The 71,029-nt window shown below is 49.7% G+C and overlaps 1 protein-coding gene across 3 annotated transcripts; it reads right to left on the bottom strand.

The window, feature by feature from the left end:
* Positions 1-38,386: 38,386 nt before the first annotated feature.
* On the bottom strand, positions 38,387-69,010 carry Smad7 (SMAD family member 7). Of its 3 annotated transcripts, XM_063231708.1 has the most exons (5): positions 68,136-69,009; positions 66,759-68,052; positions 65,412-65,465; positions 58,875-58,949; positions 38,387-40,460 (listed from the first exon to the last, which is right to left on the bottom strand). In XM_063231708.1, the coding sequence occupies exons 2-5, from the start codon at positions 67,366-67,368 to the stop codon at positions 39,922-39,924; spliced, it is 1,278 nt and encodes a 425-aa protein (XP_063087778.1). In that variant the 5' UTR covers positions 67,369-68,052; positions 68,136-69,009; the 3' UTR covers positions 38,387-39,921. The 3 variants fall into 3 exon arrangements, with proteins under 3 accessions (XP_063087778.1, XP_063087779.1, XP_063087777.1); XM_063231709.1 differs by having other exon boundaries at positions 58,875-58,946; positions 66,759-69,010; XM_063231707.1 differs by having other exon boundaries at positions 66,759-69,009.
* Between the last annotated feature and the right edge of the window lie 2,019 nt (positions 69,011-71,029).

Genomic DNA, 71,029 nt, shown 5'->3' with positions numbered 1-71,029 from the left:
CCTAGCAACAGTCCACTTAAAGCGAGAGACTGTTCTGAATGGTTTAGTGCTTCTTCTGACGGTTCTAAATGCTCCTGATGAAACCTGTTATCCAAACAGAGTTTCAGTCCTGCATTTCACCACCATCTCCGCTAACGTGTGTTCTCTGTCATTTTGAGAGAGTTACATTTGCCCTGAATCTATAGGAAAGCAGGAATCAGAAATTTTATTTTGGACAAATAAGCTAGATCATAGGCACACACATACACCACGAGAGTTGTAAAGACCTTAAAGTACCACAGTAAAAATAGTGGACAAGGCACACCTTAGTGTTAATGATATTATTTCCTCAGTTTCCCCTCTGGCATCAGAGTCTCCCATAGACTGTCTCAGTTGGTCTAGTGAAGCAGTCAAACAATATGTTCTTTGCTTTAGTTTTCTGCAGTGCTGGAGGCAGAAACCTAGGCAAGTGCCCACCACTGAGCTACACCCCAAGCCCAGACACTGATTTTGATTCCCATTTTACAGATGAACCAAAGGCCACCCAGTGGGAAAGCCAGAGCCCAATGTGATAACCACCTAGTCCTTCTGTCCCCAACTCCAGTCAGTCACACCACAAGACAAACAAGCAGCCCACTTACCTGCCGAGATTGCCCGGGAAGGCCACACAGGCTTCTCTGTACCCATGAAACCAGGGCCGTGAGCAAACAGCTATCAAGAGAGGTGGGCAGGAGAAAGATGGTGCAGTTTGGTGCTGTTGTGGAAAAAGATCCATCATAATATGTGCCATCGTCCTGAGGGAGTTTAGTTCCCTCTAGGGCAGTGGCTCTCACATGGGTGGACAGTGAGGGAAAATTCAGGATGATGCTTCAAAGCTTGGGGCCAGATTTCACACTTGCCCAGAAACCTGATCAAGCTACAAGCTCAAACAACGACTCACGTACACCAAAAATTTATGAATTCTGGCTTTACGCAGGCATCTTCTTCTGGTAGGTGCATGCTGTACCTTGGATGGAATGCCAGAGAAAAGATGGTTGAAATCTCCCACCCACCTCTCCAGGAACATAGTGCCGTGATGACCATGAGAACTGTCACAAGTCTTGCAGAGCTCACACCTGGGAACAGCAGGCCATGTGACTGCTTTCTTCTACATTGAAATGGGATCAGTTAGCACATTTGCAGTGGGGTGAGAGCTCACAGTGAACTGCTTGAGTGTGGCATAGACCATGGACTTAGGGCTGCATTCTGATTTTCATGGGTCCTATGAACTTTTTCTATCATAGGTCCTTTCCTCTAAAAAAATAGATTTTATAACTGTGTGTAATAAAGACAAACATTAATACTATTTATTAACACATCTTCTGCAACTAGAAGTTTTCTGGGGTTTTTTGGTTGTTGTTTTGTTTTGTGGGGTTTTTGATACAGGGGCTTGCTATGTAGCCCAGGCTGGCCTTGAATTCACAGAAGTCCTTCTGCCTTAGCCTCCTGAATGCTTGGATTACACGTGTGCACCATGACAACTGGTTTAAATTCTAATTTTAGACACTTTTTTTGTGTACCCAGGAATCAAACTCACAACATTGTGCTTGCCAGGCTGATGCTTATGCTGCTGAGCTATATTCTCGGTTCTTAAATTCTGACTTTAAAAGAAAACATTTTGGCTAGGCATGATGGTGCATTGCCATAGTCCTAGCACTCAGGAGGCTGAGGCAGGAGAATCACCATGAGTTCACGGTCAGCCTGGACTATATAGTCTAAGCTACTTAGTGAAACCTTGCTTCAGAAACAAAAACAAAAGAAAACATTTTGTGGGCCTCTAAAAGCGTTAAGTGTCTTAGTCTGTTCAGACTGCTATAACAAAGTGTCATCAACTGGGTAGCTTACAAACAAAAGAAATTTATTTTTCCCAGTCCTGGTGGCTGGAAGTCAAAAATGAGGGTAGCAGCAGAGTCTAGTCCTAATAAAGACCTTCCAGGTTGCAACCTGCTGCCTTCTCACTGTATCCTTACATGGCAGAAATTGAGTGAGAGTTCCTTGGGGTCCCTTTTATAAGGCACTAACTCCAACCTCGAGGACTCCATCCTCATGATTTTCCAGTGGCTTTATGTCCAAATACTATCATTTAGGCATTAGAATTCCAGCATATTTATTGGGGGGTGAGGCACAACCACTCAGTCCATAGCAGCACCTATGCACTCTACCTAACGAGAAGAGGCAGGCTCAGCAGGTACCTGGACAAGGAACCCCACCATGCTCCCCTGCTGCCCTTCTGGGCTCAGGATGACTGAACAGCAGGTGAGGGTGGTCAAAGTGGCAGCTGACACCAGAGGTTCCCAAAGAGGCAGCTGGCTGACTCCAGAAGCCAGTGCTCTAGCTGCTTCTACTCTATGAAGGGCAAGGCCAGTAACCATGCTTCCCCTGCCTGGGAGTCGCCACTGAAGCCAAATCATCACACCATGCTGTCTTTTCTCATAGCCCTTCCCATGCAGTCTGCTCCTTTGAAGGAAGGATATACAATTCTTCTTCCCCTTTCACAGTTAGAGAAACTGAGGTCTAGAGAGTCAGAGTAAATGGTACTTTGTAGATTTCATATGTCTGATCTTATTTGACACAACCAGGTGCCAGGTGACAGACACTTTTAACCTCGTTTTAAAGACAGAGAAACAGGGTCTGTGAAGCAAAGTGACAAACCCTTATCATGTGATCAGTAGCCAGAAAGAAGAGACCTTGAAAACTGCTTTCTTAGTCCTGAGATAGGACAAGTCTGTATGTGTGGACCTGGCTGAGGATCTACACGCCTGGTCTCCTCTACTCAAAGCCACCTTTGTGCCTCATGCCCTTGCCTAGTCCCTGGTATGCAGCTTATACCTCCTTCTGGCCCACCCTTAGGGTACCCATGTCCCCAGACTCTAATGGGTCTCTTTCCCCACCCATTGCCCTAGTCACCGAGTCCTGAGCACTCACATCTCTGTTTCCTGTATTTCATACAAGCATCCAGGCTGTGCGTGTGCTTAGCCCTAGGTAACAGATGAAGTCTTAGAATATGGCCAGCTGACCTAAAGCGGAAATGTTTGCAAGTGTTATCCTCTTGGCTGCCATCACCTGAGTACCATCACCCGTCTAAACACTTAAGAAAAAAAAAATCTCACTTGTGTGAAGGTTCCAGGAAAACAAGCAAAGGTCAAGATCCTGAAGCACCTCAGTGTCATTGGTTTCCAAGGCAGCTGAGAACCCAGCAGCACAGCCCAGACGCACTGGTGGCCCGGCCCAATTTCTGATCCCTGATGCAGAACCCTGCCAAGGCATCCCCGGTGCTGCATAGACAACAGTATCTGGCACAGGTTCTCACCGTGCCCATGTAGGTCTTGCTCAGCCTCACTTCCTGGCCCCAATGGGAGGCGACCACCATTCCCCTGTCTTTCTAGAACAAGCCAGGTGGAACCCAGTGCCAAGGCTTGGTGAGGAAAACCATGCTGCAATGCTGAAAACAAACTTGCTCGATTGCATTCCCCCAAATAACAAAAGTTACACTAAAGCTATTGATGGTCCAATGGTAAAGACATTTGTACCCAAACACAGATCCTTACTAGTTTGCATGTTCTTTTTTTTTTTTTTTTTCTGGTGGCTGAAGGGAGTGAGCCGATGGTGATGAGTACTACAGTAAATAATCACACCCACAGAATTACAACTCATAACACACGAGTGTCAGCCCCAGTAATCACCAGTGTGGCTTACTGTCACTTGGGAGAATTGTCAACACTTTTCAGTTAAGTGAAACCTTGTGCCAAGGGGTTTAGGAAGACCATCCTTCTGGACCGAATTGAAAGGCCTCCCATAAAATCCAGTCTCCTCTTCAGGCACTGGGGTCTCCCTCCCAGGAACAGGCTCTGCTCAGTGGGAACCAGGGACCTGGAGCTCCTCAGATGAGGAGCCCAGTTCAGCACCTCCAGCTCCTGGAGTGGGACAGGGGCTCCGGGCACGGTCCTGGAACCCCTGATGATCTAGAAGAAGGTACAGGTCACAAAGGTACCTCAAAGGTGAATGAAGGGCCTGGGATTTAGCTCAGTGGTACAGAGCCTGCCTAGCAAATGCAAGGTCCTAAATTTGATTCCTGGTACAGAAAAAAATAGTGAATGAAAAGGATAAGAAGGAGGCTGAGCACGCCACCCCCCCCCCCAAGAGTCTCAGTGCATTTCCTACTGATGGCACTCCAGGCCTTGGGCGCAGCCTGAAAAAAAGGGGAGAGTGGGAACTAAGGGGGCTGAGGAGGGACAGAAAGCATGAAACCCCCTCCAGGGAGGAAGGGCATCAGGGTCTGTGCTGAGAAACTATTCCCCTGGCCCTCTGCATGAGTGACAAACAAGCTTAAAATCTCCAGGACTACGGCACAGCAGGTCAGCAGATAGGCTGGAGTAGGCTCTGACTCACGGAGGCCTGCCTCTGCCGTAAGAAGGGGAGCAGCCCGCGGGCAGTGAGTCACAGTGGTGAGAGGCCCAGGCTGAGTTCTTAATGCCACCTCTTCCAGGAAGTTCTCCCTGAGTGACACCCAAATCAGGGTTACAGCTCCTCCCATCTCAGGGTTACAGATCCCAGGGATTCTCCTGTCACTGACCTGTTCACTGTGTATGGCCCTTGATGTGTAGGTGACAAATAACCACTGACTGTGAGCTTCAACCCCTGATAACAAGCCCAGGGGAAGGGTGTGGTCCAAGCCATAAGTGATACAGGGATTTGATGTAGGAAGAGCTAATGGGCCCTGAGCCAGGTCCTGGAGGTGGGTCACCAGAGAGGTGAGGGACTTGGAGGGATCCACATGGGCATTCCCATGGGCAGGGTTTGTATTCTGAGGGGCCCACGGTCTTACAAGCCAAAGAGGGCTGCAGGCGGGTGGGATGCTCTGCTGTCCGGGTGCCAGGGCCCTGGCCAGGGCAGACAGCACCTTTGTGTGGACCAGAGGAGGTGCCCTTCCTCTGTGCGGAGCACCCAGCCTTGTGAGCTTCCCAGGACCTCACACCCCACGCCCTGTGCACACGACCTGTGCACCAAGCTTAGGAGTCTCTGTTGTGTCTGTGTGCAATGGGTGTTTGTGCAGCATATCTGTAACTATGCTGGTGTGAATGCAGTGTAATGTGACTGTGTTGTGTGCATGTGGGATGGGGGGTATCTACAGGATGTGCTTTGTGCAGTCTGGTGAGATGTGCATGCACACATGTGTGTGACATGTGTGTGTGCTGGTGTGCAATCTGTGCTGCTGTTTGTAAATCTCCCCAGCTGCCAGGCCTCTGAGCCCTGAGGGGAGGCAAGGACAGGTGAGAGGGCTCCCTTCCAAGGCCAGAAACTCAAGGTGCCTCTCAGAGGAGATCACAGCAGCCTGGCTTTCACCTGGGGTCTGACATGGGTCCCTGGGACCCGTCAGGGCTGGGAAGGGCTGTCACTCCCATGGGACAGGCAGGCCTTCTGCTCACCAAACCCCTTCCTGCAATCCAGCTGTCCTCGGTTGGCAGAGGAAGGTCTGGGCAGACAGGAAGGGGTCAGCAAGAACAGGCCCCCAAGCAGCCAAGAGGTCCACTCAGTGAGGGGCCAGGTTAGGGAAGACTGCGGCTCAGAGGGGAGGCCCGGGAGGACAGGTGGGGTCCACACAGGAGGAACAGTCTGGAAACCAGCACTGCCCAGTAGGAGAGTAGGCCACCTCATGAGGGAACAAGAGTCCCCAGTGATGCATTTGGGGGCAGCCAGGGAGGTGGCAGTTTCCCCTTTGTAGGATGCTGACCCCATGGCCCCCACCTGAGGAGGCTCTGGGGAGCAGCAGGGACCTGGGCTGCCCCTCCCAGGTACTGCTCTTGCTCTCCACCCAAGGGAGTTACTGGACTCTTCCCCAGCTGCCCCCAAAACACTGCAGGTTAGCAGGGCCTACAGCCATTCAGAGCCACCCTCCCAATTTACAGATGAGGACAAGAGGGCCTTCCCGGCAAGGGGCCTGCCCAAGATCACAGTGGTACCACTGACATGCATGGGACTGTCATGGCTCAGTCCCTCATCCCCTGACCACCACACAGTGGGACTTGGGCTCAGGCTGAGAGGCTACTGTGGCCATCACAGCACTGCAGTGAGGAGAGGCAGGACTCCGATGGGTCCCTGCTGTCTCCTAAGCCCTGCTGGTGGCCCTACCTCAAGGTCAGTGTCACATACAGTGACAAAATCACTTCAGCCCACTGAGGAATGAGGGAGCCCTTAGTGACGCCTGCAGGTTCAGTTCGGGGCACCTGCACAAGTCATTCTACTACTCTGAGCAACAGTTCCTTTAATAAAGGTGCAGGTATTGAGGCCAGTCGGTGTTCGGGCCCACAGCACTGCACCCTCCTGTGCCCTCCCAGCGTAGTAGAGGAGACCAGCATAGGAAAGGAGCCACCAGAAGGACCTGTGGATGGGCACACAGACCTGCCCATTCGAGCAAAGGAGCCGGTAAGAGACCCTGCCTCCCGGGGTAAGCTAACAGGCTGTACCAACAGCATGCTACCAAGTGCTGACTGGGGTCAGGTGAAAGGTGGCTAAAATTAGAGTTGCCACATCACCAGAGAGCTGGACACAGGAAGATTAATCTTCCAGCTTGCAGAATGGAAAACCAGCTAATTGCCCAGGCTTCATCGAGCGAGGAAGACCAAGCCACGCTGCCGAGGCTTCTGACCTCCCGCACCAAGCGACTCCCTCCGTTCAGCCACCAGGCACTGTCCGAGTGAGGTGCTGGACAAACACTCATTTTCTGGAACTTTCGTGCCTCTTTAAACAGCAAAGCTTTTCATTTATTTACTTGCTTATGTACTTACTTGATTTTTAGTTTGGGGTAGACATCTTTGTACAGGAGATCATACACATGCCAGATTCCTCAGAGGGCACTGGGAGTTTCACCCCTTGGTGATGACTCAGGGTCATTTTCACAACACTAATTAGTAGACTGGACGGTAATACAGGGTTAGCCCTGGGGATTATCAAGGTATGTCCCGTCTGCTTTGCTTTTGAAATTACTGGATCTGCATTTTACAGTTTTTCTGCCTCCTCTCTCATCATAAAGCTCTTCTCCCTACTACCAGGATGCCTGTTGCGGCCTGAGAAATTAGACCACCAAACTTGTCAGAACTATTTGCCAAGTAGGAGCACTGAGGCCCTGAGTGAGGCTGGAGGGGAATTTTTGCCAGCAGAGAACGTGAGCTTTGCTGCATGAATGGATGTTTCACACAGCTCTTTCGCCTGCTCAGAAACCAGTTTTGCCTATTTTCTGATCCCCAGTGACTTCCAACTCAATATGAAAGGTTTACTGACCCAGAAAGAAAGTGGTGTCCCTGGGGTGACACTCCTGAAGCCTGGGAGGCTGACGAGAGCCTTATCTTAGTTCTCTAGGGAAGGAAGCTGAGCCCCAGAGGGCTGGGGAGGGTCAAGAACCACAAGTCAGTCCACACCTCAAGACCATACCACACCTCGCATCATCCGAGCTGTGGGGAAGGGATGCGAGGGCTTCTGGGATGTGGGAAATGAGTACTGGATTGCGTGGGGGTCAGTAGATCCAGCCCTGATTCCACACTAACCAACACGGAAGTGTTACTTCTTTGAGTCTCAGCTTCCTCATCTGTCAAAGAACGATGGTGTGTTAGTGCTTAAGGCGTGTCTTCTGTGATACTTGAGTCATCTTTACTAATTAGCAGAACAGGAGTTGGGTACATGGGGAGAGAATGAATAATTTGTTCTGAACTCTGGGAGGCCGAGACAGAAGGATTGCAAGTTTGAGTCCGGTCTGGGTAACTTAACAAGTTAACAAGATACCGTCTCAAAAAGTGAAAAAGGGCTGAGGATGTAGCTGCTGTCACCCATCCCCCGTGCCCAGACTGGTCCTCCCGAGCTTCACCTTCCGTCCAAGGAGCTCAGCTGCAGACCCTGAAGCCAGAGGGAAGGGCAAAGACAGGGCCGACTGAAGACGTGGGCAGCGTGTCCCTGGCACCCTTCCCTCTGGCCGGACAGGCTGTCCAGCAGTGGTGACCCCAGCTTCCCCACAGCCCATCCCCATTCTGGGGTGCACAGCAGAGGGCCCATCTGCCCATCGAAGCCCGTGACGTCTGTCAGAGCCTGAGCTTGGCCGCTTTCCTGGGCTGCTGCCGTATTGATTCTTCTGGCTCTCTTTCTGCTGGGGATATCAATTTAGTGGGTTCCTGGGATGGCTGTGTTTTAACCTCTCACCCTGGTCTAGACTCTGTCGGCTCCCACTGTCCCTCAGCCAGGAGGAGATGGAGGCCCTGGGCCTCTCGGGCAGGCTCTGGAGCCAGCGGATTTCCAGGAACCCAGGCTGGGATCACCCGGCAGCTCCCCAGCCCCGCCAACCTGCCTCCCTCCAAACCGGCCGGTGAATTATTAAAGATGCAATTTCCTTTCATCTTTCCAGTAAAATCGCTCCCTGTGCCATGCTCCACGGCCTTCCTGTCACTGGCCAGCCAGGGGCTTGACAGTGCCTTCATTTACTCTGCTCTGTTCTCAGGCCTGGGCCTTCCTAGGAAGGTAGATGAAGGCTGACCCCTTCCTAAAAGGGTCCAGAAAGTCCAAGTATCTTGAGGAATCAGAATGAGACAGAAGAAATTTGGAATAGTTTGATAGCTAAAAGAAAAGGCACCCCGAGAGGTACAGCAACTAGCCAAAGGTAACACAGCAAATAGCAGAGCTAGTGCTAGAACCCAAATCCACATCTCCCAAGAGAGGGCTGCTTCTCCTTCTGCCCCAGAACTGCCACAGAAGTCCCAGGCCTGTCTCTCAGGACTCCCTCACACACTCCCAGGTGGGAGTTGGGTCAAGCTCCAGGCTTTATTGATTAGGTCTCCAGTGTGATTTACAGTCTCTGTTATTTACCACCCAGTCCCCACCCCTGCTGCAGTGGGCTTAGCTGAACATCAAACCAGACTTATTACTGCCCCTTGTCAGTATTTACTGTTTAGGATTTTATTGTTTGCTATTGGCGGTCATCACAGAGGCCTGGGGCGCAGACAGCTCCATGTTATTCTGGCCAGTGCTCTCAGTGGTCCAAAGCACTTAAACCCCTGCTCCAAGCCCACCTCCCCAGATTCCCCTTCCCTGGGCCACCCCAAGAGAGGCCCCAACACTGTCCCTCTGCCCTGACACATGGAGCTCTGATTGGAAGGAGGCAGTGGATGCTATGCCCTGGCCCTGAGCAGAGGCTGCAGACACCTATGGTCTCTCGGTCCAGAGGTCAAGGTCTAACCCTCAGCTCAGCCTGGTGGGACTTGGAGGCCAGGGATCCTCCAGACCACAACTCCTGCCCAGTTTGGGCTCAGAGCCCCAGGCCAGACTTAAGGAGACAGAGCCCCCCCCCCCCCAGGGCTCTGCATCACAATGGGACAGAAAGCCTCGTCAACAACTAGAAGGCACCGAGTACTGGGGAGGCCATGCTGTGGCAGACAGAAACCTGCACTGGCCCTCTGGTAGCCTCACTGAGACCTTCAACAGCCCCTGAGCGGGCCCTGGTCCAGCTCACTGCCCACTGCCATGGCGTGCTCCAGCCAAGGACAGTCTGGAGGCCCCTGTGGCCCTTACCAGCTTTAGTCTCATTTCCTGAGCCTTCTCCCCCAGCCCTCCTTGTTTCCCTCTGGCCTCTGAAAAGGTGACAGGAGGTGCAGAGGAGACAGCGCTCTCCTGTGCTCTGAGCCTTGACCTCCTTGCGATGCAGCGTGGCGTGGTGGTGGGGGCCACACTCCTGGTCCAAACCCTGGCCCCAGCCCTCGCTGGCCATGCAGAATCACTGCTGGCCAGTCACTTCCCTGAGCCTCTCCATGCCTTTAGTTTTCTCATCTATAAAAGGGGGAGGAGCAAAGACAAGAAAACAGTAGCTACTTCAGAGGATTTGTGTAAATCTGAAAGGAGTTACCTCTACAACTCCGGAAAAATGAAAACTAATCTACAGTGACAGAAAGCAGATCAGTGGTGGGAATGGGACAAAAGGTAAAGAATGTGTTCGTTACCTTCATTGTAGTGATAAATTCACAGGTATACACATGTCCAAATGCATCCCATTGTACATTCTAAATATGCACAATTTATTATATGTCAGCTATACTGCAGCACTATTTAAAAGATGGTGTGATCCAGTACACTATGTACAGACCTTAGCACCAAGCCACATAGTAGTTAAGTGAAGGGTGTTCAGCCCTCACAGCCTGCTGCCACCCCGTGCCCAGGGCTCCTACTTCTTTGGGCATTAGCTCTTTAGTATCACCAAAAGCTCACAGGCAGCAGCTCTGGGTCTTGCTAACCATGTATAGTGGACTGACCACTGGTGGTCAACTTAACAACCAACTGGACTGAATCAGTATGGTGCTATGAATGGGCCACCTAAGGACTGTTGCCAAAATAAAGAAGACCTGGGGAGGAAGACGTATGCTGTTGGTTCTCCTGGGCGTTATTAGTTCTCTCGTGTGTTGTTGGTTCTCCTGTTGCCATTGGCTCTCCTAGAGGAGCTTGTCAAGCTTCTTTCATATAAAGACAGAGAAGCTCGGGAGCTTGTTGTCACTGAGAATGGCTGTGGTTCACTTTGGGGGAGCTCTGGTCCTTACTTTGAGCATCACTTCCTGGCTCCAGAGGAGAAGATGATGTGCTGTTCAGTCTGTAGAAGAAGCTTGTCATGCTGGCTTCCTGATATGAACTCAGCTGTTTTCATCATTGAAGAAGCTCAGGACCTCATTGTCGCTAAGGATGGCTGTGATACTTTTTGGAGGAGTCCTGGCCCTTACTTTGAATGTTGCTTCCTAGCTACAGTGTAAATCCCTCAACCTACTGGCCGAGATCCTTCATCTCACTGATACAGACTTTCTAGTTTGCACCACTGACCTTTGGCCCCCCAGTTGGACTCATGGGGGGCGTTGTTCTGGGGTCTAAGTCTTCAGCTGCACTCATGCAGGACATTACAGTGGGATCCAGGCCCTCAGCTGGATTCTTTGGGTCTTAGTATGTGGACAAACTACATACACACTATCTTTTGTATTTGATTCTTTGGGTGACCATTTAAAATAATACTGTAAGTTATATGTCCTGCATATAATTGTTTTTATTGCAATCCCAAACTACAACACCATATGTGTATGTGTCAACCAAACTCTGGAAGTTCTTTAGTAGCAGTTGTTAAATAGCCGCTGTCCTAGCCCTGCCCCTCTCCTATAACCCCAGATCCTGCCCCTGCACACACCACTGTTCACACCTACTAACTAAAGGGCCAATGCTTCTCACGTGCCCTACTCCCCTCAGTTCTCAGAAGTTGGTACTGAATACTAAATATTTTAGCCAATGCTCTGTGGTAGGCCACCTCCACCCATAACCTAGCTAGACTGCCGGAGTAATCTTGGCAGACTAGCAAAGTTCCGAGTCCAAGTGCCCAGCTATGTCACTGTGCCTCCACCCAGGCACAGCAGGGAGAGCATTAGAGACTATCAGAGCCACTATCGCGGCTGGGCCTTCCAGGAACAGGAGTGTGCTGCCCCTTCATCACCCTCCACTGCAGACACTGAGATGTGGAGAAAAGGTTTCGGTCTGGATTTGGAGGATCTACACTAAGTCACGTACTACCTGGACATAGGTTATGACATTGGTTTTTAAACAAAAGCCTTAGGGCTGGGCGTGGTGGCACAACCTTGTAATCCCAGCACTCCAGAGGCTGAGGCAGGAGGATCAATGGGAGATAAAGGCCGGCCTGGATTACATAGTGAGTTCAGGACCAGCCGGAACCACTTAGCAAGACCCTATCTAAACTAAACCAAATAAATTTTTTTTAAAAAAGCCTTATGTTGCCCAAAGGTCTAAGGAAAAGATTTGATGAACTAAGAGGCTCTGGGAAGGAAGAGAATCCCCTCTTTCTAGGGACTCCCCTTTTACACAGAGCCAAGAACCCACGCCCGAGGGGCTGGCAGAGGCCTCAGGCTAGCTCAGGACAAGGTGGGTGAGGCCAGCGAGGTCTGCAGCACCCTGCGTAGGAAATGACCTTGTCAGGGCTGACCAAGGAGAACAATACTGAGAAAGCCTGAGCCAGGAAGCTGCCAGTCACCTCGCACATCACAAGGAGGCCACAGAGGTCAAGGTCAGACTGTAGATCTACAGGAGAAACCTGAGCCAGGCGTGAATGGGTGTGAGCACGTATGTGAGAGCAAGAGAAAAGGAACATGTGTGAGAATTACGTTTGTGAGAAGATGTCTTAAGAGAAAGGACTCTCATGTGAGAGAAGCAGTATGTATAAGACAGGGAAACTTCATTCAAGGGATAACATTTTTGGAACGAAAAGGCTGACCAGTGGACTAGACAAGACTCTCCTGCGTCCCCCAGGGAGACCAAAGACAGGTGCCCCAGCTGCCTCTTGCCTCCTCCTGCTCCTCCTTGACCAGGACTCTGGGTCTTCACTTCAAAGTGGTGAGCTGGGGCCTGGGAATTCCCACACACCCACCCCAACACCCCTGGCAGTTGCCTCAGAACCAGGAGCCTTGAAAATATGCCGCTCAGCCGGTGGGGCGGCTTTGCTGTCAGCAGCTGCCTGAGAGGGCCGAAGGAGGAGACCTCCATCATTCACAGCCCTCTGGTGAGTGACGCCCACAAGCAACCTCGAGGGTCTGTGAAGAATGCATTGCAGTGCCGGGGCACAGGCTCCACCACACTGCTCGGGCCAGGGAAGAGAGTCCCTTTCACACTCTGGCCACCTCAGATGACCAGCCACCCTCCAAACTCACGTAGCTTCAAGAAACCCTGCCCTAACAAGAGGAGAAAATGCTGGGGAAATAGATGAGACAGCCAGGCCCTGCGCTGGGGACTTCTGGCCCTTCCTCGAATCTGAGAAACACCATAGATTCTTTTTGTAGAAAAACAATCACACTTACAGAGTCTTCTAATTTTAGAAGTTTGCTCCTCTGTCATAAAGGTCCCCAGGTTCCAGTGAAGAGCACCAGAGCCCCCAACACCCAGGCACCCTGAAATTGCCTCAAGTAGAATCTCAGTACACAACAGGCTCTGGATACTTCTGATGAAAGAATACATTCCCTACTGGCTGTGATTAGGTGGTAAGAACAAAGGGCTCCAGGTGGAGGCTTTGCATTTCTGGCCTCCACCATAAACAACTTTGGGACCTGAGAGTTTGTTTATTCATCCAGTGTTCATTATGGCCCACATACTTCATACTGGCCTTTCTGTTAGTGCAAACATAAAACACAAATGAATACAGCCTCTGCCCTCATCTTGCTGATAGTCTAGGGTGAGTCTGGAAATTTACAAGGAAATGTAAATTCATGAATACATCTATGAGAAGGCAGGGATTATGACCAAACACCTAGGGCTTCAGTTTCTTCATCCATAATACGAAGGTAACCTCAGCTATTTGCTAGTGTTCATATAAAGAAAATATAAAGAGATGACTGAACACTGAGGCCTGACAACAAAGGTATAGCTTTGGGTGTTCAGGTCAGCAGAGAGAAGCAGGCTCAGCCTCCCTGTGTTGCCAAAAGCTCTGCCAAAACCAGAGTGAACCACCCCAAGTAGCTTGGACCCTGGGCTGGAAGGGTTGCCAGTCTACAGGCAGCCTCCAAGTCATGGACAGCATCATTGTACTGAATGGCATTTAAAATAACAATCAAGCCCCATATGGTAAGCAAGTGGGGAACAGAGTAGGAGGAGGCTCCACGCAGGGCTGAAGCTGACCCCACAAATGGTCAAACTGAAGCAGTAGACTAGGATTGCATCTTGGCAGGGACCAGTTCTAAGGTCTGTACAGATTTCTATTTCTGGAAACTATGGACCAGCTTATGTAGCATACCAACTTTCCCACCAAGAATAACTAGGAAAAAAAAAGACAAAATGTGTTTTAAAAATGTGGCCAGGCACCATGGTGCACACCTATAATTACAGCACTCTGGAGACTAAGGCAAGACAGTCACAAATTCAAGCCTAGCCTTGGCAATTTAGCACATTAGTGAGAGCCTCTCTCCAGAAAAAAAAAGGAGAGACACTGGGAATGTAGCTCAGTGCAAAGGCCGTGGGTCCAATCCCCAATACCACACTAACAAAAAATTTTTGTTTTGTTTAAAGGCATTGAAGATGTTTAGAGGCCATGATCCTCAAAAGAAAAGATATCTAGAGAGATGAGCTCAACATTTGGACCTATTTTTGCCCAAGCAATAATGAAGAATTTGAGAAAGTATAGACCAGGATTTTTGCAATGTCATGGAGTTAAGGGGAAATGGGAGAAGGGGTATTCTAAGCATCTTCAAAGAAGGAGGCTTTTTTTTTTTTTTTTAAGAGTTTCAGTTTCAACCCTTAAAGTACAAATCAGATGTAGATAAGCCTTTGCAAAGATTAAAACTCTGCTTCAAACAAACTTAACTGGATTCAAATGAGCTGCCTGGCCTAACTTCTATCAAAAAGCAAGAGTAAATATCTTCTGGGTCATCTGAGGGGTCAAATTTTCCCTACAACTTTTCTACAAACTATGTTTGACAGTCAACAAAATTTACCAAGCATACCAGAAGATATAACCATATGACTGAAACCAAGAGGTTAAAAACTGTATATATAATATATAACATATATATGTATTTGTAGGAATATATATATATATATATATGTATATCTGGCATCACCCGTAACATATCCAAATGTTAGCATTTGAAATAATACGTTGAAGGGGCTGGGGGTTTAGCTCAGCGGCATAAGCGCCTGCCTTGCAAGCAGGCAGTCGTGAGTTAGATCCCCGGTACCGATAAAAAGGAAAAACTCCAAAAAAAAAAAAATCAAGCACTAAAGCACATGAGAAATTTGATAGCGAGTAAAATACGAAGCTAGACATATTGAGCAATTTAGTAAAACCTTGTTTCAAAAAAGACAAATGCTGAAATTATAACTCACTAGCAGACCACCCTGAATTCAATCCCCAGTACCATGAAAATGATAATTGAAAACAAAAATATAATCACATCTAAAAACACCTAAATTTGCCCTGTAAAGTACAGCATGTATAGCTGTGTGTGTACAACCCCTGTTGCAGACAGTGTATAACAGAGGACATGTACATTGTACTGATGGCATTTGTATTATGTAAAAGATGAGAAGCGGAACTCTCATCACTCTCTGCCTCTTCCCAGTGTACAGGCTGGGTGCAAATCACATAGCCTGTTGGAGGCTGTTTTGTCAACTATACGAATCGTGTAGTGCTGCATAAGGATCCAAGAGGAAGTGTTTGTGCGTACTACCCAGCAAGTCCTCAGTAGATGCAGGAGGAATCAATGGCTGGGCTCTAGAGGAGTGGACTCTTCTCTCTCCAACACAGGAGAAATCACAGCCCAGACCTTGGGGATGTCTCCACACCCACTCTGAGGGCCTCACCTGTAGATTCAGCCACAATTCGTAAGAATATAACAGTAAACACTGCTAAGCATAACAGTAGTCCATCAAGTTTGTGTTCAGAATGATCAGCAAGGAGGAGGCAACATTACCTGCTAGGAATGACCTTCTAATGAGGGCGGGGTCTCGGAGTGAGGATTCGTCCTTGTTTGGTGACCTGCAGGAAATAGGACTCCCACCCCCCACAGTGGCTCTCATTCCACTGACCACTGTCCTTCCCCCAGTTCCTTAACCCTTCAAGGCCTTTTTGTGGGCTGCTGCCTGTGTTGGAATGTGCTTACCCAGGCTCTTCCCACATCCTACTCCTGCTCACCCTTCAGGTCTCAGCCTGAACATCGCATCGCCTCGGGAACCCCTTCCCCATGGTCCTATGCCCTTCTTCATCTACTTAATGACACTAACCAGTTATTTTATCTCTTGTCTATGAATTGCCTCCACTCCTCCGAACAGCTCCTAGAAAGCCCTGGATACTACCTCACTATTAGTTTGAGACTCTAAGTAACAAATGATCGTTCATTCAACATAAAACTTGTCTGGGGAACAAACACAACTGAAGAAAATATAACTGTGGAGGAGACGCAAAGGGTGGAAAGAGGAGAGGCGCTACCCTGTAGGAGGGAGTCACCGAGGCCTCGCTGACAAAGTGACATTTACTCTTGACGCTGAAGGAAAGCGAGGCACAGGCCATGAGGATGTCGGGGGCCCAGCCTTCCGGGGCTTCTGAAGGGAGTTTGTTACATTTGGCAAAGTAGGAAATGATATTTGTGTTTATTTGGTTTCCAAAGCAAATTGTGTCTTGTGATTTAATAATATAAATCAAAAGCCTTAAAATATGCATACTCTTTGACCCACAAGTCCACTTAGGAATGCAGCCACAGGAAAAATAATGTACACATGTATTTATGTATAAGGATATTGACCAGAAGGAAAATACGGAAATAACATAGGTTCAACATGGGGGAAGTGGTAAATTAAGGTCATCCATATAATGGAACACTGCATAATTATTAAACTATTTAGAAGACCATCTAAAAATGCAGGAAAATGTTCACCACCAACTGTTAAGTCATAACCTGTATCTATACAAATACCATTTTGTAAAGAATAAAATACATGTGAAGAAAACTTTGAATACATAAATATCAAAATGTCAACAGCAGTAAATAATAAGTGATAGTGTTGTAGTTAACTTCTTTCTTTCTCTCTTTCCCTTTATTTCTCTTTCTTCCTTCCTGTCTTTCTTTTTTCTTTCTTCATAGTCTATGATGGTAATAAGCCACTCACAACTTTGATAAATTCCATGAAGGGATCAGGTAGAGAGAGAGCTTTCACTTGGTTGAAAGATCAAAAGTACGAATCATGGCCATCTGCTATGAATGGGCAGGGTGGGAAATGAGAAGGAACAATGAAGTCTGGAGGGGCAGCAGCTCCCCATGTCACACAGCGAGCTCACTAGGCAGTGGTGAGCCACCCTGGAGATGCAAAACCATGTGCTAGAGGGAACCCCATCAGCCTAGCTGTAGTTTTTTCTCTAGTAAAGTTCAGCTGTTGCAGTGAGAACTGGATTCACATAAGATTGAGAGTCTCCAAATAGATATAGAAAGGAAGAGAAGTCAAAAATGGTGAGCCTGAGGACAGAGGTTCAATCAGTCATTGGACAGAGTCAGGAATTTGGGAGAAGAGGATGGTTAGTTGGTAACACTCATGTTAGGTTTCAGAAGCGCTGTAGCTGCTGGTGGTGGTCACTACCAGCAGGACCCTGAGCCTATCCATAAACGTGAGGCCGTCAAGGAACTGAGACTTGAATAATGGTCAGCCACATGAGAGGTCCGAAGATGCCAGTAACAGAGCCAGAATCCCAAAGGCTAAAAGTGATGACTTAGGAAGTCAGTGGACAATAGCAACAAAGAGGCAAAGAGAGTGTGGGCCTACTGAGAGTAAGCTTCAAAAAGAGCCAAAGTTCTGGAAGGAGGAGGGAAGAGACATGGCTGGAAGTGGCTGTGGAAGCACCCTAGATGGGGAGGAGAGAGATCAGCCACCCTGGACCAGTTCAGGGAGAGCAGGGTCCTCAGGCAGCATCTTTGGGGGAACAAGCAGCACCACAGAGCTGAGCCCAAGTCTTTGGGGATCACCTGGGTCAGAGAAGAGCTTGAGTTCTGGGGTGGACTGGGGTGGGGCATGGAGCCCAGCCCCTCTCCCACCACACACAAGGCCACATGCCAACCTTCTCCTCCTCTCAGAAGGCATTGCCAGCCCCCGGGCAGCAGTCCTGATTCACTGGCCCTAAATGACATGATTTCCCCCCTTCCCAAGCATTCCATTGTGTTTTATGCAGTGCCCTACTTGTTAAAAGAGTAAATTTAGCTTTTATGGAGAGAAGCAGCCGGGCTTGGTCAGGGAGGCTGAGGCGGGGCCTGGGTTCCCTGCAGCAATGCCACTCTCTCAGAATGAGCCTAAGAAGATGTCATCTGGTCCCAGGCACCTCCATCCCTTCCCCTTTCCCTCGCCACCTCTCCCTCTCCTGACAACAGCTAAAGGCAGGATGAGGTGAGGGAGATGGGACAAGCAGCACAGGACACTACAAGGTCACCTAGCTGGGGGACTGTAAGGACAGCTCACCATGCCTCCTGGGCTCATCTTTGACACAAGTGCAACATGGCTGAGGATCTTTCCTCAGAGGGGTATCTTTGTCCAAGTCAGAGTCGGAAGGCCAAAGTCAACCTGACCTCCTGTCCTTCACTGCAGGGCTATACACAGTGGGATGGACCTCTCTGCAGCTGTTTCCTTGGTCATAAAACACCCCCAGCACACACAGAAGAGGAAGTAGTGGACGGTCCTCACCTTGGAGGAAAGCAATTGGCAGGGCAAAGGTAGCAGATCAGCACAAGGTAGTCCCCCTTACCCTTAAGGATGGCACGAGAGTTCTCAACCAGGGAAAGAAAGCAGCCAGCCAGCATCTGACCCATCAGGCAGGGGACATACGTCTGCCTGACTTTCACCTCCCTGAACACTGGCCAAGCACACAGAAGTCCTGGGTTGATGGGCATGACTCCAGAATGCCAAGCAGCTCTTGGACACAGCCAGATGAGGTAGGGACAGGGAGAGGCTATTTCTGCATCAATTCTATTAATTAAGCTCATTGCCTGCTGCTTCTGTCTTCTGAGCCTGTGTAGGCACTCCAGCCTGTTCTGTGTGGGCCTCAGAGGCCACAAAGTATGAGAGGTAAACTGAGGCCCAGGCACTTAATGCAGCTAGTAGCGTTTCCTGGCAAAGACAAATGCCTTCAACACTCAGCCTGCCTACCTAGCATACAAGCTCAGGGTGAGGCCTGAGAGATGAGCCCCCCAGCCCCTCTAAAGTGCCTGCCCTTGCCCAAGTAGGAGGCAGGGGCTGACTTGAGCCTCTGGCCAGAGACCCCACTTTCAGGACAAGGAAATCTAGGGCAAGATAAACTAAGAATTTCTCTTCTCCAGTCCCTCCCTGAGAGATCTCCGCTTAGACTCCTGGAGCAGGAGAGGCCTGGGGAATGCTGCCCCAGCACTGCAGGCCTGGGTTAGCGTCTATACTTTTTGGCCAGTTTATTGTCTCAGTCACCACTAGGCCCTATGTCCCCTCGTAGGGGACAATACTGTTCTTCCCACAGTGCAGAAGAGGAAATAGAAGCCCAGACAGGGGAAGTACTTTGCCCAAAGTCACAAAGTTACTAGTAGACCTGCACTGCAAACAGAATCTCAGTCCCCTTCTGTCACCCATGCCTACCAGGACGTCCCCAGAGACTCCCTCTACCTTCCCTGTGGCTTTGCACATGTGACTTCCTCTCATCCTTGTCTTTATCTGTAGAATGCTATTGGCAGGACCCACTTTGCCAGCAGATTGGCAAAAATAGGACAGTGATGGAGAGCAAAGTCACAGACCTTCTCAGCCAAGTCGGCTCATCTGACCGGGTTCTTCCTACATGCTTTGTACTCACCTCAGCCTCAGCTGGGTACCAGGCTCCAGTCTCTATGCTGGGCTCTAGGCTGCAGGGTAGGAGGGGCAGCTGTCCTTCTGGCAGGCCTGGAACCCACTAGGAATCCAGCTGCACGCCAATAGGTCAGGATTCTATCCACAGAGCAGCAGTCAGGCATGCCAGGAGGCTGTGGCACTGGATCTGTGGTGCTGAGCCTTTTGCTCTGTGTCCTGAGCAGAATCAGGTTCACGTGGTATTCTAATGGAATACCAGAGGTATGGGTATTTATTTTCAAAGTTCTAAAGCCTGGGAAGTCCAAGATCAAGGTGCCTGCAGATTCTGGTCCCAGTTCCTCTGCTTCTGAGTTGTACCTTGAACACAGAGTCTCCCAGTGGGAAGGATCACTCCATTCACAAGGCAGAAGACTGACCGAGACAGCATTAATCCCCACATGAAGACAGAGCCCTTGTGACCTCGGCCTTCCATTAAGGCCCCTCGAAACACTGCTGCATTGGGGGCTGGGGATTTAGCTCAGCGGCATAAGCGCCTACCTTGCAAGCAGGCAGTCGTGAGTTCGATCCCTGGTACCAGGAAAAAGACAAAAAAAAAAAAAAGATAACACTGCTGCATTGGGGATTAAGCTTCCAAAATAAATGTTAGAAAGGTCAAAACAACATAGCAACAACCAACCCTAGTGACCTGCTGTCCACTCAAGGAAGATCTCTGCTCTATTCCCAAGGTCACTGGGATCTGTGCCTGGGACCCATTACTCGTCCCCCAACCTGGGCTTTTGGCCCATAGGCTGGCCTGGTGTGGATGAGTTGATCTCTTTTCCCTAGGCCTCTGCCATCAGCTATGTGTGCTTCCATGGAAACAGATGTGTGTTCCCAAGAACACCTCTAACCTGTAGGAAAGTTCAGTTTCCCTCTACCTCTCCCTGGCTTTGTGACTTCAGTCAAGTCACTTGCACTTCCTGAGCATAGAAGTTATATCCACAAGGTTCCTGCCTCTGTAAACAAAAGTCGGCTTGAATATATATATAGGGGATGGGGTTGGGAAGGCTTTTGCAGGTCCCTCCAAGCCAGTGGGGAGAAGTATTTGAGCCTTCTCTGAGGCCCTGGGGATGCCACATTCCGAACCTCCTCCTGGCCCTCAGATCTGGTGTGGACCAGAGGCCGGTGGCTGCTGCTGGAGGATAGGAGGCAGGCAAGATCAGAGGCGACAGCCTGCTGGGGCCCCTCCCGCAGCCCGCTTGGCCTGAGAACAGCCTGCCTTGCCGGCTCCCTCCCGCTTTGACCAGGCCAGGCCTCCCAAGAGAGGCCCCGCCATCTGACCCCCTGGCTCCCTCGGGCTGGCTCAGTCGCGTCGCAGCGTCGGTTCCCAGGCAAGGCAGGCTGGGCTGATCCATCATCGCCGCCTCCCTGCTCTGCAGCTCTGTCTGCTTGCCTGCTGCCTGCCACGTACCTCACCCTCCAGATCCCTTGGACTTGGCGCCCACCATCCGAGAAGCACACCCCTGCCTCCTTACCCACAGAGCTGCCTGTTTCCCAGACCACCAGGGCCACGATCCATCTGCCTCCACCCCTGGGACATGAGTCTGAGAGCCACACTGGTGTCGTCCCTGACCCTCCTTGGCTCTCCCCTGATAACAGTGCTTGGTTGGCTGCACAACATCACCTTGAGCTGATTCCTCCTGCCAGGCTCTGAGCGGCTCCAGCAGCACAAGCCTAAGATTAATTCAGCTCAGCGAGCAGGTTTCAGCACCCCTCCCCTCACCGCTTTTCCCCTGGCCGCTTCTCCTGCAGTGTCCAATACACTGAGCTGCCATCTTACTTCTCTCATCCCTGCTATAATCATCTGGGGGCCACTTTGGCATGGTCTCTCCAGGGTCTGCTCAGGCCCCACTTGAATGAGTGAATGACTGAATGAGTATACCAGGTCTGGCACTTGGCCTAGACCAGTGATGGCAAACATTTTAGTGATTTCAATGATAACAAAGAGACCACTGTGACATGCGTGCCATAGGTTCACCACCACTGGCCTAAGCCCTAATAAAAAGAGGTTCTGTTGAGTTTTAAGTCGAAGGCAAGAAACAACAGGGACCTGGATGGGCTAGGATTAGGAGTGTTTGAGATATTTGCAAGGTATGGAATGAGAAACAGGCCTGAGGGAAGGTGATATGTTAATTTCCACACCTAGAACCACCTTACAGTGGAACATTTGGCATGCCCTGCAGAGAATGTTGCCTCTAGAACAATCCAGAGTGATACACTTGTCCTCGTGTACTTCACCAACAACCCTGTGAAGGAGACTTTATCATAACCATTTTGCTAACCAAATAGCTGAGGGTCAGAAAATCCTTATTTATTCCGAAGCCCACCACTCTCCTTGTCCCTCTCTACATTTGCCTCAAATATAGTCCTTCTACCCGTGGTTCTTCCTTATGTCCACTGAGGGCAGTAAATGGTGTGTGAGTGTGGCCACAGATTCTGTGGTTATTCTCCAGATGAGACCCACAAGGCCTGAGGGCCCCGACTGCCCACCCAAGCCATCTCCGCCATGTGACAGCAGCCAGCCCCAGCCCCTGGGCCTCTGAGTCTGTTGTATAGATAAGCCCCAGCTCAAAGTTAGGAGCTCCGACTTTTCATCTCAGGCTTCTTGCCAACCAGTTCTAGACCTTCCATCTCTGTTATCTCTCAAAATCACATCCACCTATTTGTGTATACACACACACACACACCTTCCACCTGAACCATTTGGAATTATTTCCAGTGTTGCCCATGCTGGGCTCTGTTTTATGGCAAAGTAGTCTTGGGCAGCAAAGGGTCCCTCTAGACCCAGAAGTCTCAGCCAGGTGTGCCCAGATGGGGCTCTCCACAGAGGTCAAGGCTGGATGGAGCTCATAGGTCACCACTGATTCTGTAGAGCTTGCGTTTCTTCCCAGTTCTGAACTTTTGACCTTCACTACATTTCTTCATTCAGTAGGATTTCCTGAGTACCTCCTATGCCCAAGGCTTATGCCAGAGCTCTGCTTCCTGGAGCTCACTCTGTGGAAGGGTGGGGCGAGCTGTCGGGAGACAGATCACCTGGTTTCAAACCCCAGCTCTGTGAGACCTGGGCAGGTAACTCTACCAAGCTACAGCTTCCTTATCTGTACAGCTAATATTAGTAGTTTCCTTTTTTTTTTTTTTTTTTTTTTGCATTCAAATGATTTTACAAGATGAAATGAGATCATGAATGTAAGCCATTTTGTCCTAGAACTGATACACAATAAGAGCTCGATGAAAGATCAGTCATTGGGGAAGGAAAGCAGCCTAAGTGTGGACCCTGGGCCCATGCTGCCCTAGGATCCCACAGCAGGGACACTGTCTGTGGAGGGCAGTGAAGAAAAGCTCATTGCAGAGGCATGCTGGGAAGATGGCTGCTCAGCAGGGCACAGCCAGGGGCATGCCACGACTCTCCCTTCCCAGCTGGCTTCACAGACTGGTGCCCTGGAGCTCCCAGGGGATCCATGAGGACTGCTCACTCCTCAAGAGCAACCTCAACCACACCCCTCGCCACACTCTCAGGCGAGCGTCACAGGGCCACGTGTGTGTATACAGAGCCAGAACCCTACCACGACGTAGGCCCTGAGATCAGTGGGCTGGCGTACAGCCCCATCCACGCACTCACATCCAGGAGCCAGCATGTATGGTCGCAGTGGAGGGTAAGAACACATTTCCCGACAGTCCTGCCAGCCCTCACCATGTCCTGGCTTGTTGACACACTGATGGCATAATTACAGTTTCAATCGCAGATTAATAATAAGTCATTTTTGCAAACGAGGAGGCAGGTCTGCACAGGAAAGGGCCCCAAAGGGCCTGTCGCCTCTGCTATCTGAGGCTGCTGGCCGCTGTTTGATGTTTTCTGCCGAGCTGAGACTTTCCTATGGACGTTCATAACCCCCCCTCCCCCAAGTAATAACCTCCTTGCCTGTTCACTGGCCTCAGGTAGAAGAACATTGTGGTGAGGTTTGCTTCAGAGAAGGCATCTGCCTCTGTGTGTGCATACATGGGTGTGTGCGGGCATACAGGAGTACCTGTGTCCACCAAGCTCTCTATGTGAGTGCCCATGTGTACTGGTCCATATGTGTTTGATGTGTTTCTATGTTCACATGTGTGCATACTTGAGTGTGTGTGTGTATATGCATCTCATAGGACATCAGCAGTATTCAGGGGCCTGCCCCTACAGAGAAGTCAAGATCCCTCTCCTGCCCCTCCCTTTCCCCCAAAGGGACTATGCTGGAAGACCAGTGGGGCAAAGAAGGCCCTAGTCCCTCAAGGTGCTCCTGAAGAGAGATATGGGATAGAGAAAGGCAGGACGCAGGACAGCCCAGCATCCTGGGCTCTCATGTAGGACTGAGAATCTGCCTGTATGGCTCGATTCTGAGCAGAGAACTGATACTAACAATAGTGACAATGACAATCAATCACTACCAAAGTGTTATGGTGCACATCTGTAATCCTAGCACTCAGTGGGCTGAGGCAGGAGCTTCACCAAGATTTCCAGACCAGCCTGGGCTTTATAGTGAGTTCAAGGCCAGGCTAGACTACATTGTGAGACCCCATCTAAAAAAATTACCTATTTGTGTTTTGAACTTTCTTCTTTTCTATTTTCTTTTAATCTGTACAACCTCTCTGTGGGGAAGGAAATAGGCTTCATACCTTCACTCCAACCCCAAGTGTAAATAAGGCCTCAAGAAGAGGAAGACTTGCTCAAGAGAACACAGTAATGGGTGGCAAAGTTATTATGGTCTAAGCCCCAGGTGTTCTCGTGTGTGAGGTGGCAGTCCTGGCCCCTGCCTTGGCTTCATGCAGGTTCCAGCCAACCCTGCACCTTTTCCATTGCCGCCTGGGCCCTGAGCCACAGTGCAAGCGGAGTTCGTTCAAGTGATGAGATTCCCTTTGAAGCCGAAGGGATTCCTGTGCCCATGAACTGCACTATGATGCCATAGACTGGGCTCTCATGAACAAGACAAGTTCATCCCAGTCTCTCTGGGAGCAACTCTGCATCCCTGCTTTGCCATAGGCTAGTCATAGTCACGTGGCCTAAACCTTGTTCCCTCATTCGACAGTGACTTGGTCACTTATTACTCTCCACCAAGCTTGGCCCAGGTAGTTTCTACAACCCTGTGGCTATGACCCTGTCCAGAGCGGCTAGTGGCTGAGATTGAGGTAAGAAGGAGGTGTTCACATGGGGTTGGCTTCCTGCTGCAGGGCCTTGCCCACCCCCACCCCCAGGCTCAGCCCTGGGGCTCCTGGTTACCCCGTGCCTGGAGGGTAGGCCTGGAGCTCAGCCCCACACCAAAGGGACTGTTGTGCTGCTCTTCTGCTGAGTGGTCTGTCATGCTGTTCCACGCAATTGGAGGCAACATCTAATTACACCCAGGCAGAGGGCCCAGGAAATCAGTTGGACAGCCCCATTTGATGACAAGGTGAAGCAGCCCTCAGAGGCAGGGTATGAGTCTGTGCCAGGTCCCAGCCTGAATAGCCCCTTAGAGCCACAACTCAGGCTCTGATTGGGCCTGGAGCAGGAATAGAAAGGCTGAGCCCAAACCCTGCTCAAAGGCCCCCAACAGTCCCTCTCTGGTGAGGCCTACAAGGCCCTGGCACTCTCTCTAAACTGATACTCAAGGCCACCACAAGCTGATTGCATTCACATCACACCATACCTCTTAGGGTCTCTGCCTGGCCGGTCCTCCCAACCTCTGGCTCCCATGGCCAACATCATTCTTTCTTTGGCTTTATCTAAACTAGTCGAGCTTTTAAATCACTGATCAGACTCCCAGTTGTTATGGTGCACCCAGCACAGTGTCTACGCCTGGCACAGCAGGCACTCAGGGAAACATTTCCCAAGAGACCAGTGAGCAGCTGATTGCCTGGCTCATGACTCTGTTCTCTGAACACTTGAGCAGTCGTGAAAACTGTGCAAGTCCAGGAGAAACACTCGCAAGCCAGGTCAGACTCCTCCTCCCTCTGTCTAGGGAATCCTACTGGGAGCTCCAGATCCATGTTCAGGCTAGCAGGCCCAATAATGAGAGGAGTTGATCAATCCAATGGAGTTGCTTTGTAAAAAATACACAGACTGTCCTTGTCATCCCAGATCCTACTCCACTCACCAAGAATATGAAATATGTTCTTCTTGGTCCTTCTTGCTCTGTCGTTGGCTCTGTCATCTATTTGTGATAATGACCAATAAGAAATGTCCGGTGTCTCTTCTGGACCAGGCATACTGCACTATGTACACTGTATTTTAGCTCGTTTTAGTGCTATGCAACTCTCTAAGGCTGTAGGTCTTAGTCGGGGGTCAGTTTTGTCCCCAGGGAACACTTGGCAATATCTGAAGGCAATTTTAGTTTTATGTAGTGGGTAGGAAATTATTACAAGGATTTAATGAATAGAAGTCAGAGATGCTGCCAAACATCTTACAATGAACAACAAGGACAGTCCTTATAGCACAGGATCATCCAGCCCAAGGGGTCAATAGTGGCAAAGCTAAAAACCCTACTCTAATCCATGGGGTCTAAAGTGTTATGGTTGATACATTATGCCAACTTGAGCTTTCCTTCGTTCATTTTGAGTGTCGATGTTTTATCCTAGCAATGAAAAAACAGTAACCAAGATCTAGGGTAGGGTCATCATCCCATTTTGCCACTAAGAAAACTGGGGCCCAAAGAAGCCACACAGCTAGTCAACAAATGGTGTTCACCCAAGTGGCCTGGGCCATAGTCCATGCTTCTGTCCATTGTACTTGTCAGCCTCACCTCACTTCAGCTGTGAGCAGGACCTCTACCCTGAGGGTAGCTGTTTTCTGTTAGGACACTGAAGCCTCCTGAAAGTTGTAGGGAAGAAAGGTTTCATGAGAGCCCAACGGAAGGGTCTCTGGCTGCTTCGCCACTTGTATCCAAACCCAGAGCTGGAAAATCCTGCCCAAGCCTGCTCCAGCCCTCCAGCCCTTTGGCCCACTGTGATCTCCCTTCTCAGGACTGGGTCTTAGCCCCATGCAGGATGCCTGTTCGTCTCATGTGTAAGACCCTGTATGGAGGGTGGGAAGGGGTCAGGGCAGGAGCCACACCGCCTGCATTCTCAGCCCACCAGGCCCAGGGCCTTGAACACACAGCTGGGCCTTATCAGTCCTCGGTTGGCCTGTGACATGAGGGCAGTGGGCTCGGAGGCTCTGGAGTAGGCAAAGATGGGGGAGCTTCAGGACAGATGTGAACCTAGAGGCTGCAAGGCTGCCCCAGGCACCTCAGGGCTTGGTCTAGAGAAGAAGCCGTGGCTGAAATGAGGAACTTACTTGGAGGCTTCCAGACAGCAGGGAGGAGGAAGAGGCCCTCTGAGAGGGAGGGAGATACCAGGACTCACACTGGTTGTCTCAGACCCCAGTATCTGACTGGCCAGGCTGTCAGTCACAGCCCTGCTTGTAAGACAGTTGGCCAGGGGAGGACCCCAGCTGGAGCAGGCACAGCATGAAGGAGTCAGTTGAGGCAGTAAAAAAGTCTCTCCACTTGTGGGCCTACTGATTATGGTGGAGGAGACAGGGCCCCCCTTTTCCCTCCCACCCAACTGCAAGGATGGGGCCTTGCACAACCCTCAAGAAACCTGGTGACCACCACCTGTCTGCCAGAAATGCATGGTAGGGTAAGTGGGAAAGACAGCAGGAGGAGAAACAGGAAACAATGAAAAGAGACCTTAAAGGGGCATGAAATTGGGTAGAGGCCATATGACAGCAGTCCATGGCGGAGTTACCAGTGCCCAGCGGTAGGGAACACAAGGGTCACTCTAGCACATTCACTTCGCTTCTCCACTGCCCTGCCTAGGCTTCCCAAAGATGCCCACTTCCTTAAGTCAGCAACCCGGGCCTCTCTGGAGCCTTGTTTTTGCCTCACAGCTGCCAAAAGTAGACAGATGTACTTCCCTTGTAAATGGTCAGCTTCTCCAGCTGTGACCCACTGCCAACTCCTCTCTCCTAAAGTTAAAGGGGCCTCTCCTCGTAAACCCTCTCAGGTCACGGCTTAAAGGAAGGGGAGAGACAGGAAAAGCAATAATAAAAAGTACATTAGCATACTTTACATATATGCTCATTCGTTCTCACAAAATGCTTATTGCTTTAGACTCAGCATCCTTAGCAGCTCTGAGCACGATAAGCATTTGTTTAAAAAGTAATAGACAACTTAAAATGGAACTGGTTCTATTTACAGTAGCGTCAAGAAGAATAAACTGTGTGGAACAGACTGAATAAAAGAAATCCAAAATTTATATTATGGGAAACAAGTCATCGTTCATGAACATACAACTCACTCATCTTTAAGATGGCAACAGTCTCCAAAGTCATCTACAGACTCAATGTAATTGTTATCAGAGTCCTAGCCGACTTCTTGGTGGAAACTGACACTGATTCTAAAACTTTGATGGAATTGCCAGGAACTCAGAATAGAAAAACATCTGAAAAACAAAAACAAAGTAGAAAGACTCACACTACCTAGTTTTGAAACCTACTATAAGCAAAGTAATCCAGATAGCGTATACAAGGATAAATATGTAGATTAATAGATTAAAATTGAGAATTTAGAAATACTTTATCTATAGTCAACTGGTTGATAAGAGTACAAGACCACCAAATGAGGAAAGAACAGTTTTTTTAATAGATAGTGTGGAGACAACTGGATTTCTACACACCAAAGAGTGAAGTTGGACCCCTACCTCACACCATATATGAAAAAACTAACTCAAAATAGATCAAAGACTTAAGTGTAAGAGTAAAAACTATAAAACTCTTAGAATAAACCTAGAAGAAAATTTCATGGCCTTGGATTTGAAAATGCTTCATAAATGTGATGCTGAGAGCATGAGAACCAAAGAAAAACCAGATATATTCGACTTCATCAAAATTAAAAATTTTCGTGCTTCAAAGATCAACATTAAAACAGTGAAAAAGCCCATGGAATGGAAGAAAATATCTATGAGTCATACATCTGAAATGAAAATAGACTTTTATCCAGAATATATAAGAATTCTTATAACTCAATAATAAAAAGATAAATGACTCAATAATAAAAAGATAAATTAAAAATGGATTAAGGAAATGAATAGAAAGTTCTCCAAGGAAGATACACACAGAGCCAATGCGTACATGAAAAGATGCTTGACATCAGTAGTCATCAAGAAAATGCAAATTGGGGCTGGGGATTTAGCTCAGCGGCATAAGCACCTGCCTTGCAAGCAGGCGGTCGTGAGTTCGATACCTGGTACGGATAAAAATGAAAAAGACAAAAAAAAAAAAAATTGGTGATCAGAAGTGTTGATCAGAAAAGACGTGTTTTATTCACAAGAAGCTTATCATCTCATGGAACAAAAAATTATAACATTATCAACTGTGACAAGAGTTATTAAGGAAAAGACCAGGCTGCCACTAGAAACAAGGGTAGTATAAAGGCTCTTATTCTGCTGTGTAACCTGACCTCTCCAAGTCTTCATCGCTGCACCTATAAAATGGAAATCATACTAGTGCCTGTCTGATAGGGTTATCCATTAATTTTTTACAGTTATCAAAACCTGAGTGTTTTAATATTGATATAACTAATTTATAATTTGTATTTGGTTTAATTGTTCCAATATTGTAATGTCTTTTTCTTAAGAATTTTATTGAACTATAGTTCACAGACCATAAAGTTTGCCCACTTAAAGTATACAATTCATGCCAGGCATAGAGGCACATGCCAGCACTTGGGAAGCTGAGGCAGGAGGATTGCCAAGAGTTTGAGGCTATCCTGGGCTACACAGTGAGTTCAAGCCCAGCCTATATTACAGGGTGATCCCGTCTCAAAAAAAAAAAAGTACACAATTCATTGGGGGTTTTTGTATATATACAAGTATATGCAACCATTACTTTTGTATATATACAAATATATGCAACCATTACTACTGTTGATTTATTTTTCTCCCTAAAGAAACTTGATCCATGGATACTTCACACCACCGTCATCCATTCTGGATAGATGTTCCTGACAAAGACCTAGCTCAGCAAGGACAGGGCTCCCTCCTCCTCTGCTGTCTGCCTCCAGGGTTTAGTCAGTAGCAAGCACCATGAAGCCACTGCACCAGCTACATAGGTAAGAATCATGGCTTCTTGCTTGGCAAAGATGGAGGACCCAGATAAAGGCTGGCCAGCGGCACTGGCAGGAGGATTACCCAGGCAGGGCCAACTCCACAGGGACTGCCAGGCCCAATTCTGGGGGGACGCTGGGCCAAAGCCTGACAATGCTGAGCTGAGCCACAGAGGACCAAGCAGGCAGGATAGGGGCCTCCTCCCCCGCTCAGGCCCTGCGGACCAGCCCCCAGGCAGACTGGAGGCCTGTTTGCCTTGGCCCTGGGCCAGGGCCGCCCCACCAGTGAGTAATGCGTGAGGACCGCTGGCTCCAGTTCAAGGGAAATGGGCTGGAGACGAGGCCTCCTTGGCCTTCATGGAGCTAAGTTCCGGGGGCGGCTTCCCAGAAAGCGCCTGTGCCTGTGAGGCTGCCTCAGGGCCTTGCCGGCAGCTTTTTCCCCTTCCCCCTTTTCTATCCCCTGCACCCAGTCTGCCACTGATACCAAGGACTGGCCAACCTTGAGTTCCCAGGAAAAGGTTCATGAGTGTGGCCCAAGACCCAAGGAAAAGGAGCCCACCAGGACCCCAGGCAGTCACCCCACACCCACCAGCAGGGCCAGTCATTCTCTGGTCTGTCAGCCCACACTCTCTCTGCACACCCACATGTACAAAGCAAGGACCTGCTGTAAGGGTAACTGGGGGGTCAAGACATGGCCAGGTAGATGGGAAATTCTCCAGTGGCCCTGAGTAGTCATACAGGAAGAGGGCCCTCAGTTTATCTACTGTACCTAGGGTTCCTGGTAAGGACACTGAGTCCCAGAAAACAGGACTGACTGGCCCATGCCATGTAGTGACTCAACTGCAGCAGTAGGAAAAGTCCCAGGCTTCCTATCCCCTGCTGCTCTGGACAGTGCACAGCCCTCATGATGAAGAGGTGTTGGCCCAAGACATGCCTAGGGTTCTCCTGGAGTACTCCAAGGGACTTCCGTAACTTTATAATGTTGCCCCTGCTTAGGACCCAAGTGACTACCACGGGGGGAAGATGCCATGGTCATTAACACCAATGGGAGACGCAGAGATTCCCAGCCCTCCTGTTCCACTGGGAATGGCTTTGTAGTCAACCATGCCCCTACCCTGTACCCCACCTCACTCCATGACTGTCTTCCTAGCTGCAAATAGCATAATATTCTGGCTGAGTTAAGCACAAACAAAAAGTCATAGGGGATCCTAGGAACTCACAGGATCAACAACAGGCCAGAAAACTTGTCCACAGCAAGGGTGCCAAACCACACCACTGAGCTGGGCTCTTGAGAACCACATTGGCCCAGGAGGGAGCCCTAGGTGACTCTGCTCTCCCCACTGACATCAGCACTGGATACCTAACACTGGACTCTGCTATTGACCCTGTGGTCCTTGCTGTTCCCCTAGAAACAGGATGTGGCCACTGGCCACAGCTACAATGACTCGTCTTCTCTGCTTCTCTGTTCTGATGCTGATCCCAGGCCAAAAGGGGCCATCTGATTGGCCAATCCCAAATTACGTGGCTGTACTTGGCTGCCAGGAAGCTGTGAAAGAGGTATTTTGCCTTCCTCCCATTGAAACCCAAGAGGATTCCCCAAGCAAGTAGCCCAAATGACAGTGGGTAGATCAACAAAAATTTCCTTCTAACTCCATTCCCCTGCCTCCAAATCCTTGTCTCCCCCTTGACAATTGCACAGAAGTATGCTACAGAAAAGGCTGTGGGGTCTACCATGCCTGTGCATTGTATGGATAAAACCCTCAACCAAGGGCATGGCTCATGATAGGCACTGAACAGAGACGTGTCCCTAGGAGTACACAGGTAAAAGGCCTATGAGGGTGACCTAAGTTTAGCTAGCCGATGACAGGATGTGGCCCATGTCACCTGACTACTCTCTACTCTCCAATGGCAGACAGGGCCATGGGTTAGGAGAAAGTGTCATAGCAGGTGCCAAAGAGCCTGACTCATTCCCAAGAGACAGGCATCTTTGAGGAGAACACATTGGAGGAAGACATTGAAAGAGATGGATTTCATTAGATAGAGAAGGGGTAGCTCATTCTGGGCACAGGAGGCTGGGGCAAAAGTGTGCAAAGGTAGGTGTGCATGGCTTTCACAAACATAACTCAGACTAGCTCAGGGCAGTGCAGAGCACTTAACAAAATCATACTACAGTGACATTGTTTAGCAAGTTAAATCATCATTCACGAAGTTCTAGTAAGCACCTGCTAGGTGGACAGCACACAAGAATGAATAAACAGTTAAAATGAGTTGTGCTCTGATGTTATATATTAAAAATAATTTTCCTTTTTGTGTGTTAATTTCAGTCCCCCCACCCTGGATGATGGAGATTGAAGCCAGGGCCTTGAGGTTGTTAAACTGGGCTCTATCATCAGAGACTAAACTAAGTCTATCACCCTAGACCTTTATCTTCAATTTTAAATGGGGCACATAGCTCACTAAAAAGACAAGTATGAGTATAAGCCTATTTTGAGCACTCTCAAACTAATTTTAAAAAATTAATAATAATAATAAACCATGGGTTTAGATAAACACCTAATTTTTCACCTGCTCAGAACTTGCAGAGATCATGATACTCACTTTTATGCTTCATTCCCCAACTGTTTGGTCTGACCAATGGAATGTCATCAAACGAACAACAGCCAGTCAAAATCAAGTAGGGTTTGAGGGTGCTATGAGTTTCCAGTACATACAAGGCTACCAACTACACACTATGGAAAAGGTTCAAAGGAAGAACACACATGAAGTACTCATCATGATGTTCAGTACTAGGTAAACACACAAGACTGGTAAACTACCAGTAGTAGCAGTGTGAGTCATTGTTGTCATTGTCATGTGCGATAATTTTCACAAACTATGCCCCATAACACCAGCCCCTAGATCAAGAAATAAGCAGGTGCTTGTGTCACTGAGCCCTATCCCCAGCCCCTAGATGAAGAAGCAGAACCTCAGCAGCCCCTTAAGTTTCTCTCCTGCCCTCTTCCCAACACTGGACACAGTATTGGGGGGGGGGGCTGGTTTTGAACTGAATCTAAATGTAGTCATCCATATGAATTTTATGATTGTGAGGCTCATCCTGCTTTTGTGTACAGGTATAGTTCTTTCACTCTCATTGCTGTGTGGTGTGCATTGCACAGAAAAATTCTTTCGATGGATATTTGAGTTGTTTTCTGTTGGGCTATATTCTGAATAGTACTGCTATGAATATTCTCCTACATGTCTTTTGAGGAATATATGAACACATTTTGGATGCAGGTATAATAATCTTTAGCTTTGATAGATTCTGCCAGTTTCCTAAAAAGTGGTTAAGCCAATGTAATGCCCACCATCCTTATTAGAGAGGGTCCTCTTCCCCGGACCTTCACGTCCATTCAGTACTAAATGGCATATCTTTTATGTGAACACTGACATCTTTTAAATTTATCTCCAATCTAAGCAACTATGAAAATGAATGACTTGCAAAAAATGTCTATGATATGTCACTAAGAGGCATAAGCAGGGTACAGCCTAATAAGTATAGCACAATCCCGTTCATGAAAATTCTGCCTGTGCATATAAGAACACCAGAGGCCAAGTTTAGAAAGGTGATGTTCAAAATCTCTGTAGCAGTTTTAAATGATGGACTCAGAGATAATCTTTTTCAGTGTTTTTCAGTTTTAAAGAGGTCAAAATCAAATCTTCCCTCCTGGGGGCTGGGGATTTAGCTCAGCGGCATAAGCGCCTGCCTTGCAAGCAGGCAGTCATGAGTTCGATCCCTGGTACCGATAAAAACGAAAAAGACAAAAAAAAAAAAAAATCCTCCCTCCTCCACCCCCATTCCTCCATTACTATCACATCACATCCCAGTCCATTACCTAAGGCTGGCAACCTGACTCTGGCTTCCTTGTTATTCCCAGCATTCACTCCTGCTCTGGAATTACCCTGGGCAGGGCCTCTGGGACAAGTCTCCTGGGCACTATAATTTCCCTGGCTGCACTGTGTCATTAGACGATTTGGTGCTGATGACACGACGCCTGTACAAAGCAAAGATTACAGTCCCTGACAGGACAGGACAAGACAGCCTGGTCATGAAGCTATCCTCTCCCTGGCGAGATACCCCAGGAGCCACAAGCATCTTTAGCCTCCCATGTGAGTTCATGCTCCAGTGCAAGGGCTGTGGATTAGGCAGACTTGGTCTCACTCTACCACGCTCTCCCTGGGACTTCCACATTAGCCTCTATGTACTTACCTGCAAAATGGGTTAATGACAATATTCCTCTTAGAGACAACACAATGGAAATCACAGAGTGTTTGTCACATACTCGGCCATCCGTAAATATAGACTGTTGTTTTTATGATTGAGATCAACTGTGGCTGTTACTACCATTCTAGAAAGGAGAGTTCTACACTCACATTTTGAGAAAACTAACAAGAATGAGCTCTTTATTCTCCTAAGGGTCATAAAGTAAGTTCATAATTTTCTCCAGGACAGTAGAATTTGCTTGAAACTTGAATGTATGTATTTTTGCTGGAAAGTTAAGTAGTCATTAAACATGGATTCTTCCATGGACTATCCATGGAGTACCTACAGTGTGCTGGGCACCATTCTCGATATGGGGGGATATGGCAGTGGCTAGCACTTACACTCTGCTAGGAGAACTGATGGTAGCTAAACCAACAAACAGCTATAAGAAAATGTCAAATATGCATATAATAATATGATGTCAAACAGTACTGTGAAGAAGAATCCAGCTGATAGGAGAGATATGTGGTGGTGCTGCATGATGATTCTAATCATGTATTCACATGGGTCAGAGGTCTGCCATGAAAGTCCCACAGAATAAAATACCCAGGGTCTGGGGCTACCACTAATGCAATCCTGAGAAACAGCACTAGATCCTTCAAGGACCTGCATCCTCCCCAGTCTTTCAAAGCTTCTACTAAGACCACAGACCCTGGCTTACCCTTGGCTTCGCCTGGTTCTAGGCATGTGCGTCCATGAGAAAACCTTGCATCAGGCTTCTGAGTCCAGGTCTCTCAAACTTCAGACCGGCAACTATGAACTCCCGAGGAAGAGGGAGGCTCCCAACTCTTCCAGGTTTCTGTGACAGCCACTACATAGACCCTGCCACGAGCCCAGCCTGGCCCCCACACAGACAGAGTGCCCCCACCCACTCCTCACCCCCAGTCCCAGCCAGTAAGCCGTCCCTGAATTAATCAAAACGCTGCACTGGTCCAAACTCACCAGGGGCCTCCTCCAGCGGCCACTTTGTGTTCAGTAGATTAATTGCAGCTGGGGGAGGGGAGGGAATCCATTTTTAGAAAATCATTACTTTCAGAAAGAGAGGGGGGCACTTCTCGGGCTGGGGGAAAAGTGCTGAGCTGGCAGCTCTGGTCTGCTGCTGGAGCTCCAGGAAACTGGGGACTGTGCTGGCTGCTTCCAGCTCAGAGCAAACGCAGTGGCCTGGGCCCACACTCCTGAGACCAGGGTCCCCACTTACCAGCCGGCTGCTTTTGTGATCCCCGCATTGGATTCAGCAGTTTGGTGGTGTCCTGGCAGAAAGAGGTCATCCCAGTATTGACCAAGCCCCACATCAATGGACTGTCCCCCAATGGCCCCACTTACCCGCATACCACGCCGGAGCAGAGTCACCTGCCTACAGCTGCAGGGGAAAATGGAGGAGGGGGGCTATCTTTTGATTGAGCATTTAATAGATTTAACTGTATGAAATGACCATTTTTATAGGTCAGAATGGTTAGGTATTGGCAATCTCCTGTGGTTAGCCCGCTCTTCACATGTATTTTCTCAACAGTCCCATCCCAGCCCCATGAGGCGGGTACAATGGCTGCCCACTTTATGTTTCAGAAACTGAGGCTCAGCCATAAATGATAGTGCACACCTGTAACCCCAGCACTCTGGGAGGCTGAGGCAAGAGAAGGCTCAAAAATTTGAGCCCAAGGGCCAGGGATATAGCTCAACAGCACAAGCACCTGCCTGGTAAGTGCAAAGTCGTGAATTCAATTCCTAGTATAAAAAAAAAAAAAAAAAAAAGAGCCCAGCCTGGACAACCTAATAAATCTTGTTGTCACTGTTTGCCTTTTGAGACAGGTTCTCCCTATGCAGTCCAGGCTGGCCTCCAACTCACGGTGTTCCTTGCCTTGGCTTCCTAGGAGCTAGCGTTAGAGGTATGCATCACCATGCCCAGCTCCTGTCTCAAAACTTTAAAAGTTAAAAAGAGTTGAGGATGTAGCTTAGTGCAAAATCCCTGGGTTCAATCCCCAGTACTATGAAGCAAAAAAGAAAGAACGAAGGAAGGAAGGAAGGAAGGAAGGAAGGAAGGAAGGAAGGAAGGAAGGAAGGAACTGAGGTTCAGAAATTGCCCAAGTACTCAAATACAGGTCTCCAATTCTCAAGAAACATCCACGTCCTGTTGCTTGTCAGATCTTCTACTCAACCTGTTCCCAGCACATCTGCAAGGACAGTTAAGAACTGCACTTCCTTCACACTGTTTTGTTGAGAACACAGAAACTGACAAAGGCTTCTGTGAGTTGAAAGTTGGGGCTTGACTGACCCATCAGGAAGCCGGGGTTAGCTAGGAGCCTAGATGTAACTCCAGCAACAGGCTGTGTTGGGACAACCCCATGCAAATGACCATGCCTCCTCTTGGAGAATCTGGCTCTTTTGGGGTCAGGAAGGTCTGCCTGAATTATCTGCAGCTGCGGGACAGGATTGCATGAGTCTGTAAAGACTCTTGGTGCATTTGAATGCTTGTGAGTGATGAGCATTATTTCTAGTGTTCAGTAGTCAGATAAGCTTGGTCCTTCCAAACCACTCAGTCACCCCTTGATCCCACCCTACCCAGAGATTAGCTAGCACAGATGATGAAATCTGACTTGGATACTAAGCAGCTGGGGAACCTTGAGCAACTCTGGATGTTTCCCAGTTTGTAGAGTGGGTGGGGGAATGGGTAAAGCTCTACTGGTAGTGGTTACAAAGTTTCTATGGGAGGATCCCTGTGTAAAGTGCTTAGAACTCTGTCTAGTTCAGTCAATGTGTGATCTTTATATTTTTGTTCCCAGCCCATGGTAAATCCACAGTTCTGCCTCTTCTTCCCTCAGATGTGGCACAGACCCAGCACATGCCCTCCAGTGATGCTGGAGGACAAAACCTAATGTGGTTGCCAACAGCAGTGTTCTGTACGGGGGTAGCACTGCACTCAGGAAATGACTTGGGCGATGGCCTTCTGCCTGCAAAATTTAACTTCCAGCGAGCAGTAGTCTCCTGCAGACCATCCCTCCTTCCTTGCCCCTAGCTCATTAAAGTCAGCCATGCCACCCCCACCCCAGGAATCTGCATGCTCACACCCCAATTCCAGATTCCCTCTACATGCCCCAGAGGCCCTGCTTCAGCAGGGCCCCGTGGAACAGGGCCCTTTCTTCTCCTGATTTCAAGACCTCCCTTACCACTTCCTTCCTCGCTGCGTGACCTTGGGCAGAGGACTTAGCTTCTCAAAGCCTCCATTTTTGCAGAGGGTCCTAGAGGATTAAATGATAATTCCCCTAACTGGCTAGCAGCATGCCTGGCACCCAGTGAAGCATTCAGTAGAGGGTAACTGTTATTATTATTGAGGAGCTCCCTGGCGTACTGATGCAAGTTAATGCAAACCAAAATCACTCTGACAGCTCCACAATGTTAGCACCTACCGTCCCCACCCCTCCTCCACCACCACCACCCTGTAGTTAATTAGAACCCTCAAGTATTTTCCAAAGATCAGATTTTACACTTACACCAACTTATAGAAGGAAAGGCACAGAGGTGGGTTTTGCTTCAACTGATAAAAAAGCCAAACAAACTGCTTTGCAATCGTGAGCGAGACCAGGTGAGAATTTGGCTTTAATATTCTGAAGCATAAATCAATACATATTAATATTTCTTGCTGCACAACTGTATTCTAATTCCCTTTAGTGAAATAGTGATGCAGTAGGCTGTGGTGCTTTTGTGTCATGACTTGGAAAGACTAACAGTTCTACACCAGCCCTCCAAAAAGGATTTTTAAAAAATTTGTACTGGAGACCAGGCATGGTGGTGTACACCTGTAATCCCCGCATTCAGAAGGCTGAGGCAGGAAGATTGCAGTGAGTTCCAGGCCTGTGTGGGATACATAGTGAACTCAAGGCCAGCCTGAGTTACACAGCAAGACTCTGTAACTAACCAACAAAATATGGTATGTACTCGTTTATGGTTATCTGAGATTTTAACCCTCCAAAGGAGCCCCCTTCCTAGACCCAGGGCTCTGAAACTGACACAGAGGCCCTTGCCCCACATAGCCCTCAGCTTCATCCTCCCAACACATGCAGAATCAAACTAAGGAGGCACCAGACAAAAGGAGGGTTGGGCTAACAGTGGAAGTCTGGCAGGCAGGGGAGCAGATGCAGAGCCCCAGAACATTACCCAGGAGAAACACAGGGACGGCCAAGGGCAGGGGGGGGGGCGCACTGCAGCCCAGGTACACAGTTCTCCAAAACTTCCCTCCCACTGATAGAGGCAGGAGGCTCAGGATTCTAAGCCAAGTGAGGAGTCATAGCCAGAACCTGATCAATGCTGGTTTTGGGGACACTACTTTCCCACAAACTCCTCAGATGACATGGCCTTTGCACAATTCTACAAACTTCAAGCAATCAGCCACAAGGGCTCCCTGAGGTTGTCTTGCACTACAGACTTACCTGGCCAACGTTGGCTTGGCCACCTAACAAGAGGGTGGAGTGTACTAGTCTGCAGGGGAAGGCTGCTCTAGATGGCTCATTTGTGTAGCTCCCCACCCTCATCCTCAATCGATAGTTCGGATAGCCACCTCTCCCCCCAACCCAAGCAGAAGAAAAAGGAGCTAGAGGACATGAAATCAAGTATACACTTTAAAAATTGTTTAATGGAACATAAACTCCTTTAGAAAAACATTCAGCTAGGTGATAACACCCATAGAAAAAAACACCAATCTTGTGTTTATCTTTTTTAATTTGGCATTTGTTATTTGCATTTATATTAAAGCAAAGTGCATCTTTTATTTTTCTTGTTTATACACATTGCACAATACATAAATAATGATGCTTATAAAACGTCTTTATATTTACAAGTAATAATATATTTATATATAACATAAAATACATTTTTCTTTAATAAATCTCAGTTTTTTTCAGGAGTCCTTTTTCTCTCAAAGCACTACAATGCTAAATTTCCAATGAGAATGCTTCTCTTGTTTATTTAAACCTTTGTAGTTAGAAAAATAGCTTATGTTAAAGTCTAAACATGCTCATTGAGCTAAGAACAGTGTCAAAGTATCATACGAGTGTATGAGTTGTAGAAGAAATGACAGAAGAGTTAGGTGTCAGCCGAGGATGGTACCTTGGGTTATGATGGACCAAATTCCTCCTGGTGGGAGGGAAGGAGGCCACTGAGCAGGTCCCTCCCGGGGGTGCCCTCTTGCTGGTCTGACTGCAGACCTCAGCACGCAGGATGGGGAAAGGGAGGGACGTGCTGAGCTGGCTTGGGGAGTCTGGGAGAAACCTGAAAACTAGGGCAGGGGAGAGGCTGAGAAGCCTGAGAGGGCACTGGGGGAGCAAATACTGTGAACACATGACAGGGCTGCCCCGAACAGCCCTCGGGAAGCCCATCTCAGAGATCCAGGAGCAGATGGCCATAAAAGACAGACATTACAATGGCAGCGGGGTGGCGGAGGGGAGTAAGACAAGGATGAAAACGATTGGTTCTGGTTCAGCCTCTACCAGGCTTGCTTCTCAGAAGCCTGTGGATAGGCCTGTGTCCTGAAGGGGGTGAGGCGGGGTGGGGGCTTCCGCAGGCTGGGGCAGAGCCTCGCTCCTGGCAGCTGCTGGGATACCTGCTGCCAGCCTGGCCAGGTACTGCCTCTGCCCCACTGAGCATGTCCAAAGGGCACAAGAGACACAGCTTGGAACCGCAAACCTCTCAGCTGGGGACATCCATAAGGACACAAAGGCTATGTTGATCTCCCCCATCTGTTGTTCGTGCACACACACTCAAGACACACTCACACTCGCGTGTATACTCCTGACAAGTGAAATGCTGACCCAAAAGTGATGGGACTGCTCCCTGCTCAGACACTGTCTAGCGGTGCTGACTTTTGCTTCCCCTTTCCCCATGGGATGATGACTTGTCCTGCCAACCACACTTGCCCCCTCAAAAAAAACAAAACAAAAAAAGAACCCCACAATTCTTTTCATAAGCTATTTCTCAAAGAACATAACAAAAACACAAACAAGGACAAGAAGAAAAAAACCCACCAACAACAGGGAAAAAAATGATCAAAGAGTCTGCATGGAAAGCAAGCACTCGGGAGGAAAAGATTAGCAGCAAAGTAGTTTGAATGGTGGCCTCTCGGCGCGCTCGTCCTCTCCCCAGTGGCTACCGGCTGTTGAAGATGACCTCCAGCCAGCACGGGCAGCTACTGATGAACTGGCGGGTGTAGCACTGGCCCCAGCCCTTCACAAAGCTGATCTGCACAGTGAAGCCCGTCCATGGCTGCTGCATGAACTCGTGGTCATTGGGCCGCTGCAGGCTGTATGCTTTCTCATAGTCGAAAGCCTTGATGGAGAAACCGGGGAACACCTTGTGCACCAACAGCGTCCTGGAGTCCGGGTTGTCCAGTGTGGCGGACTTGATGAAGATGGGGTAACTGCTGCGGTTGTACACCCACACGCCATCCACTTCCCGCGTCAGCTGGATGCCACAGCCGATTTTGCTCCGCACTTTCTGCACCAGCTGACTCTTGTTGTCCGAATTGAGCTGTCCGAGGCAAAAGCCATTCCCCTGAGGTAGATCATAGAAGATATCCAGGGAGGGCTCCTGGACACAGTAGAGCCTCCCCACTCTCGTCTTCTCCTCCCAGTATGCCACCACGCACCAGTGTGACCGATCCCCAGGCTCCAGAAGAAGTTGGGAATCTAGAAAACAAAACAAGAGGCAGGGTTAATGGACATGCAGACTGATGATTCATCTTCCCGCTACAACTGAGGAACACACAACCCTAGAGCCAGCATGATGGTCAACCAGGACTCGTTGCAGGCTCTGCTATTACCCTAACTGGGTCATGGAGGTTTTCATTTAGCAAAAGACCCCAGCACTTCTCTCAGCATGGGGCTCCCAAAGGTGCTTCCTCCACCTCCCGTCCTGTCAGGAATTCAAGACATCAGCTGCTGTGACCCCTTGGCCAAAGTTAGTTCCGTTCTTTAGAATACTGAAGCCAAAAAAACACCCCCAAACGGCCTAGAATTACAGGTCTCCCAGTGAGATGAAGCTCTGAAGTCCAGCTCCTCCAGCCTCTTCATTGCAAGCTGGGATCTACACAGCAGGGGTACTCAGTGATAACCCAACCAGACATACAGAAGCCAGCCCACTCAAGACTCTACAACCTATTCTATAATCTGCACTTGTCACCAAAGCTCTCCAAATACCTCCTTGGTCATAAGGGAATCCTAGGGCCAGTTATTTAGCTCAGTGCCTGCCTAGCAGGCCCAAGGTCTTGTGTTCAATTCCTGGTATCAGAATAGGGGACAGACCTCTATCTGGTGAAAATGGGAGTAGTTTGGTGCGAAAAAGTCTCTCTATAACTTCCTAGCAGAGAAACAACTCAATGTATCTGCAGGAAGTCAGCATGCAGAGGGTTAATTCATGTCAAAATGCCACATCACAACATACAGGTGGGCACTAACCCAGATGACTTTATTAAAGCATCCTTCAGCCCAGCCAGAGATGTGTGATGTATCTAAGATGAACAGGTGACACCATGCTTAAAGTGCTCCTTCTCTGCCCATCCGCAGCCCCCTCCACAGGTGCCCTCTTTCCCCTTCTCTCTCAGACTGACCCTGCCTGGCTCTGCCACTGCCGATTTCCGAGATACCCTCCCCTGCAAGCCCTGGCCTGGCTTTCCTCCTCAGCTCTGCACAGCAGCCTGGGAGAATTCCGATTAGGTGATTTTTCCTAAACAGGCACCTCAAGGACTTGGGGGAGGGGGGTGTCACAGGGAGGAAAAAAGACCCCTGCACACCTCACTGCCTCCTTAAGTTGAAGCCAGTTTTCGGTAGGCCTCAAACTGGGGATCATAAATCTTTCCAGCCCAGCCAGGCTGCAGGAACGCTGTGGTTTGTGGCGGCAGGGTGGAGACCGGAAGTCTTGTATTTGTTAACAAAAATGGGGAAAGGAAGGGGGAAAACGGTGAGAGAAAAAAGCAGACCCAGGGTCAGAAGGCTCATGCTGTTTTCTCTTACTCCGGTGAGTCTAGGGGAACCCCAAAGGTGGGGGCTTGAGAAGTGTTTTGCTGTGGGCGCTTGGTTTCTGAGGACTGGTATCAGACACTGCTGATGAGGGTCGGTCCCTGCAGGACCCTGGGGACTGTCAGCTCTATCACCCCTCTTTCAAGCAATAGCCAGCTTTGGATGAAAGTGTAAGGCTACAAATGTACACAGTGACCAGCTGAGCACCAAGCAGCCATCCCCTACAGATACCAATGACCTTTCCGATGAGTGCCTGGACAGCTACACAGAAAGAGGAAGCCAAGGACTCTTTTTCCCTTGATCCCTTACGCGACACAAAATCTGCAAATCAGCACCACAAACCTGGCCTGTCACTGCCCCCAACCCCTGCTTTATAAATTACACATCTGTATGAGACTGTGTGTGTGTCCATGGCGTAAGGGCATGAGTATGTGTGTGTATGTGAGGGGGTGTGTGTGCACACACAGGAACATATGGAAAAACAACAGAGGGGCAAGGGCTCAGAGCAGAAGGTGACTCATCAGGCATTAACTTGTTTCTGCAAAGTATCCATCAACTGCTAGTAAACTCGTGAGTGCAGGCAATCTTTGAACTTCCCTGCCTCAGAAGCCCAGCTCCGAAAGGGTACACCACAAAGCCAACCCGACCACAGAGGTAAGAACATTTCAAGTGTGCAAAACTGTAGAAAAGTGCAGGCTGCCGTCTGCTTGGAGGCACTGAGTGACCCTTTGCAGGAAAAGAGGGTGTTTTGAAATAAACGCCAGAATCTCTGTCTTGTTCGGACTCAGGACAACAAACCTGGCCAGGAAAGGAAGACTTGGGAGTGGCTGAGGGGCTGAGGGAGAGAGAACCTCCATGGAGACTCACAAAGCTTTGTTTCACGGACTGCAGCCCCACTGAAACAGGGCACTGGTTGGCAGGAAGGAGGAGCACAGGAGGAGAGCGGGGCGCTGGTTGGGCAGGGGCCCAGAATCGAACTGCCCCCCTGCCAGGACTGCTGGCCACCTCAGCCAGGGGTGGGAGCCTCATGGCCAGGCAGGCCTCTCTAGGGGCAGAGGACATGGGTGAGGCAAGGCCCCAGGCCTGTGGGGGAGGAGGGAGAAACACGCGTCGGTTTCTCTTTCATCTGCACAGCCAGTCTACCCAGCAATTTGCTGCCAGACAGCCCCTGAAAAAAGCTTTTTTTGGTTGAGGTTAATGGCCCAGCCCAGATAAACAGCAGCATGTGGGTGTCCCTACATGTGAACCACCCCCTAAAAGTGGGTGCAGTGCAGTGATCCACCACAGGGAGACCCCTCGCTTGCACTTCCATGCCCCTCTACACTTCAAGTGCCCCACAGGGCAGCTCCACACCCCTCACTCCTACCCACAGCATTTCTGAGCAGAAAACATAATCCAGTAAACCCACTCAGCATCTTGGAAGAAGGCTGCCGTAGCACACAGTCTTGCACCCCACCTTTGGGGTCCTACACAACATCCCACACACTGCCATAGAGACCCACCCACCTTCATGTGTCCTCAATTGCCCTAATTTGGGCTCACTTCTGGGAATCACCCAGCATCATCTTCACAGGAACTACTCCCAGAACGGGGCCCACAGCCCACAAGAGCTGCCCACAAAGGTCAGGGTAGACCCTCTCTCCTGGGGCTTCCCGGACCTGTGGCCAGGGCCTTAGAAGTGTTGGTCATCACAAAGACTGAGTCTCACGGGCCAACTCTGGCTTCTCATTCTTGCTGCCGACGCTTAACCTCCCAAGGCAAAACTCATGGTCCCTTGTTAATTTCCCCCAGCTTTATAACTTTTTCCGGTATTTTCAACTCCTTCCCCTCTCCAGAAAACTGTACAGGGGCTTGTTTTAAAACTGTATGTGTTCATTTGAAAGCATCCAAAAAGAAAAGCTGTGTTGTAAAAAGCTCACTAATCAGATGCCTGCTCACAATTTTTTCTTTTTATTACAGTTGAGGGAATTTTTGGAGCAACACCAGAAAAATGCTGAATCTGCCTAAAATTCCGTTAAGGTGTTTCCCCTTCCCCCCCTTCCTCATTTTCTTTAAAGCATAAAATCTTCCCTTTAAGGGGAAGGGGGAGGTGGGGGCTCAGAAGGGGGAGGATTTTGCCTGTGTCTGCTGGCAGGGCTGGGGAAGACTGCTCAGCCAGGGGCTCCCTGCTGGTGGACAAGGAGGCAGTTAATTACCCTGGTCATGAATGAACAAACCAGACCCTTCTAGACCAGCAGCTCATGAATGACTCTTAGGCCTCAGGTCTCAACCGCACAGGGTGACCAGATCCCAAGGCCACATTTTAGGTAAGCAAGAAATTTTCCCCTTGGAAGGTGAGAGGAGATGAGGAAGAAAAACAAAGGGAGAAAGAAAGGCCAAGTTCAGGGCCTCAGGAGTACCACTGTTGGACTCTAGTTTGGGAAGCAGCTGACCATGAAGCCAGAGAGATGGAGCTATTCGGGGAACATCTGTGAGATTCTGAGAACACGGATGTATATGACACTGCAAGTCCACACACAGAGGAGATGTAACAGTGACAGAAGTTCCCAAAATTAAAGCCTCAAGGATAAGGAGACAAAGCCTGTGTGGTAGAGCCACAGCAGCTGGCACCACTAAGGCCAAAGTGCCCAATTAAGTCAGGTGCAGTGGTCCACGCAGGAGGAAGAGGCAGAAGGACTCTGAACCCAAAGCCAAGCTGAGTACATACAGAAACAACAGAACAATGCCGGGCACAGTGGTGCACCTCCATAAATCCTAGCTAGCACTTGAGGCCAACCCTGGGCTATGCAGATCAAGTAGTGTGAACTAACTACATAGAGACCAGTCTCCAAAAAAACATAAAACCATGGCCAACTGCCAGAGCCTGGGGGTGGGGGAGGCACCAAAGTAACAGACAGCACAGGAGGGGTCTCATCTCCCCAGGTGCTCGGATTATTAGGCTGCCAAAGTCAGTGGTGTGAAGGGCCACCAGCCTCTGCAACAGTCCAGGAGAGCAGACCCTGACCATGGAAAAGCCAAGGTGTAAAGTAGCCTAGGCAGAAACACCACCTCCAGTGGACCTCTCCACGGGGATCAGGAGCAAATGAAGGACAGAAATGTAAACACAAAGGCTCACACCCAGCAACCCCTGAAGGCAAACATCACTACAGTGGGTCCAGGTTTCTCTCTCTCCTCAGGACCCAGGTGCCACCAGCAGCAGGCCCATCCTGTCCTTTCCTCCCTGTGCTTCCCTTTGGATCAGATATCTCAAAGGTGAACAGCACTGGTGCCCTAATGCCCTGCTCCTCACCCCAGTCAGGAGGCTGACTGTTTGATCTCACCAAACTACTTCAGAGATAAGAGCTGAGATAAATACAGGGGGGACCTGGCACCCATACATCCAGTCTACTCTCACCCCACATCATCAAAATAAGGATGTTTGTCTCTGCTTTCCAAAAGGCAAAGGACCAAAAAGCAAAGCCAACATGCAAAGTGGCAGGGAGGCGGGACATGCTTGCACCCTCACCCAGGTCTTGCATGGAGACAGTGCCCAGGAACCCAGAAGGCTCCGAGGGCAGCTTGGACAGCTCCAGGGTTCAGAGCAATTACCCATAGAAACTCAAGCAGACTCAGGATAACTCTGTTACAGAGAAAATGCCGGGACCCATCATTGCCACCAAGTGCTCTTTAACAAACCTAGCTGAGTGAGGTCTGGCTGACAGAAGGCTGCACTGAGAAAGTCAAGGTTTTTTTCAGCCCTCTCTTGCAACATCTTCAACGGGGATCTGGAAGGAGATGGGCAGGGCGTGCCATGGGTCTCCTTCAAAGTCAGGCTGGCTTGGGTTCCTGGGTCCAGCTAAAGCTAAATTTAACCCATGGGGAGTCCTAGCCACACACATCCCAAAGGTGAGCCGACCTCTATGGATTCAAATCCCAGTTCAAATCTGCCTGCCATGCAACCTTGGTAGGTGACTTTAAGTTCATCTTAAAACAGGGTCTTGGGCCAGGGATCTAGTTCCATGGCCTAAGTGCCTGCCTGGCAAGCGCAAAGTTATGAGTTCAATCCCTGATACCACCCCTCCCAAAAAAAGAGAACAACAACAAAACAGGGTCTTGCCAGTGCCCCCTTTATATAATTGTAACAATTATACATAACAATCTGATACAGAAGCAGCAAGGGCTAGTCCACCTCATGGTGAGTGCTCTACACACACTGGTCTCATCTCTTAGTACCCTGTCGCCTCTGACTGGTGGGAAGTGGCCTTGCCACACTCATCCCCAGATGAGAGAACAGTTCCGGACCAATGCTGACCACAGATAGGTCCCCTCTGGAGTAACTGTATAACACCACCATACATACACACACGCTGCCATCAGGTTGCATTAGTATTTCCACCACCACCCCGACCGTTTTTTAAACAAGGTTTTGCTGTTGTAGTTCACACTGGACTTGAACTCACTTTGTAGGCCCAGGCTGGCCTCAAAACTCACTACAGTCATCCTGCCTCAGCCTCCATAGGCGTGTGCCACCACATCCTGATCCCATTCCATCTTAAAGGAGGGGAAATGAGGCACAAGTCACCTGCCAAGGAGCAAAGCTGGAATTCAAACTCAGGCTATTACTCAGTGTGAGTCACAGGTAGGCAGCTATCTCAGGCCACTAAAGCCACCAGTTTCCAGGGTTCCTCTCCAAATACTCCAGCATGGTGTCCAGCTCCTTTGTGCTACACTACAAGTGAGGAGCAAAATGATTTCTTCGGCAGCAAGCTGCTCTGTGACCTTGGCCAGGTAGCTTGCCCCCCCCAGGCTCTCAGTTTGACCTATCCAAAACTAATATGAAGGGGACACTGAGTTCCTTCTGGCACCTCTGCTCTCTGGCTGCACTGAATGATTCACAGCGCTGATTCCATTTAGTTTTACTACCTTCCAGAGAGTAAGAAAATCACTTTGAAGGGCAAGGCACATTTTTTTTTGCATTTAATTTGCAACAATAAAACAAAACAAGAGAAACAAGACTTGAGGACTGGTGACATGTTCATCTGTAAATCAACTTTTTTGGGTTTTTTTTTCCTTTAATTTCACGGAGTTACAAAAGAGTTCTTTCAGTCTGTAACTCATCACCCTCAGGTAAGAGTAAGTCCCCAAGACAAGATCGCCTCATTATCATAATCCCCAAATCTGCAACCCCTGGTAGGCTAAGAAACCATGCAGTGCCCCTACAGACAAGTCACGCTGAATCAGTTACCAGAAGTCAAATGCACTCCCATGCTTCCCACAATGATCCCTCCCCAGACCCCACCTGTCCAAATCTGAAACCCCAGTGCAGGGGGCTCTCCTTAAGAGTACTACTTTGCCATCATACAATATAACTGAGAGTAACACAGGGCAGAAGAGGGAAGCCACACAAATCAAAAGCTCCTGTCTGTCTCGCCAGTCGGGCTGACGCGGCTTCCTGTGGCCCTGTGTTCAGCCATGCAAATTATAGCATGTACCCAGCTGCCTGCAGCCACTGCTGTCTGAGGAGGCCAGCTCTGCCCAGCTCCAAGAGGCCTCAGAGGAAGGGTGGGGACTCCCAACCCAGCCAACTCCATTCATAATATTTACAGTAAATGGGCCTTGCTGGCTGTTGTTTAGTGCACATCCAGCCTAATTACTTCTCAAGTTGATTTCAAGGCTCTTCTCCCACTGATATACCACCAAGCTCCTAACACAACTCCCAAAATAACTCCACCACTCTCTTCAGGAAGGGGGTTCACGGGCTTGTTTGTACATACAGAGCCCCCAGGCCTGCTTGCCAATTAGGGCTCATCTACCTTCCCTCAAGGTATGACCCTGTGAGCCCCAGCAAGTCACAAAGAGACAGGACTACCACACAACATAAAGTCCATCTGTATCCCAAGGTCCAGTCTCTAACCTCACTCATCTATTCTCTGAAGAAAGTCCAGAGATTCCATAGATTCTGTATCTGGATTCCCAATTGAGGAGCCAACAGGAAACACAAATGAACACACAAAGACTCCAATAGAAGAACTTTCTCATAAACCACCAAAAAGTCTTTCTCTTCAGTGACCACATATAAGTACATTAACTACACATTAAAAGCTCAGTAAAAATCTTGAATACATGCAGATGCATAAACCATTTTGCAAAAGGACAAAACCCAAGAGGACAAGATCACTTTCTGGCTACTTTTGCAGGTCTAAGGCAGTGTGTGCAAGAAACCAAGCTGTTTTTGCCCTGGGCTTCATTTTAAAAGCCCAGACCTCCATTGAGCCTAGTCCCTGAACACCACAGGACCCCAAAGCAGGTCCTGCCCTGTGCCCTCCCCACCCCCACAGCTCCAACTCAACCCCAGTTTTTTTAAAGGGTAGGAAGACATGGAAAAATACAGTGAGAAACAAAAGTTCTTTTTACCCCTCCCCTCCCCCGGCTCCCCTTGTTCCATAACAATTATGAAAACTGTTGGATGGGATGGCATTTTGAATATTTACTGCATTCCAGCCAATAAATTCCAGCGCAGGATCTAATGGAAAAGCCTCACTCTCCAGCGAGCTCCCTCCCTGGCTCCTTCCCCTGCGCACAGCCCTCATTCCTCCCCTTTCTTTACAACCCAACACCAGGGCCTGGCCAGGCCAGGGCCACACTGTACTCACAGGGAAAACAACAGAACGACAGGCTGGAGACAGTGTGCAGACTGGGAAAGTTAATCATTACTTCTGTCTGCCTCCGTAATCTAATCTCCCTGGTTTGGACACACTCACTGCTCGCCATCCCCGCCCTTTCACCCCCAAAGCACCCGGGCCTCCTAGACCCAAGTCCCCTCCCTGCCAAGCCTTCCCACCCCTCCCCTTCACTTGGAAGGCCAAGGGAATGGAAGAGGAGTAAAAGGCTTCCCCCAGGCAGGGGCGGCTGTCACAAGGCCCCGGAGTCCAGTGTGCTGGCGGCCCTGCTGCGCTATGTGGCCCGCCATTCAAAGTACTCAGGGCTTCACAGGATGTGGGCTCCACTCTGACTGGTGCTTCCACAGCCCCCAGCCCTGCTGTCTCCAGACTGCACACTTAAAAATTGATAAAATGAGCCAGGCACAGTGGGGCATGCCTATAATCCCAGCACTCTGGGAGGCTGTGTGAAGGCCCCCCTGAGTTCAATCCCCAGGACAAAAACAGAAGGATAAAATGATCAATTTTATGTTTATTTTGCAACAACAAAAAAGAATGTAGCTCAGTAATAGAGTGCTCCCCTGGCACAAGTGAGGGCCTGGGTTCAATCCCCAATAACACATACACATCCCATAGACAGGGGGAAAAAAGGAAGGAAAGAGGCCCCAGTCATCCAGTTCTCCCAATACTCTCCTACATTGCCACATAAACCTACTACAGGATTTCTGAATGTGCTGAGGATTCCTGGGGTAGGGTGAATAGTCTCAGCAAGGTATGCAAAGGATGGTGTGTATGCGCATTTTGGGGGGACAGAGCCCTTCAGCTTTCACTCCTACTTGGAAGAGTTTATAAACTGATAAACAAAAAAAAGTACAATCTTTTTTATTTTGGGATGGAAGAAGCCAGTAGCTACCAGTACCCCCACCACCTCAACAGGGATCTCACTCCCCCAACTCCTCAAATCCAAGAACCAAAGAACTTGGACCCTAGGAATGTCAGAAGAGCAGGGATCTATCTGGCCACCAAGTCTAACCCCTTATTCTGCAGATAAGAAAAGTGATGTCCTCACACAAAATACCTATGTGAGTCCACATAGCCAACTAGGGCTTGGGTCTCCCTCTCCGCCCCACTGAAAGGGGACTAAGTAATTCTCTCCTGACCTGGGAGCCTTCTCCCAGCACCTACAAAACACTAAGGAAGGGGTGGCTTTTGAATCTTTCAGAAAATACCGCCCCCCCAGTGGGTTTCGGCTGTTGCCCCACTGAGCTGGGGGTAGGCAGGCAAGGGTCCCCTCAGCACAGTAAGAGCTCAAGGTTTGCTTTTTTTTCCTTGGTTACTGATTAATGGGTGGGGGGCAGGCAGTGCCAGCTAACAGGCTGCCTGTCATAGGGCCAACAAGATCCGGAGCAGTTTCAGAGCTGAGCAGCTCAGATGACCCTCACTGAGCCTACAGGGAAAGAGACACTTCAACTTCAATAGGACAATGGACACCGAACAAAAGATCTGGGGACAACCAAACCTCCCCAGTGGAGCCACCCACAAAATGCAGACAAGCCAGTCTGTCACCTGCACAGTCATATCTTGGCCATACACTGTTGTTGTTCCTGTTGAGTGCCCTTCGCAGATCAAAAAGTAAAAAGCCAATACAGAAATGAACAAACACAAGAGCCACCAACAGTCCCCAGCCTGATTGGCTAAAAGACAGAAACTCTCAACTTTGCAAGACAAAATTGGAATTGGGACCAGTTCTGCCCCTTCTGCCCTGGCTCAAGCCCCAAACCAAACCAGCTCGCCAGCCTCTTCTTCCAGCTCCGCAGAGGAGCAACCAGAGTAATTCAATTAGTGGACTCCACAGGGCCTGGAAGCCTCAGTTTGTCCCAGGGGAACCTACAGGCCAAGATGAGCATAAAAATGAAACACCTTAGTTAAGTGCACGCATCTTAGATCACTCTGTGCAACAGACCCCAGGCAGCTCGGGGCCTCAGTCACAAGGATGGGCCTCACAAACAGGTCAGACCTTCAAATCTGAAATTTAAAACAAGAGTTTCAGCCCCGGATGGTCCTTGTGCAAACCAAACCCAATGGGCTTACGAAGCGAAAATGGAACTCCTGAGCTCGGAAAACATCCCACCTTCTCTCTGGCTGTCAAAAGACAGTGGATGCAGTCAGGCTAAACTCCCTCACATCGTCCCCCCAACACACCCTGGTCACCCCCCCCCCACCCCCAACAGCTCTGCAACTCCAGGTACCATCAGGGTCTGTCTGGAAAGCAGATTATGGCTATGCCTCCTGCAGTTACTGCTGTTATCTTGCAATCAACAAGCAGGGGGCTGGAACCAGAACAAACTGGGGAGGGGGCGTGACACTGGTCTTTGTTTATCCACAAGCTCTGCTGTTCCTCAGCTCTCAACAGACACAACTGAAACAGAGAAGGAGCTAGTGTCTGAAGAGCTGTGTCTGCTGCATCAGTCCAGTCCAGCACCCCCCTCCCCATCCCTGCACCTCTCCAACCTGGTGGTTTGGCTCCACGAAGGACCTGGCTCCTTCAGTTGCCCCTGCCTGCCTTGACCACTTGTGACTCAAGCAAGCCAGTCCCTCTCCTGAGCTCAGTTCTATCAGGGACCAGGAACCCACCCCTCCACATTGCGTAAGCCCAGTACACAGTAGTTGTTCAAGAAATAAATGTTTGCTAAATAAATGAATGAGGATACTCAGGCTCTGTCCAATCTCCCAGCGTATCCAAGTCCACCAGAGAAAGGAGCAGGATCAGTTAGTCAAAAGGCCAAGTCCCCTCCTAGACCTAGTGGTGGTGTGAAGAGAGAAGGCTTGTGCTGGGCTAAACTATACAGCCCAGCCAGCGGTGGCACATGCCACTGAAAAGCATTTCCAAGGCAGGCACCAGCCGACAACCTCATGCACACCACCTGCCCAGAGCATTCTGCCTTGGCATGCTGCTCTGTTTGGACAAGTTAGCCTCACTGAGTGTTCGACAATTCTTTTATACACCCCAGGGCTCTTGTTGTGTTATGAAAACAAAACAAATCACGCTAAGGAAAAGCTGGGAGAGTTGGGGGGGCACAAAACAAGCCAGCCACTTCTTTCTGGTCTCCATCCTAGCATGAAGGAGCCAGCATAAGCTGGTGCACTATCCCACATCTTGTGCCACTAGAACAATGGTGTGGCCTAAAAGAGAAATTAAGAGACCCAGAGATGACTACAACTGACATTACCTTCTTCTCCAGCCCACTGTAGTATGGCTGAGCCAACCCTGTCTCTGGGAAAAGGGTTCTCAATAAACAGGTGAGTCCTCACTAGTCTCAGAAAAGTTAAAGAACTAGGGAAGCCTAGGCATGGTGACACACATCTTAACTCAGCTACTCAGGAGGCTGAGGCAGGATGAACAGAAGTTTGACTCTCATCTGGGCAATTTAGGGAGAGGAGAGGAGGAGAGGGGAAGGGAGGGGAGGGGAGAGGAGGGGAGAGGAGGGGAGAGGAGCTGGAGACAAGGATGTAGCTCATTGTTTGAAGGCCCTGGGGTTCCAACCTCAGTACTGCAATTAATCAATCAATAAAGGGCTGGAGGTCTGACTCAGTGATAACAGTTACCTAGCATGCCCCAGGTTCCATCACCAGTAACAACAGAGAGAGAGTCAGAGAGAGACAGAGAGACAGACAGAGAGAGAGTAAAAAACCTCCTAGAGGAGTGGGGAACACAGTGGCTTGAAAACAAAGGAAACCCTGCGGTCACAGCTATGCACAGCACACAGGGCTGCTGGGGAAGGAACACCAAGGTGAAAAGGCTAAGGGCATGAGTAAATCCCTACCTACCCCCACAGACAATTTTTTTTTCTTTCTGCAAGTTAAAACTGAGCTAATGACACTGGGTGGGGCTCAATGTTGAGGACTGTGCAGCCAAACCAAAATCAGCTTCCAGCCAAGAGTTGCTTGGCCTCGCCATTTGGGGAAGGAAGCTGAAAAAGTCATGAAAGATTCTTTAGTAAACTGGGAAATAAGGCTGCAGTTAACATTTCAACTGAAGGTGACCCTGCTGGTAAAATATTTTTTTAAATAATAAAAATAACATAAAGTTCTCAAACAGCCTTTCTTAAAGAAAATGGCCTAAAAGTTCTCGTGGGAGTGGAAGGGAAGGGGGGAAAAATCCACCCAGGGCCAGCCGTCTCCTGGCCACTACTTTTCATGAATAACTTTTTTCTGGAGTTCTTCTCAAAAAAAGGGTTGATGCAATTTCCTGTCTTGTCCCAATATTTCCTGTTAACTGACAAGGTGAAAGTTATCACTGTTTTAAATAACTGTCCTGAACTCCATCAAAAGTTCCTTTTCCAAGCCAGTGCCTATCCCCATTACAAACTGTCCCCACCTTAGAATATAAATACTATTGTTTTCTGCCCTTTAAGAGTGGATTTCATAAAAAGCCTGGTTCTCTCCACAGCAGAGGCAGCTTCCAAAGGGTCAAGGGCTGAGATCACTCAGGTGACCCCATAGAGGAAGGCAGAGGAGCTGGAGGGCCCCCCACCTGGACAAACGTGTGTAGGCAGAGTGGCTGTAATCAAGCGAATGTGGCTTTCTTGGTATGTTAGCCACTAAATTGAGGACTGTGCCTCAGCAGTTAATAATATCTTCACGCTGAAAATAGCCTGGAGAGGAAGCCTCCGTGTGACAGTAGGCAGGCAGCCAGATGCTGGGCCAGCCATTCAATCCCCAGCAAGAAAGATGCTAGGGCCAGTGGTGACCTCCCAGTGGCCGCACTTACAGTATCCTCTCTCAAGGCTCCTGCAAAGGGAGGGCACCCGGGCAGTCACCCGCTGCCCCAGAACACACCAGAGATGTGGCATGCTTAGGGGCTCCGGTGGCCACGGAGAAGGGTCCGGGCAGCTGGTTTTGAGAGCTAGCCCTCGCACCATCATGGTTCACTTACACTCTAGAGCACGGCAGGAACAAGTTAACTCACCTCCCTCTGCAAAAAGGTCAGGCTTAGGAAAGGAACATCCCTGCCACTTATTTCTACAGGTGGTATGGAAAGAAGCTTGAAAATTCAACACTGAGATGCACCTACTTGTTCAGGTAAAATACATCCATAAGACACAGGGTCCTCCTGGCCAGCTCTCCACACCATCAATGCCCAGCTCCTCACACACCCAGGAGGTCTCAAGGGTGCAATGGAAACAAGGACACCCCATCAGTAGATGTAGGACCTAACAGAAGCCTTTCTTCTCCACTGTGCTGTTCAGTTATTAAACATGTGTGAGCACCATATTTAAGTTACCCTGGTCACTCTTTTTTAAAAATGGTATTAAAGTGCACATAGCTTATGAGGTACCATCAGTGATGTTGAGTACATTCGTAGAACAATGCCCCATAGCCACTATCTATTCTAGGATGCTTTTATCGCTCTAAAAGGAAACCTGGTCCCTTGGGTCACCTTTGCAATGTCCCTCACAACAAGGAAGCAAATCAGAGAAGGTGCAGTTAACTATCTTTTTTTCCTCCTCAAATATTTCTTCAATCAAGCAAAAATCTCATCTGAGAAAAGGCTCATTCCCAAGAGATTCAGCTGTGCAAGCAAGTCCAGGAACTAACACCCTATGTCTTTTTAAAAAAGCCTGCTAGGTTATGACACCTATTTCAAAGGTAGTACTGCAAGTTCAAAGCCCTAGACTGAAGTGAACCAAGAGCAGCTTGGACATCATACCAACGCAAGGAGCAGTATTATGGAATAAGTAACAGCAGTAATAAAGAAGCAAAGGAAACCCAACTTGATCATGAATCCTTTGGCATTTCCTCCCTTTGCACTGCCCCTTGGCTCTGAGCTTGCCAGAGGCCCCGTAGGTTTTAGAAGTCTACAGCCAGGCTCTGCTGAGAAAAGGACCAAGTGGAGTTGAGGGGCGTCCGTGTGCCAGACTGCAGCCAAAAGCTGTACCACTGGGGCCAGCCTCCCCTGGCCCCCTCCCCCTCCTCGCCGGCCAGCCCAGTTCTGCCTGGGGACAGGATGCATGAGGCAGCAGCCCATCTAGAGTCTGCTAAGCATAAGCAGAGTGGCTCAAATCTGCTCCAGAGACTTTAAATACCATCACCTTGCATTTAACCCCTGCATGACTGCCTCATTCTTTTGTGGAACAAAAGAAAACCCTTCTCCAAGGATGGGTACATGACCTCAGGCACTACAGAAGAGGTCAGCAAACAGCCAGAGCTGCTGTCCAGGACTGGTTTACAACTCAGTGTGGGTGTGCACCACATGAGCCTGCCCCAGCCCGAGGTCGTTATGTGAGCTTCAACGCTCTCTGTTTATCATAGCAGGTCAGATGATGGGGGCATGAGGAAGAAGCTCTGTTGCCGCCCATTTGATTCCCTCAAACCCCATGTTCCTTGTCACTTGGAGGAAAGGCTGGCTGGGCTGCAATCTCAGTCTGTCCTGTGCTCCCCATTCCCACCCCCACCCCATGGCACCTCAGTAAAACCAGAAGCTACTTGTTCCCAGGCAGGGGGAGGAGACACTGAAAACACAATAGGCACACAGCCCCAGATTCCTAGTCGCTATCACAATTCCAAGCCAGACAATAAATAATTGTTCACATGCCATTGTATAACTTTTCTTAAAACAGATGGAGCAATCATTCCTAAGCTACTTGGTTTGAGCCCAAGTCGGCCATAGACTAAACCAGGGTGGCATTTTCAGATTATATGGGTATTTTTGAAGGTTCTTCTCTGAGGCTAAGACAAAATGCCAGCAAGGATCAAAGAGCAGGAGAGACGGATGCTGGATGCTGACTCAAGGACACTCCTACTTCCAGACTTAGGAACCAAAAGCCAACCATGGATCTTAAGACCTTAGCAAAGGAAGTGGCCTCCCTTAAATTGGAAGGATGTTGTCCCTCCAAGTAAGCACGGCTGCAAAGACACACGAGGTCCTCCCCCTATCTCTCCCTCACAACCCCCAGACCATAGTTCAGTCTCCAGTACCCTCCTGAAATCCATGGGGACACCTCCTTTGTCCTCCCAATCTTGCTCTGACTGGGGAGGTCCACCGGACTGAAACCAAGACAGTGCCAACCAGACACATTTACATCTCAAGAAGGCAGCTGGAGGATAAGTTTGCAGCTGAGTAATCTAGAACAAGTGAGATGCTTCTCCCTGCACAAACCAGGACAGCAGACAGGCGAAGAGCAAGCCCCCCAGAAACTCCAGATGGAGGCTGCAAAGATGACAGCTTTGAACACATGCTTTCCATTACTAGGGATGCAATGAAAGCTCTGGGAGCAAATCCTTTCCTTTTCCACCACTGAGCTGAACCTAGAAGCTTTCCAGTTACGTCAGACCTTGCCAAGGTAGATCCTCCGAAACCCTGACGCTTTCATGTCCAAACAACAAGCGCCTGATCTGAAGTTGCATGCCATTCAAAGGATGCCAATGCCCAGAGAGCTGAACTCAGGCTGCCAAATCATAGTTTAGAATCAATCCACAAATAACATTCCTACCACATCCTCATGAAGAGGCTGCCCTGACATCAACAGATTTCCCGGGACAAGAACCCCAGCCTGTCCCAGAGCCTGCCTGTAGGTATCTGTGTGCTCCAGTGTCTAAACACCGGACTGCCTGTCTATGGCGCGTGCGCACGCATATACACGCACACACGCATGCTTGCACGGAGCAATCCATCTGTCTGAGAGCCGGCTGACAGAAATGAAAGTACAATCCCCTGGAACCAAGTCACCGCCTTCTAAAAATGTCCCGTTTTCCCAGACGGAGGAAACTTGCAGAGGTGGGGTGTGTTTCACTACAAGTCCCAAAGGACCAGGCCCCCTGTACCCCCCTTCAACTAAGTGGCAGGGCTGGAATTCCAGCCTGCAGCCAGCCAGCAACCCTGTGTGCAGAGCTCCTTCCCACCCACTCCCCTTCCTCCAGGGCTGGAGGTCTGCAAGGGCGCAGGAAAGGGAAGGGCCAGCTTTGGAGTTACCCCTGAGTTTCAGGAGGGGCTAGGCCTCTGAGCACACCCTACCCCCACCTCTGAGGCACCACATTTTCACATTCTGCTGTTTTTTCTTTCCCTTCTTCCCTTGCCAAGAGAATCAAGCCCTGGCTCCCGCTGCCGACCTTCCTCCCACCCTAAACTGAGCCCCATTCATTAAGCCCGGTCTCAGCCAGGGCAGGACAGGAAGGAAAACAGCACACAGGGTCTGTGAAAGAGACTCAGAGAGGTTATTTCAAGGGAGGGGAAAGAGAAATCCCTTGCGGGTGTTTTCACTGCTGCCCACCTAGATGTCCTGCTCCCTGAGCAAGGCCCAGCTACCTCCTCACCCCGACATCTGCTACGCTAACCCCTTCCTCTGCAGGGTCCTGCCACTGCACCCTCACTGCCTCATCCTCTGCGAAGATGAGGCCCAGGACAACCCCTCCACCCCACCCCCGAAACCACCAATTTCTTGAAAAAGAGGTCTTAGCTTTCGGTACTTATAAAACCCTCTACCTTGAGTTGGCCAGGCATAAAAATCACCTTTTGAGGGGGGATTCCACTCTGAAGAGTTTTCTCTGTGCTCTTCAACTCTCTGCTGGACACCCCCAAACCGCTGGCACCAACCCAAGGAGCAGTTTCTACAACCTCCCCCCGCGGCACATTATTAATACATGGCTCCAACTACACACGGAAAGAAGAAAGAGCTCCAACTTTGAAGCCTTGGGAATTAGTAAATCAAGAGCTAAAATTCAAAACAAATGCTCTTTCATGTGGAAGCCCCCTCTTTTTTCCTGCTTTTTGCAGTTTTGTTAAACCACACCACCCCTTCAGAGACACACCACTACTCCTTAGGAACTCTCATTAATCTAAGTGGCTGCAATTACCATAGGGGATTGCGGGGAGTCAATAATGCTTCCTTTACCCCCCCCCACGCACACCTTCTTTGTGTGTGGACTGAATGAGCTTTGGGGAACATAAAGCCCACCCATCACAAAACGTTGCCCAGGTCTCACTGTGCGGCTACTGAGCAGAGTAAGCAAGCGCTCAGGCAGTGGCTTGGGCTGGTGGCTCAGCCTGGTGTCATCATTTCCTCCAGCAAAGGAGACAGACAAGATGTTATCAATAAGACAAACCTTCCGAAAAGCCCCTTTCAAAAGCTACCACTTCCCTTGCTTATTTCATGTGGTTTGGAGGGGCTAGGACTCCTCCCTGCACACCCAGGGTTTAAAAAATAAAACCATCTAACAACATCCTGAGTGTGTTGTTATTTTGCTGAGGCTCTTTCTTCTTCTCGCCCTCTTTTCTTTCAAGAACTTTCAACTCCCTCAGCCTTCGAAAGCAGGAAAGATTGCCGTCCACACGCTGTGGCTGTGTTTGCCACCTCCCTTCTCAATGGCTAGTCCTCTGTGTGCCACCCCCCAGCCCACCCCTCTGGGGTCCCTCTTTTCCTGGCCAGTTCTCATTAGAAGCTTTGCATAAACAATACCCTCTGTCTCAGATAACACCATATACTGCACAGAAACCAAAACAAACAAGGGTCTCCCTACAGACATTCTCATCAAGTCAATTCCTGGACGGGAAGGCCTAGGAGACTGTCTGGGATGAAACATACCTGAATCACACAGAGCACCAATGCTTGACCCATTTGGTCTCGGGGTCACCCCACGAAAGAGGGTGCACCACAGTTTTATTGCTTCCATCCAAGCTGCTACACCATGACATTACTTACACCAATGACACAAGATACAAAATAAAAAGCCTGATATCCCAGCACTCTGGCAAAATTTCTTTCTGCTTTTACCCCCAGGTCACTTTCCTTCTTGCTTCAGCTAGTTCTTAGAAAATTTAATGATGGGAAAAGCAGGAAGAAATACGATGTCTTTAGAAAAGAATACAATGCCTTCCAGTTACACTGTTGGTGAGTTCCTTGTAAACTGCAAGGAAAATCTGCCTTGCTGGAAGCAGCCATAGCACCTACTGTCTGCAAAGCTCCCTGGCCTGGCGCAGCCATCCCCAGACATGTGCTGGAGAATCGTGAACAAAGCTGGAAGGGTAATCAGGACTTGGAGGGAAGGTTCAAGACCCACTCTGAGCTCCATTCTGCCCTTAGGCAGGTCACACCTTCAAGAGATCCCATACCCAAAAGGCAAGAGAGAGAAAAAAAAAAGGAACTTAAATGCATGACACCAAAGTCACCAAGTAGAAGTTCCTTGAGCCAGAAACTGCTTAAAACCATGAAAACATGTCTTGCTCAAATCCACCCTCCAGCTGGCTCCAGTTTCCCCACTCGTGGAATGAACTTAAAGAGTTCTGATGCCCAAAGTACCACAGGATAATGAGCAGGAAAAGGGCACCAGAGTCACTCAAAGCATCCATTTTAAGGCAGATAAAAATGAGAATAAATCCCAGAGCAGCATTCAGTCTATGGCAACTTTAAAAACCTTTGGAACCATCAGGAAATAAGAGAAAGCATCTTACCTGAAAGCCCCCCAGGGGCCAGATAATTCGTTCCCCCTGTTTCAGCGGAGGAAGGCACAGCATCTGGACAGTCTGCTGTGGATTCAAAAAGGGAGAAAAATAAACAAATACACAAATAAAAACACCGAGACTCATCTTTACGCACATTCTAAAGAGCATGAAAGAGAGACCACACATTCCAAGAGGCTGACTTTGCGGCCACAATGCTGATTATTAATGGTCCGCTTGGCTTCACTGCCTATCCTAAGACAGACCACAGCACCTTGTCACCCGTCTGGGCTCCAGGCAGCTGGTTAATCATTAGTCAAGTCAGGCTCAATCACAGACTGGCTGGAATTTCTCTTGTATTATTAAGTCTCCATTGAGAAGACCAGGTGGTTCCCAAGGTCAGAGGAGGTTTGGGGTGTACTTTTCTTAACCCTACCAAAGGCAAAACCATCTTTCCCCTACCAAAGGCAAAAATCCTCCTGGCTATCTGCTACATACCCCTAAAGGAAGGTTTTTCTCTGATCTTTTCCCCCTCCATGGTGAGCAGGGTTTAAACTCAGAATCTTTATACTGAGTTATCTCCAGGTCCCCCCACCTCATTTTTTTGAAGGTCTCGCTATGTAGCTCAAGGTGGCCTTGAACTCACAGTGCTCCTCCTGCCTCAGCCTTATGAGAGCTGGGATTACAGGAGTGCAACACCACACCTGACTTCCCATGCCTTTTAATTTTTTGTTTTGTTTTTCGACGTCAGAGTCTAGGAGTGGTGATATAGCTCAATGGTGTAAGTGCTTGCCTGGGAAGTGCAAGGTCTTGAATTTGATTCCAGACACCAAAAAAAATAAAGTAAAATAAATTATACATATGGTGAGATGTACTCCTTTTTTTTTTTTTTTTCTTTTTCATTTTTATCGGTACCAGGAATTGAATTCACGACCGCTTGCTTGCAAGGCAGGTGCTTATGCCACTGAGCTAAATCCCCAGCCCCGTGAGATGTACTTCTACCAAACTGTTTGAGACAAAGTCTAACAAATCACTAAATTGCCCAGGCTAGGCTTACATTTGAGACCCTCCTGCCTCTGCCTCCCAAAGAGCTAAGATTAAAGGCTTCTATTACCACACTCCATTCATCCTCATATTTTAAAACAAACTTCCCAGTTCAGGAGGGCTTTTCCTTTTCTTTATTAGTCGGTACCAGGGATCGAACTCACGACTGCCTGCTTGCAAGGCAGGCGCTGGCTTTTCCTTTTCAACTAGGTACAATTTAAGTATAGCAAACACACTAAGTTTCCAGTTTGAGGCCAACTTGGGCTGCATAGCAAGATCCCATTTCGAAAAAACCAGAAGTATAGCAAACTATATAAATTTGAAGAGGTCTCTGATTTTTACTCATATATGCACCTGAGTAAGCACCACCAGATCAAGCCACAACCCTCGGGGGCTGGGAGAGGCTCTGCTTTCAGACTGGTCCACATTCCTCCATCACTGGAAATCTTCCTAGTTTATAAGGCTACCTACAAAATGTCTTTGGCACTCAGTCCACTGTCTTCACTGATTTTTTTTTTTTTTTTACTGTCAGATTTTTCACTGTCTTGACTAGCTTTCTCCTTGACTTCTCAGTCGCTCTCAAGTGTTCAGCACAGAGACCTCAATGTTAATGAGGATCAATAGACTCTACAACTACCTTCCAAGCAATTAAAAGAAATAATACCACAGCTTGTTAGTCTCAACACAAATACACAAGATCCTGGAAGTTCCTCACACACCACTGCCAATGCTAAACTTCCTGAAGTCCAGGTAGAAAGCCTGACACCAGGTCAGTTCCTGCAGACTCCAGTCCCTCACCCACTTGCGTGACCAGGCCACCTGCTTGATGTCCCTTGGTGCACAATATGGGTTTCCAACTAAAGCTCCTTGGCAACATAGGCAAATAGGAAGCCAAACCAAAGCACAGCCCAGAAGCCAACAGCCTAGAGGAGCCCTTGACTGGCAGTTGCTACCTCCAGTACCTGACAAAGCGATGGAAGCCAACCAAGTCTACATAGAGGCCCCAGCTGTTTCTGAGATTCTGTCTGCCTCTTGGATAGTCAGTTCTCTCTAATCCTTCCTCCCTCTCCTGTATTCTCTGATAGCCTCTGCTGTATTCTCCTGGGCTGGGGAAGCAGCTCAGTGATAAACACACTTGCCTAGCATGCTTCAGGCCCTGGGTCCAATCCCCCAGCACTCAAAAAAAAAAAGAATTCTTAAAACAGGGAAGGGGTAGGCTGATGGCAGGATAGAGAAGACTGTGTGTAATCTCATTTCATCAGAAAAAAAGTATAATTCCTAACAGGAATATACAGCTTTACAGGATACACTTAATCAAATAGAAAACAATAGAAGCCAGGAAACAGAGTTACTTGTTAAACAGTGTATGCCCCGCACTTTCTAAACTACTCTAATGGCCTTCACCATTTTCTAGAGATAAGCTTCTCATCCCCTTCCCTCTCTCTACACACTCACCAAATGGAAGACACCCCCACATTAAACACAAGGACTTACCCACAGCCACGCCCCCCAGCTCTGGCTGGCTGGATGCCAGGGCAAGGTGTGTTTCAAAAAAAAGACTGGCCTCTCCCTGCAGAGCTGAGACCACAGGCAGGGTGTCAGCCTGCTTCACATCAAAGGTAAGCCAGCTCTGTGCTGGCAACCACAAGCGTTTTTATGAAATGGTGCTCTGCCCTCCTAGAGTGCCTTTGATCTCAGAAGGGATTTACAAACGTTAATTAGACCTCCCTACCACCTCTGTGAGGTAGCAAAGCATACCAGTTTCACATGCACCCAGGTAAACTGAGGCACCCTGTTCAAGTGGCCACCCAGTGAGGTGAGCTATCCCCAAAAGTCCAGCTCCTACCTATCCCATGGTTCTCTCCAGACGAGCCGTGGAAGGTGGCCAGGCTTTGATAGTCTTCAGCATCCTGACTGGTCTCAAGCTAACACCTGGCTCAGGCCACCAAACCTTCCCCACAAATATAAAAAAAAAAATTTAAAAAACAACTCTACAGGGGCTGGGGATTTAGCTCAGCGGCATAAGCACCTGCCTTGCAAGCAGGCAGTCGTGAGTTCGATCCCTGGTACCGATAAAAATGAAAAAAACAAAAACAAAAAAAAAAAAACAACTCTACAAAGACAGATCTAAAGGCAGGGTCTCACCTCTGCCTCACTCTCTGCTTCCTGCTCCCAAGGCCAGGCTGGCAGGCAGCAGCACTAGGCCATTCCTGGTTTTCCTCCACCACTATTACCAAGCACCCTGTAAGGGGCAAGGTACTGTGGGAGAGATTCATTCACTTCTCCCAGCTGTTCCACACAGGTTTGTTCCTACAGCCTTTGAAAACCCAAACCAAGGAAACAACCAAAGATTGACCTGATGAGGGAGTCTCACCAAACTGCTCTCACACAGAGCCAGGGCAGTTTTATCAACCTTGTTTGGAGCTTCCTAAGCACTGATGGGGTCAGGAGTCCACCTACACCACCACTACCACTACCAATATCCCCAAAAGTTTGCCTACATGATTCAACCAACCCAAAACTCAAAGGAACCCTAGTCACAGAAGAACACTGCACTGTGTTGGAATCCTCAGGATTTTTGGCAGGCACATCATTCCACCTGTGAATCGACCAATGATGAATGAACCAACAAATGAATGAACCAACAATGAATGAATGCATCATCCAATAGAACTCTTTCATCATTTGGGCTTCTAAAAAGAAATCTGGGGCCAGGAATTTAGCTCAGTGGTTCAAGCGCTTTCCTGGTAAGCGCAAGGCTATGAGTTCAATCCCTAGTACCAAAAAAAAAGGCAAGCAAACTGGGAAATTAAAAGTCAAAACAAGGCCAGATCTTAGGTTAAGGTGTCTACTAGGCCACGCAAGCACAATCTAATGGGCCCTGGGCATCTGAGTTCCCAGATCCCACAACACTGAGCACCCACCCCCAGCCCAGGTATTCTTCCAGCCTTTCAGATAAGGTGATACAGCAAACTCAGGAAGCAGAATTCAGTTATTTACCCAGCATTTCCATGCCATAAATTGAGATCTAATACCTAGTGGCAAATTCTTATTCTTCTGGGATGGAAGAGGCAGGAGTACCTTCTCTATTTCCAAGAGCCACAAGTCATAGCCTCCTTGCCCGGAGGTTCAGGCACATCTAACATTCCTTTGCAGAGGACACTGCTAGGGTACTTCACAATACCAGCTACACAAAACCCAGGGCCTCACAGAGGCTGCAGCGGGGCAGCTTAAACCTTGGCAAGTCAGAACACCCTCCAGCTTTAGCCAGCCAGTACCCTACCCAACTCCCATAGTTTCTTCCCAAGCTGAAGACTTTGGTGAATGGATTCTCTTAATTGTGAAACTGGATAAAAACTTTAACAGTTGCCCACTGTAAAACCTTATGCCTGTTTCACCTAGTAACCCAAGACCAAAAATTCAACCTGAGGCTTAGCAATTAAGAATGTAAATTCCCAGGCCCCAAACAACACTCTCCCTAAGCCTTAGGTGGGGATAAAAAAAACCTAAAGCAGCACCACTCCCCTCTAACCACAATATCCCAGCCACAGCTGCCAGCAAAACCAGCCCCAAACCTGACCCTATGTCCCTCCAACCCCAGACCTGGCTGCCCAGCCTTGCCTTGGGACCATTTCTCTCCTGGGGGCTTCATCTGTTACCACCTTCACCTTCTTACACAACAGTGATTTGTTGTTGTTTTTGCTTTTGTTTTGTTTAAAACAAAGCCTTTTGGGTGAGTAATCAGCTGTTTGAATTTCCTATTGGCAGGTTAATCACTTCCTATTGGCTGATTTGAAGAACATTTCTCCCCCCCCCCACCCCCTTAGAAATGGCACATTCCCGTCTTTGTGGCTTCTCTGTTTATACACATTTTGCTACCTAATGTCAACACTTGCTAATGAATAAATATATCACTCCACTCACCGAAAATGAGGTCCCAGCCTGGCAGAATAACTGCTTAAATTCTGGGAACAGATTTATCCCAGTATCTTTGCAACAGACCCAAGTAAACAAGGCTCTTCTTTTCTATGGTTTTTGAATGATCCTGGCAAACATTTACCCCCATACTCTACTCCTGGGCCACGGAGACTGCTGTCCCTCTTAAAGAAAACCTTCAAATTTGAAGAACATGAAAACAGTTCTCCCCTTGGAGAACTAACCTCACAAAAGAATTTTTGATTCTCTCTGCCAAAAACTCCAGCAAGTTAACATTCTTTAGGAATACAGAGCTTGGTAATGCCAGTTAACTTTTGTTACAAACTCAGAGAGCTGGTTATCTCATTAATGACCATTTATCTGTTGTTTTGTAAATCGAAAGCAAAATATCACATGCTTTGCAGGGCACTTATTAGACAGGCACCAGGCAAGCAGGAACGCCTTCCTAACTAAGAGCTGGAGTCCCGGGAGGGCTGGCTGCAGAGCATGGGCTTCGGTTACACATTCATTAAAGTATTTAATTTATGACAACGCCCCAGCAAAACTTTTAATTAGTGGGGAGAAAGGCCCAACAGCCAAACTCATGAGGCGGAAGGACTTGTAGAATTCCAGGAGCTAAATGGTGCCCAACCCTTCACTTTTCTTTCTGCTAGAAGCTTGGCAAAATACAAATGTCACAAGCATTACATATTTTCAGGCACCAGCATACAGGCAGAAACTCTAAATTACAATTGGTACTTTTATCAAATGAACTCCCACTGTAAGAAGGAGCTCCAGGAAACAGGGATTGTTCCTCCTGTCATCCCCAATCTGTTTTGCTGACCCTGTCCCCTGGCACTGTCAGCTCCAAAGGATGGGCCTCTCTGTGCTGCCAGCCAGAAGTTGAATGCAGACAACCACAACCAGGCTGGTGCCAGTCTTAAATGGGCTTCTGCCCTGGCCCTGTGCCATCCTGTGACAAAGCAACAGGCAGGCAGAGCTATGCTAAAAACTTTTATGGCCCCTACCAAGAATTCTGAGAAAACCCCAGGAGGGGACTGAATCACTGGTGACTGGGAGAGAGGGGGAACCTACTTCCCTCTTACTGGCTGCCAAAGCTTAAAGCTGCTAGTGTCTTATTCCAAACCCAAACTCCCTCTTGCCCCTTCGGAAACTGTCTTCCCTTCCATCTTATCATCCTTTCCATTCTGCCCACTGATTCTCCTGGCACTTTCAAAATCTCCAAATTTTCCCAACAACCTGCCCTATTTGGCGCAAGAGGCTTTTGCATGGATTAAAGCCTCCATGTGTTACAGCTGAGCTAAGTTTGGTCCCAGAGCGCAAATACATAAAAAGGAACAAAATGAAAAAAAATTTAAAAGGAACAAAAGTAAAGGATTATCTAGGAAATGTCTTGGGTGAGGGCAGGGGGGACCCAGCCACAACAAAAATTTATCAAACTTCCAAGAGAGGAAACTTGAGCGAGTCTAGTACTTCCCTCTGGTGCCACACAGATACAATGACCGGGATTCTAGAGGTTCTAGTTCTAAAGTGAAGACAGGAAAGGTATTTTGAAAGTCAGCTACTCACCAGTTGGTTTGAGAAAATCCATCGGGTATCTGGAGTAAGGAGGGGGGGGAGACTCTGGAATTAAAAAGTAAGAGAGTGTAAGGGCCCAGCCATGAGAAACAGATAGAAACTTATGATAACAGAGGCATTCTTTTAGCCCAACTGTTTGTCTTAGCTGTGGGGGTTGGAGGCAGGGCCGCGAGGCGGTGATTGCCTTGATATTTAGCTGTCAGATAAACAAAAGAGGCCGCCTGGCGCCAGCCTCGGCGCTGCGCTCCTCCACGTCTGCGGCCGTCGCCCCAGCGCTCGGCGGGCCCGGCTGGAAATCACCGGCTCGGCCACGGCCGCGCACTTCACAGTTCACGGAGCTGGGGGCGACCGGGCCCCCTTCCCGTCCTGAACTCCAGACCCCGCCGCCCCGCCCTCCTCCGAGCCTGTCTGCCCCCCGGGGTGGGATTCACCTCCGCCCCCGGCTGCTCCGCGGGGCACCTGAGGCTCCCCTTCCCCAGCCCACCTGGGAGATGCGCCCCTAGTGTACCGGTGAACTTGGGGGAATCTGCGGGGCCCTGAGTGCAATACAACCTACACACGCCGAGCATTAAAGACACGGGGAAAAAAGAATCTAGGATAAAAGCGTAGGCTCGGGGGTCTCAGCCTTGAAACCCAGGCCCCTGCACAGTTAAGGGGCTGCAACGTCACCGAGTCTCTGTCCACCTTTCTAAATAGTAGTAGTTACATGTTTTCTGTAAGAAAGTGGAAAAAAAGGAAAGGCACCCAACTTCTGATTCCTTTTCACCTCGGGGCTGGCAGAGATGAAAGTAAGTACCCAGTTTGGTCTCCCATCCTAATCCTCTACCCCTGAAACTCCAAAGCTGTGGGGCCAGAGTAGTATCTGGGCCACTTGTGCCCGAGGTAAGTCTCCTTATTTACTAAAGGCGTGGACTTTTCAGCATTTATAGCTCGCTTTTCCCAGCCTTCCTTGGCGGGCTTGGACCAAATCCAACTCGGCCACACACCTCACCGCCTTTCCGGGTGCGGGGGAGGCGTGACCCCCACTTCTCTCAGCATCCCCTTAGTGATCCGGAAATAGGTTGAGTCTAATTTTTAGCTGTACCTCCGTACAATGTGTGCCACAGCAGTGCCCAGGGACACCCTCGGGGCGACAGAAGAAGAAAGCCTTGAAGGGAACCCCCAAGGAATGCCCTTCGAGTTTCCCCGGTTCCTTCTCTGCCTCGGTCTCCACGTCTCCTCCAGCAGGGGGATGTACTCCCCCCCGGGAGGTGGTTGCACGCCCACAAACACAGCCCGAGGATACTCTTCTTCCACCTCTAGCGCGCCGGGGGTGGGGGTAAACAGGGGACAACTTACCTAGTTCGCAGAGTCGGCTAAGATGATGGGGGTTGCAGCACACCAGCTCGGGGTTGATCTTCCCGTAAGATTCACAGCAACACAGCCTCTTGACTTCCGAGGAATGCCTGAGATCCGGCCACCTGAACACTTTGCACAGCAGGAGGGGGAGCGAATAAGACGAGGCCGGCTGCGCGGGTTGCGCACTGGCGGGCGCCCCGGGGCCCAGCCTGCAGTCCAAGCGGCCAGGCAGCAGGAGGCACGCGGTGCGCGTACCGCCGCGGGACTCCACGGCCTGGAGCAGCAGCTCCAGCTGCCGCTCCTTCAGTTTCTTGAGCACCGAGTGCGTGAGTGTCTTCAGATCCGCCTCAGCGCCCCCGGCCGCGCCGGCGCCCGTGGCTTGGGGGTGGGGATGGTGACCTTTGGCACCGCGGACCGCCTTGCCCAGGCAGCAGCCAGCCCTGCCGGCACCGCCGCCACCGGCCCCATGCGCCCGGCCGTCCGTCGCCCCTTCTCCCCGCAGCTCGCCTCCTCCTCCGCCTCCTCCCGCGCCCTCCTCCTCGTCCTCGCCGCCGGGCGCACGGCTCCTCCAGAGACGCCGGACGAGCGCAGATCGTTTGGTCCTGAACATGCGGGGCGAGGAGGCAAGGAGAAAAGTCGTTTGCCGGCTAAGGAGCGAACATGACCTCCGCACACCATGAAGAAGTCGGGCGCCGAGTTGGGGCAGCAGGCGCAGGCGACAGCAGCAACAACAGGGGCCCGGGCAGGAGCGGCGGCGGCCCGAAGGGCGCTCCGTGGCATGCGCCAGTCTCCCGGAGGCCGGGGCGCGCGCGGGGGCCCGGGGGCGCCCGCCGGGGTTCGGGGGCCTGCGCTCTGGCTGCCCCACCCCGCGCGGCCCGCGCCCTGCGCGGCTCTCGGGCCCCGGCGCGCCCCGGAGGAACGCGGCAGAGGCTTCCCTGGGGGCGGCCGAGCCTGCCCCCGCCGGCGCCTCTCCAAAAAGAGGCCCCCCCGCAGTGGCTCCCGAGTGTGGGGCTCGCCAGCCTCGGCTTCCTACATGGAAGACCCGCAGGGGCAAAAAACGAAAGGCGTTCGGCTGGGCTGCTGGAGGGGCGAAGAAGCCTCTTTTCCCCCTTGCTAAGCAACTTAATTTGGGGGTGGGGAGAAACTGGCAATTAAAGGGAAGGGAAAAAAAAAAGGCAGGCACGCGATTTATTTTTTTTTTTGTCTATATCCTTAGTAACCGGATCTCTTCGAATTCCGTGCACACGAAGACTCGGGGGAGGGGGCCGAGTGGACTTCACCCCGCATGAGACGTCTGGAGAAAATAAGGAGGCTCTCTCAAAACCTAAAAACCAAATAGGCAAAGCCTCAAAAGAAAAAAACACCACCTCCTCGTACCTTTGGAGGTCTGGGGGCGTCCGGCTCGAGCCTGGGTTTAAAAAAAGAAAATGTTTACAAAGTAGAACAAGATGTTTGAGGGGTAGAAAAACGTATCCACGAGTTACATCCCCCTTTTTTTCCCCTTGCAGAGCCCCACTGATCTTCCTCTCCTTTTCTTCTGCCCCCCCTCAAAAAAATCGTGTATTTTTTTAATCCACAGAAAGCTTTGGCTAGGCTGCTTCAATCCTGCGCATCTGGTGTATTAGGAGTCTCTGGTCTTTCCTCCTGCGCTCACAGGGGCTCCGGTCCTCCTCGGGGACTTCCTCGACGCTGGCGGGGGTGCAGGGGCAGAAGATGCTGCGGCGGCGTCTGCGCCCCTCAGGGCTGACAGCGCGTGGGAGGGCGGCGCGGCGGCGGCGGGCCGCTGGCGGGTCGCGCGCTCTCGCCCTCCAGGGCACAAGCCGCTGGCCAGTGCGGGGGGCCGCTGGTGCCCCCTCCCCTGACCGCAGCCAGCCGCTGGGGCTCCCCGCGTGAGCTGCTCGCCCCGACCCGGCTGCAGCGGCAGGAGGCCCGAGTGTCCTCTCACCGCCTCCTCCTATGAGACTCTCCTCGTCGCGACCAGGAGCCTCCTTGTCCCCCGTTTTCCCTCTCCCGGCGTTCGGGTTCTTCTGCCGCCGCCGGGGGCTCGCCGCGCCGCACTCAGGGGCTCTGGAGCCGGGCGCTCGGCGGCTCGGCGCCGGCGGGCTGGCTCCGTCTCGAGCAGCTCTCTCCGGCGCGGCGAGCGGACCGAGCACGGCGCCCGGCTGGCTCGGCTTGGGGACAGGAGCCTCCGTGCGCAGAGCAGCAAGCGAGTGTGCTCAGGGCTCGCCGCCTCCCGCAAGGCCTCCCGCCTCCGCCCCCTTCCCTCCCCCTTCTTTCCCTTCCCTCCCCCGCCCCCAGCCGCCGCCGCCGCCGCCTCCTCTCCGCCCCCCCGCCCGGCCCTCTGCTCGGCTGGTTCCACTGCGCAGTGGCGCGCCCGGCTCCGGCCTCGTCACGTGGCTGTCTAGACACCCTGTCGCTTTAAAAAAAAAAAAAAAAAAGGCGATTGTGTTTCGCAAACAACAGATCGGGTTTCTAAAAGCTATTTCTCCCCCCCCCACCCCGCCACTGCCAACCCCTCCCGGGTCTGAAGAAAGGGGACCGATGTATGTGGGGGGAAGAGGGGAACCCAGAAGCTCTCGGAACCGCCTGTGACCCAGCTGGAGCATAGGAGAAATTGCAAGAGCCGGCAGCCCCGAGCGGGCATCGCCCGCGAGTTTTGGAGCGGAACCAGCCGGTCGGTGGCCGGTGTAGACCCTGCGCGACTTCGCAGGGGCAGCCCGAGTGCGCTCGCGCCCCGGGGCTTCATTCATTCGTTTTGTTTTAAAGGCCCCGGCGGCAGGTCCTTGGCCGTGCCGGAGGGAAGGAGGAGAAGGCTGCCTCTGTTTAGAAGACATTTCCACCAGGCTGGACCGAGGCCCTGGGAAGTGTGCGCTGGAGGGAACAGCCGGGCGGCGAGGGCGGGAGGCGGCGCAGTGTGACCTCAGCGGCGGCCGCGCGCTCCCTCCTCCCGCCCTCTCCCGCTCGGGGCTCCAGTTTCTAGGACTGCCTGGAGAAGCGTGTCTTGTGCACAGCTCTGGAATGCATTTGGCCGGCTGACGAGCTGCGAGGGGCAGCATCCTGGCGGGAGAAGGGGGGCGAGGGGGGCTCGCCTGCGCGCCGCCGGCAGGTTTCCTCCCGGGCCCGGAAGACCTCGTCACCCGCCTCCCGGCGCGGGAAGGTTACCCCGGGAGCAGATCCGCCTAGGGCGTTCATTTGCATGCGGTGCTGGTTTCTACACCCTTCGGTGCTTGGGGTCGGAAAGTTTATCAGGCTTCAGAGAAACATATCCCCAGATAGAAATTGCTGCAAGGAAACAGGGAAGGCATTGGTCAGGCTAAGGACGTGAGCTCTTTTACGTCGTGAAAACCTCTGGTGTTGAGAAACGTACTACAGTATTTAAATATTACATGCGCATAGTTATTGAGGAGACCGCTAGTTGGCCTAGTAATCTACCTTCACGTTTTATTCATGGAAATACAGGTTTGTTTATTTGTTTGTTTGAAGTCACTTAGAATTGTAACATCTAGACAGCAGTGAAACTCACTGAGGATTTTAAAAGAATCTTTAGAGCCAAGCTTGGTGGCACAGATCTGTAATCGCAGGAGGTTGAGACAGGAGGATCACTGTTGAGTTCAAGGCCAACCTGGGCTGCATAAGCAAGTTCAAGGCCATTTTGCACTGAGAGGCTGAGACAGGAGGATCGCCAGGAGTTTGAGGCCAGCCTAAACTAAGTAAGTTCAAAAACCATCCTGAACTGCACTGTAAGACCCATTCTCAAAAGCAAACAAAACCATAATAAGACCCTGCAACAACAACAAAAAAAAAGAACTTTCTTTAGAAAAAGTGAAATATAGTGTTTGTATTTCCCCATCTAAATTAATAATGTTTTTGAAAAAAAAAGGGCAGGCATGAATCAAACATCTTAATTAGCTCAGTACTCTTCTCTAGCAATTTAAAAGATTCCTAACGTGCATAGCTGTTTAATATTTTAAAAAACTAGCCGGGTGGGGCTGGGGATTTAGCTCAGCGGCATAAGCACCTGCTTGCAAGCAGGAGGTCGTGAGTTCAACCCCTGGTACCGATAAAAATGAAAAAGACAAAAAAAAAAAAAAAAAAAAACTAGCCCCGTGTGGTGACTCACGAACTCTGAGGTTAAGGTGGGGGGATCACTGTGAGTTCGAGACCAGCCTGGGCTACAAAGTGAGCTCAAGTCCATCCTGAACTGCCTATCGAGACCCCGTCTCAAAAAAAGACCAAAAAAAAAAAAAAAAAAAAACTACTCAAGACCAAAA

The sequence above is a fragment of the Cavia porcellus genome, unplaced genomic scaffold (assembly GCF_034190915.1).
Source record: "Cavia porcellus strain 051 isolate PalLab524CR breed Dunkin Hartley unplaced genomic scaffold, mCavPor4.1 scaffold_20, whole genome shotgun sequence".
Classification (NCBI taxonomy): domain Eukaryota; kingdom Metazoa; phylum Chordata; class Mammalia; order Rodentia; family Caviidae; genus Cavia; species Cavia porcellus.
This window is presented reverse-complemented; position numbering and strand designations above follow the sequence as displayed.

Excerpts from the sequence above, each read along its gene's own strand:
- Smad7 (XM_063231707.1), bottom strand. The coding sequence starts at position 67,368 with ATGTTCAGGACCAAACGATCTGCGCTCGTCCGGCGTCTCTGGAGGAGC. Across the intron at positions 65,466-66,758 it reads TAGCCGACTCTGCGAACTAG|AGTCTCCCCCCCCTCCTTAC; the intron begins GTAAGTTGTCCC and ends TTTTAATTCCAG. Across the intron at positions 40,461-58,874 it reads GGCCCCTGGGGGGCTTTCAG|ATTCCCAACTTCTTCTGGAG; the intron begins GTAAGATGCTTT and ends TTTGTTTTCTAG.